The 72,089-nt window shown below is 37.5% G+C and overlaps 2 protein-coding genes across 12 annotated transcripts in view; one reads left to right on the top strand and one right to left on the bottom strand.

The window, feature by feature from the left end:
* The first annotated feature begins 15,452 nt into the window (after positions 1-15,452).
* CYS1 (cystin 1) lies at positions 15,453-53,911 on the top strand. 7 transcript variants are annotated; one of them, XR_012473418.1, is made up of 5 exons: positions 15,453-15,901; positions 39,920-39,969; positions 43,226-43,504; positions 52,592-52,646; positions 53,094-53,911. XR_012473418.1 is itself a non-coding variant. In XM_074209657.1 (3 exons), exons 1-3 carry the CDS (start codon positions 15,488-15,490, stop codon positions 43,329-43,331), a joined length of 558 nt encoding a protein of 185 aa, XP_074065758.1. In that variant the 5' UTR covers positions 15,453-15,487; the 3' UTR covers positions 43,332-46,899. The 7 variants fall into 7 exon arrangements, 3 of the variants coding, with proteins under 3 accessions (XP_074065758.1, XP_074065757.1, XP_074065759.1); XR_012473416.1 differs by having other exon boundaries at positions 43,226-43,535; XR_012473417.1 differs by having other exon boundaries at positions 52,592-53,911.
* Positions 53,912-58,562: 4,651 nt separating this feature from the next.
* The window catches only part of KLF11 (KLF transcription factor 11), a 23,925-nt gene continuing 10,398 nt past the window's right edge, over positions 58,563-72,089 (bottom strand). The window contains exons 4-6 of one of the 5 annotated variants that reach the window (XR_012473413.1): positions 68,518-68,723; positions 64,134-64,269; positions 58,563-59,169 (exon numbers count right to left, since the gene is read on the bottom strand). Coding sequence is in view for 3 of the 5 variants with exons in the window: in XM_074209653.1 (XP_074065754.1) it covers positions 68,422-68,723 (302 nt within the window). In the remaining 2 variants the exon portion in view is untranslated. The other 4 variants (XR_012473414.1, XM_074209655.1, XM_074209654.1 and 1 more) reach the window with 4 other exon arrangements.

The raw sequence follows: 72,089 nt of genomic DNA, 5'->3' as shown, positions 1-72,089 counted from the left end.
TAGACACTGTCTACCTCAGTTTTGGTTTTTTTTAGGTTTTTGCAAAGCAAATGGGGTTAAGTGGCTTGCCCAAGGCCACACAGCTAGGTAATTATCAAGTATCTGAGACTGGATTTGAACCCAGGTACTCCTGACTCCAAGGCCTGTGCTTTATCCACTACACCACCTAGCCGCCCCTACCTCAGTTTCTTAATCTGAAAAATGAAGATAATAATAGCACCTTCCTTCTACAATTGTTGTGAGGATAACATGAGATATTTTTGAAGTAAAATATTTATATTAATTTATATTAAAGCAAGATATTTTAAATTAAAGAAATATTTTAATCTTAATTTAAGTACATCCTTGCTGTTCCCTTTTTTTCCAGTCATGTCCAGCTCTTCTTGATCCTTTTCTTGGCAAGAGGCTAGAATGGCTTGTCATTTCCTTCTCCAACCAATTGTACAGATGAGGAAACTGAAGCAGAGTTAAGCCCAGGGTCATAGAGCTAGTAAGTGTCTGAAGCTGAATTTGAACTCAGGAAGATGAGTTGTCCTGACTCCAGGCCTATCACTCTGCCACTATCTCCATCATCATCATCATCATCATCATCATCATCATCATCATCATCATCAAGCTTGGTCTTCATAAAGTAGTGAGCTGAAGTATCCATATAGAAAAACTGAGAGTACAATTTAATCTTGATATTCCAATGTAAGAGGGTGGCCTCTAACACAATCATTATGACCTCAATCTCTTTTCCTTGTGTGAGTTAAAAAATGCCCAATAAAAGTTTCTTGCTTTTTTATAGTCATTCTAATGCATTTGCAAATGTTCCTTTGAGTCCCAATACAACAAGAACTGAAACGATTATACGATTATACAGCCCGGTAGAAATGAGGGTTGTCAGGTTGTCCAGTTGTAATGTCTGCTGAAAAATAAGCAGCTCTTTCTTCCAATCTTAAGAGTTCTGAGCTTGATATTGTTATTTTAACATCACAAGGAGGATCAATCACTATGGCAACCAAAACTTGGTCCTCTAGCCAGAAAGATTTAGCAGCTGCTGGAAATGCCTGGAGCTTCTCTGAACTCAAATGAGGAGTTCAACAACTGTTGGACTGAGGAGAAAGTGTTCCAGTCAAGGAAGAAACTGCAAGGGGGCCTGCCTGTGGTAAGTCAAACAGTTAAAACCCACCCTCTGCCTAACTCAAGACCCCCATCCCCTCACCAGAAGACTGAAAGTCCTGAATGGAAGAAAGTCTGGGACTGAGATATGAGGAAGCATTGCTGTTTTGATTTGTTTATTTATCCTTTTTCAATAGGTATTTCATATATGTACTTCATGCATATGTACTTCATGATTCCACCAGGTTTATTCACTCATATACATCAATATTTATTAATCACCAGTTGACGTGGCACGGTAGAAAGAACCCTACTCTGGGAGTCAGTGGTTCTGGACTCTAGTCCCACTTCTGTCACCAACTTGTGTGATCTTGGATAAGTTATTTCCTTTCTCAGGGCTGGTTTCTTTTTCAGTGAAAGAAGAAAAGCACTGGATTAGACAGAATCATAGAATTTTAATGCTAGAAGTTATGTTAAGAGATAATCAAATCTGGCTTTCATATTTGGTTCTAGAATTTTTTTTGCAAGGCAATGGGGTTAAGTGGCTTGCCCAAGGCCACACAGTTAGGTAGTTAAATTAAGTGTCTGAGGTCGGATTTGAACTCCAGAGCTGGTGCTCTATCCACTGTGCCACCTAGCTCCCCCTCATATTTGGAAGAAAAGAAAACTAAAGCCAGATCAGAGAAAAGGATGATCATACAACTATAGATGGTTAGAGCTGAAACGACCTTAGAACATAGAACAAAATCCATGAAATAATGGACTTTATTTTGATATTTGTTTATTTATTTGACAAGTAATTATTATGCCACTCTCCCACTTCCCACCAACCAAATAAGAAAGAAAAAACACAAGAATTTAGTCCTCATATTTGCATAGTCCAGCAAAACAAACTTTCACATGAGTCATGTCAAAAAATATATTTCTTACTCAGCATTTCAATGGCTCTAGAAAACCAGAGAGAGTCTGACTTATATGTGTTGTGTTGTTTCAATGTGGCACTGGATAATAAGCTCAGTCCCTTTCACTTCACTGACAGAAAGGAAGAAAATGTCCCCGAAAACATCATGAACAATGCCTTTTCTCCTCCCTTAGAAAATCTTCTATTTTTAGTTGTCTGGTTCAATCACTGCTCAGTATGAATGAATATAGATGAACTAATATTTCTCTATGAGGTTAATTGAAAATAGGATACACTTCAGGCTGAAATTACTACAAGCAATTTACAAATTTTAAAAGGTGTTTTTTAATTGATCTATTTACGAAAACCATGATATAATTACATACATTTCTTCCACAAAAATTTTCTGGTGCGTGTGTAATTCTGCATTCACCAGTTGAATAATGGAAAGTGTAATTTTCCCAGCTGGAAGCAAAATCTTAAGGAGATAGGGAAGAAAGAATCAAGGTGGGAAGGGTACAGTGGAAACCTAGCCAGACTGAGGAAGCCTGGGAATTTGGGAGCCCTAGAGGCTGACTGCAAGGGAAATACTACTTCTAGCTATATATAATCATGGGTAGCTGGAATCTTGTCTGACTCACTGACCTACTCAAAGAGTGATGAAATTTGCTATAATGCTTGTCCCCTCTTTTCCCCATCCTCTGCCTCATTGCTACAGGGTTAATTGGCATCACATCCTTAGGTCTTATTTATTTACTGTCTGTACTTTAATAATGAATTTTTGTTTCCAGATGAACTAATTTTCATTGCATGCCAAGCTTATGTTTACTAAGTAGGAGTTAACTACATAATTTGGGAAGAACAAAAGGAAATTCAAGGACTCACAATTCTGAATCTATGGACCTACTTTGAAAATCTCACTCTCTCTGGAGATGAATAGAAGGACATAACTGGAATGGAGGTGACCTGGCTTGCTGGAATCTATTAAAGTCAAGTATAAACCCAACTCATCCCATCAAGATGAAAGGGCTGTTTGTATGGACCTAATGATGTCCTAGGACCCGGTCACTGAAATTGAATAGTTCAACCCAAGAAAGTTAGCCAAAGATTATGACTTTTTTAACCATTTAAATGCATGAAGACCATTTTATAAAGGCAGAGGAATCTCTTGTTAGTATAATTTTATTTTATCCTTTTCAATTAATAAACATTTGTTTCTCCCTTTTACCACTCTACATCAAAGAAAAGAGAAAGAAAATTATTCTTGCAATTAACATGTACTCAAGCAAAATAAATTCCCACATAGGCCATGTCAAAAATTTTCTTTTTAAAATTTTTTCTCAATTACATGCAAAAAATTCTTAACATTAGGGGCGGCTAGGTGGTGCAGTGGATAGAGCACTGGCCTTGGAGTCAGGAGTACCTGAGTTCAAATCCAGCCTCAGACACTTAATAACTACCTAGCTGTGTGGCCTTGGGCAAACCATTTAACCCCACTGCCTTGAAAAATCTAAAAAAACAAAAAAAAATTCTTAACATTCTTTTTTTTAAAATTTTGAGTTCCATTCTCCCTTCCTTGAGAAGACAAACAATTCAATATAGGTTATGAATGTATAACCATGCAAAACATATTTCCATATCAGTCAAGTTGCAAAACAGACCAAAAAAACATGAAAAATAAACTTCAAAAAATATGCTTCATCCTGAATTTAGACTCCACCATTTCTTTCTCTGAAGTAGTAATATCATCATGTCAAGGGGTAAATAGAATTTAGTGACTTTGGGGAAATAGTCTCAAATTGCTTTCCAGAATTGTTAAACCAGGGGTAGCTAGGTGGCACAGTGGATAGAGCACCAGCCCTGGAGTCAGGTGTACCTGAGTTCAAATCCAGCCTCAAACACTTAATAATTACCTAGCTGTGTGGCCTTGGGCAAGCCACTTAACCCCCTTGCCTTGCAAACAAAAAAAAACTAAAAAAATTAATATACAACGGAATTGTTGAACCAAATATTTCCATAACTCCATCAATGTGCATCAGTAAACAAACATACCCTTCTACAGACCTTTCAAAATTGTCATTTTCCTTGTTTGTCACTCTACAGAACTTTCAGAATTATAATTTTCCTTAATTGTCACCATTGACTATCTGTTGGGTATAAAGTAGAACCCTAGATATATTTTCATTTTTATTCTCTTATTTTTTCCTTTCCTTGAAAACAACCTGTTGATATTCTTTCAACATTCATACATATATATACACATTCATGTTCTTATATATTTATATCAATTCCCTATATACCTTAGATATCAAATATGTCAGAGAAGTTTGCTGCAAATATTTTTTCCTTTTATATGTTTTCCTTTTATTTCTAAACATTTTGCTTTCGTTTATACAAAATTTTTTAAATTTATTTAATCAAGATTTTTCATTTTATCACCTGTGATCCTATCTATACTTTGGTCAAGAACTCTTCCCCTCTTTGCAGTGATGAAAGGGAATCCTTCCAGGTTCAGCAAATTCTTGTGGGCCGACTACACACAGTGAGCAGTTGGGTGGTGCAGTGGATAGAATGCAAACCCTGGGGTCAGAAAGACCTGTGTTCCAGTCTCAGACAGTTAATAGCTCTATGACCGTGGGCAAGTCACTTAACCTTGTTTGCCTCATTTTCCTCATCTGTAAAATGAGCTGGAGGATATGGCAAACCACTCCAGTATCTTTGACAAGAAAACCCCAAATGGGGTCATAAAGAGTCAGACATTACTTAAACAACTGAACAATATAGACTGGACTAATTGGTTTGGGGCAGCTAGATGGCATAGTGGATGGCAAACCACTCCCACAACAGAATCTTTGCCAAGAAAACCCCAAAAAGGGGGTCATGAAAAGTCAAACAAAAAAATGAAACAATTCAACAGCAATTACATGCCCCTGGCTTATTATTTAAAGTATAGAATCATAGCTTTTTAGAGTTGGAATGAATTTCAAAAATCTAAACTTTTTCCACTCCACTTTTACAGATGAGGAAACTGAGGCTGAAAAAGAAAGGTAATTCCTTACGTTTACACAAAGCAAATCAAGTGGCAAAATAATCATTATAATCCAGTTCTCCTGCCTATTGATCCAGATTTTTTCCATAGTTCGATTTCTCCTTCCTATTAGAATATGTAAACATATTTATAGCATATATATATATATATGTTTATTATATACATAGACACCTGTCTGTATACATGTGTTATATATGTGCCAACACATATGTATAAATAATACAATATATTTATTATTTAGTTACATCAAAAGAGGGATTCTGAATGCTTTTCTGATACTATTTATCCCAAAGACCTTAAAATTGAAAATTTTCTATATTCAAGTATTTTTCTGATGAGAGAGAAAAAGCATTATTTAAAATATTTTTAAGTATTATTGAAAGGAGTAACAAGCATTATACTACTGGAAAATAATGATTTTTTTTAGTTCTTTCTTTCAGTCTCCACACAAACAGAAATTTCAGAAAACCAGGGCATTAAATTATGTATTAGAACCCTTTTACCTTAGGATTCACATTCTCTCCTGGGGCCCCTCTTGGGTAAATTCTTCATGTGAGGTGGAAGCTAAGATTAAGTTACTGAAAAACTTGGATGGTTAATATTAACTGGCATTTCTTTCATGAATAAACAGTATTTAACCAGTTCCTTGGATGTATCTCATAAGACCATAAGCTAAACATGCCATTTTGGGAGACATCTGGTAGGCATATGCATTCCATTTCCCTAATAATGAGATGAATCATAAAATTTCAGAGTTGGATGGAACCTTAGATCTTCTAATACAAGCCCTTACTTTTATAGAAGAGTTAGCTGAAGTGAAAAGATTTACTCAGGAGCTCATAATGTCAAGCTCCTTCTTCCTCTGGTATGGGCATGGATGAATGAATGAATGAGTATCTATTAAGTACCTACTGTATGGTAAGTAATATGCAAGAAGTTGGAGATATAAACACAAGTGTATCTCCAAGTACTAAAGATCTACTGCAGTTAGAGTGATGGATGTTTCAGAGATATCAAGATGAATAAGATTTAATTCTAGAAGAACTTATAGCTTCAGAGAGGAAAAAAGAGATAAAAGCAAGAGAGGCAGCATGGTATAGTAGAATATCTTAGTGTTCTTCTTTAAATAAATTTGAGATTCCTTCACCTTCTTTTGCCAAAGTTTCCTTATAAAATGAAATTATTCTGGGTAATATTTCAGTTCCTTTCCAAATTTAAAATAATAATCTTTTTAATTTTATAAACAAATGTGGTGATTAGAACTAGAGATACCTGGGTTTGAGAATAGGTGTGTGTGGTGCAGCTAGGTGGTCCAGTGGGTAGAGCACTGGCCCTGGAGTCAGGAGGACCTCAGTTCAAATGTGACCTCAGACACATAATTACCTAGCAGTGTGACCTAGGGGAAGTCACTTAACCCCATTGCCTTGTCAAAAAAAAAAAAACCAGAGGATTAGGTGTGTGACCTTGGGGTTTTCATATCACTTCTCTAAGCTTGTTTCCTAATCTGAAAAATTGTGCTTAAATGAAAAATGATTCTACACCCCCATAGTGAGAACAGACTTAAAATACATTTAAAGAAAATATTTTGTGTTCATATATGAGCCAACATTATTATAATGCAAGCAGAACATGAAAACTGGCTTAAGAAATAATATAATTATATAATGGGGCAGCTAGGTGGCGCAGTGGATAAAGCACTGGTCCTGGAGCCAGGAGGACCTGAGTTCAAATGAGACCTCAGATACTTAATAATTACCTAGCTGTGTGACTTTGGGCAAATCACTAATCCCTGTTGCCTCACACAAAAAAAAAAATTAATAAAAATTTATAGTGATTCAGAGGAGACAGTTCATCTAAGTGAAGCAGAGGAGACTTTATGGAAGAGATGGAATTTCAAACTTGAAATTTGAGTGTTAGATGGATTGAAATAAGCAGTTATAGTGGTAAGGGACAGGGAGAGGTAAGAAGAAGGGTTAGAGGGTGACATTACAGAAGTAGCAAACAGCTTAATCAAAAGTATAAAACAAGCAAGAATTTATTGGGAAGTGAACTGAATAGCTGGAGCAAAAGCTAAAAAGGATGAATACTCTACAGTCGGAGAGGGAGAGGGAGAGAGAGAGAGAGAGAGAGAGAGAGAGAGAGAGAGAGAGAGAGAGAGAGATCAACTTTCACTTCCACAGGAATAGGCTGAGCCTAGATGCCAAGAAAAATACTTCTCTCCAGACTTTGGGTTGGAAAATTGTTTAGGAGAAGGTCTCCTGAAGAATCTCAAGCAACTGCAAAAATTTACCAACTTTTTAGTCCTGGAAGTTATTATATTTCAATTTTAATTTCCTTTTTGAAAAATCAGTTCTGATTTTCCAAGTTTCAAGTGAAGTTTTTCAGTTGTGTGTTGACAACACAACTTTACTCATTACAACATCCTTTTCTCATTACAAATTCATGATGATATTTTTCAAATAAGGCTGTAGTTATGTGATGGTAAGAACATTGCCCTTAAGAGCAGATGGTGCAGTGGATAGATAACAGGGTCCAAAGTCAGAAAGATGCATTTTCCTGAGTTCAAATCTGGCCTCAGACACTTACTAGCTGTGTGACCCTAGGCAAGGGTCCTATTAATCCTATTTGCTTCAGTTTCCTCTGGTATCTTTTCCAAGAAAACCCTAAATGGGGTCACGAAAAATCTGTCACAACTGAAATGACTGAAGCATGAGTCAGAAGACCTGGGTTCTAGTCCCATTTATGCAACTCACTAGATGAGCAACCTTTAGCAATTTATCTCTTTGAGTCTTGTTTTTCTACTCAGTGAAATGATTTTAGTAATAGACAGATTACTGAGTTATACAGACTGGATTACATTTGGAAACTGTGAATGCTTTCACCATTCCTGATACAAAAGTTCATCTTTCACTTAATTACTAAATCTATATTGATATTTTTTCATCATCTACATTGACACTATGTAATAATTTATGTCTTTACATGATTCTCCTTATTATATGTATCATTTCCATTGTTCAGCAATATCAACTTGTTTAACTTGTTTAGTCATTTCCTAATCAGTCAAAAAGCCCATCTTTTTAACAACCAGTATGGAAATATGGAAAGACTACACAGTTTCAGATACTGACCCATAGGACAGTGGAAAGATGAATGGTAGGTATAAATAAGCTGAAGGATATTAGCAATGTTAACTTGTGTGAAAGAAGTGGAATATAAACACTGCCAAGGAAATTCATGATTGGAAAAGGAGGTGGACCAGCTATCCAGCCAGAATGAAGAACAGATGATGGTAAGAGGGTTGTACTTCTACCCTCAAAATGTGAAAAAAAGTCAGAGGAAAATTTCCAACATATTGGGTGGATTCCCTATGGAAACCCACAGACAAGGATGGTGCAGGATAAAAGGGCATGGATAGGGTACAGGTGAAGGGAGGACCCACCTTAGATCAAATCCAGACTATCAACACAGAAGAGTGTAATAATCCTAACTGATGTTGCTGTGTTGTTGGGAGAAGGGATGGGCCTTTGTTATATTTGGGAGGCAGCATAGTACAGTAAAAATAAATTTGGATTTGTAGTAGAAATAGTTGGTTGAAAATTCCAGTTCTGTCACTAAATGAAGGCAAGTAGGTGGCATAGTAACTAGTGCTGGGCCTGAAGTTAGGGGACTGAATTCAAATCTGCTTCATACCCTTTCTAGCTTTGTGATGCTAAGGCAAAACAAACTGTCTCTCAGTTTCCTCATCTGTAAAATGCAGATAACAATAACATCTGCCTCCCATGGTGGTTGTGAAGCTCAAATAATACATGTCTTATGTAAAGTATTTTGTAAACCTTAGGCTACTATAAAAATCATTGTTGCTATCTATAGATATGACTTCAGTCAAATCTCTTCTTCATTAAATGAGAAATGAACTAGATGAACTCTAAGGACCCCTACAACTCTGAATCTATGATTCTGTAATATTTGTGTTATTTTCATGACAAAGGGTCTGGTTCCCATTTCCAAATGCCAAATATTTCTGGACTTCAGCTAATACTCTTGGACAAGTCAACTTGCTTATCTCCAGAGAGCCAACCAATAGATTTTAGTCATAATGAAAAAGCTTAGACCATTTGTTCATTATAGAAAATTTCTCATGAAATTAAATTGGGGGGGGGGGCAGCTAGGTGGCATAGTGGATAAAGCACCAGCCTTGGAGTCAGGAGTACCTGGGTTCAAATCCGGTCTCAGATACTTAACAATTACCTAACTGTGTGGCCTTGGGCAAGCCACTTAACCCCATTTGCCTTGCAAAAACCTAAAAAAAAAAAAGGAAATTAAATTTGGAACTACAGCATGTCTTGTATTCTTTCCGAAGCCTACAAAGGTAACCCATTTTAAAAGCAAGCTTATGGTCAAAAGGAACTTATTCCTTCTGGGTCTTATTCTTATTGGCACATGGGAAAAAAACAATTTTATCCTAAGATTATCTAGGTCTGTGATAGAATAAAAAGCATCAGATCAGAGGTAAACAATGAGGTGATCTTGAAGGCTTTTCCCTTCTATAAATGTTACAAACTTTGAAACCACACATTTTTAATAAATGCCTACTATTAGGGCAGACACTTAATAATTACCTAGCTGTGTGACTTTGTGCATTGCCTTGCAACTAAAGCAAAAAATAAAAAATAAAAATAAGTGCCTTTTATTTGCCAGGTCTAATTCTTAGTACTAGATGTGGAAACACAAAAGTATAGACTTCAAGGAACTTCCATTCTACTGGGGTAGCCAATGTTTACATTTTAAAATGTTTACAATTTCTAGAAGGAACTACAAGATAAATATAAAACAAATACCTAGTGGCTGGGGGTGGGAGATTCACTAGTAATAGAGGGAAATTCTTTCTGAAGGAGATAGTACTAGAGCTGAACCGTGAAGTTAGGGGTTTCACTTAGAGGGCAAGAGGGAAAGCTTTCTAGGTATGGGAAACAACTATCTACACAAACTTCAGACATAAATGGAAAAGTTGGGATTATAAGTAGACCATTTTGTCGGGAATGTCAAAGTGCATGAGGGAAAGTTGTGTGAAAAAAGTAGCTTATAGAATTGCCAGGAGCTTAATGAAAAAAAGTGCAAAAGAAGGTGGCTTAGCCCTACCTGATCTAAAATTATATTATAAAGCATCAGTCATCAAAACTGTTTGGTATTGGCTAAGAAATAGAGTGGTGGACCAGTGGAAAAGACTAGGTGTAAAAGCAGGAGGTGATTATAGTAATCCGCTGTTTGATAAACCCAAAAAGTCTGGCCATTGGCATAAAAACTCCCTCTGATAAAAAGTGCTGGGATAATTGGAAGTTAGTATGGAAGAAACTTAGATTGGACCAACACCTCACACCCTTTACCAAGATAAGATCCAAATGGTTACAGGACATAGACATAAAAAAACAATACTATAAGCAAATTAGAAGATCAAGGACTAGTCTACCTGTCAGATCTATGGAAAGGGGAACAGTTTATGACTAAGGAAGAGTTGGAGAACATCACCAAAAACAAATTAGATGATTTCGATTACATTAAATTAAAAAGCTTTTGCACAGATAAAACCAATGTAACCAAGATCAAAAGAAATGTAGTAAATCGGGACACAATCTTTACAACTAATGATACTGACAAAGGACTCATTTCTAAAATATACAGAGAACTGAGTCATATTTTTAAAACAAAAAGCCATTCCCCAATTGACAAATGGTCAAAGGATATGCAATTTACAGATGAGGAGATCAAAATAATCCATAGCCATATGAAAAAATGCTCTAAATCATTAATTATTAGAGAAATGCAAATTAAAGCTTCTCTGAGGTACCACCTCACACCTCTCAGATTGGCCAGTATGACCAGGAAGGATAATGATCATTGTTGGAAGGGATGTGGGAAATCTGGGACACTATTACACTGTTGGTGGAGCTGTGAACTCATCCAACCCTTCTGGAGAGCTATTTGGAACTATGCCCAAAGGACAACAAAAATGTGCATACTAACCCAGCAATACCACTACTGGGTCTATACCCTGAAGAGATGAGGAAAAAGGGTAAAAACATTACTTGTACAAAAATATTTATAGCAGCCCTGTTTGTGGTGGCAAAGAATTGGAAATCCAGTAAATGTCCTTCAGTTGGGGAATGGCTTAGCAAACTGTGGTACATGTATGTCATGGAACACTATTGTTCTATTAGAAACCAGGAGGGATGGGATTTCAGGGAAACCTGGAGGGATTTGCATGAACTGATGCTGAGTGAGATGAGCAGAACCAGAAAAACACTGTACACCCTAACAGCAACATGGGAGTGATGTTCAACCTTGAAGGATTTGCTCATTCCATCAGTGCAACAATCGGGAACAATTTTGGGCTGTCTGCAAAGGATAGTACCATCTGCATCCAGATAAGAAGCTGTGGAATTTGAACAAAGTGCAAGGACTATTCCCTTTAATTTAGAAAAAAAAACAGATATCTTATTGTCTGATCTTGTTACCTCTTAGACTTCTCTTCTCTTTAAGGATATGACTTCTCTCTCTTCACACCCAATTTGGATCAAGGTACAACATCAAAACAAAGTAAAGACTGACAAAGTGCTTTCTGTGGGGGGGAGGGGGGAGGGAAGCAAAATTGTGGGAAAATTGTAAAACTCAAATAATATCTTTAATAAAAATAAATTTAAAAAAAGAAAAATGTAGCTTATAAACAGATTATTAAGATTACATGCCAAAAAAGATTCAAGATTGTATCCTAATAGCAACAGAAACTAATGAGTATTCAATTATCAGGAAATAATAAAGTAATATCTGTATTTTAGGAAAAGCAATTGGGGCAGCTAGATAGTGCAGTGGACCAATCCTGGAGTCAGAAGAACTCAAATCTGGTCTCAAACACTACCTGTGTGGCCCTGGGCAAGTCACTTAACCCTTATTGCCTCAAAAAAAAGAGCAATTGGGTAATTACAAAAAGGGGAAAGAAATTGGATATAGAGAGGTTGGTTAGAAAACTTTTAATCAGGTTGAGATATGATGAGTATAAATAAAGAGATGAATTTGAGAGATGTTGAGGAGGTAGACCTGACAAGACATAGTAACTAATTGGCTGTGGGAAGCAAAGGAAAATGAAGAATTTGGAATGACTCCTATGTTTCAAAAGTAGTTGAATGAAAAACTGATGGTGCCCTTCCCAGAAATGGAGAAGTTAAAACAGAGTTCAATTTAAAGGAAATGATGAACATGTTGAATTTGAGACATAGAGATTTAGTACACAGCTAGCTATATGAGATCAGAACTCAGGAGAGATGGGAAAAGATAAAGAAGATTTAGGAACTAAAGAAGATTTAGGAACTAGATTCTTTGGAGCTGGTGACATTGAGAGAATATTCATAACTTTGCTTTTCTTTGATGATTCAGAAGGCATTTTAGGGCCTAAATTTTTGTTGGGGGAAAATAAGAGGCACAGTGGAAATTAAAAGATCTGAATTCAAATTCAACCTCAGATACTTACTAGCTGTGTAACTGTGGACAAAGTCATTTAAGCTATATCTATCTTGTTTTCTTTATTTGTAAAATAGAGATGATAACAATATCACCTACTGTCAGAGTTGTGAAGATCAAATAAAAATCATAATTGTAAAGTTCTTACAAAGTGTCTGGAACATAATAGGTGTTATTATTGTTATTATTATTCATTCCAATTCTGCCACTAACTTAACTAGGTGACTTTCAGCAAGTCCCCATTTCTATTCTAAATCTCAGTTTTTCAGGGACCACTAGGTGGCAAAGTGGATAGAGCATCACCCTAGAGTCAAGAGTACCTGAGTTCAAATCCAGATCTCAAACACTTAATAATTGCCTAGCTGTGTGACCTTAGGCAAGTTACTTAACCCCATTGCCTTAAATTTTTTTTAGTTTTTTTTTTAACAAGGCAATGGGATTAAATGGCTTGCCCAAGGCCACACAGCTAAGTAATTTTTAAGTGTCTGAGGCTGGATTTGAACTCAGGTACTCCTGACTCCAGGGCCAATGCTCACTGCACCACCTAGCCGCCCCAGCCACTGCTTTAAATCCCTTCTAGAAATTTAAATTAAAAAAAAAAACTAAATCTCAGTTTTTCCAGTTTGTAAAATGAAGGGGTTTAAATGAATAACTGAATGAAATGAATGAAAAATTATTTATTAAGCAGTTAATATGCCCAAACACTATGCTAAGCCCCGGGGATCAAAATACAAAAGGAAAGATAATTTCTGCCTTTACATATAACACAGACAGGGAAATGGTAGCCAAGATACTTTGGTCCAGAAAAGTGGGGGAAGGAGAGACAGAGATAGAAATACTGGGGGGGGGGGAGAAAGAGAGAGAGAGAGAGAGAGAGAGAGAGAGAGAGAGAGAGAGAGAGAGAGAATGGTGGTTGCGGGTAAGGCTTTCCTGAAATAGTATGATAGGGGAAGTCATTAATCAAAGCAGCAGAGCTCCAGGGTAGAGATTCATTCAGGTTATACTATCTATATGGACCCTGAGAGAAGGCTGGTGAAGAAGTTGTGGAGGAGGTAACCAGAGAAGAAGGAGAAAGATAAATTTCAAAAATAATGTCCAGTTCCACAAATTCTAGTCTATGGAAAATTTGGTTATGTTAGCATGTTACTGAGGATATTTTTAAACTCTAAATCACATGACTAGATATTCTTTGGGCAAGACTAAAAACATGTGTTAAATGATTAACAGGTTGATCTCAGCTCAAAAATGATTTCCCCCTCTTTTTTTAATAAGTTTTTTCCACCTTAAAGAATTTCAAGATGATGATTTTCCCTAAGAGAACAAACAAAACCTACATCAGTATCCTCCAAATGAGATACATCTGTAGTCTTAGTTTGCCCAAATGAGACCAAAGCATGCATTTCTTTGGCCCCATCTTATCCATCTGGCTAGTTAACCACAGCATACCATAAGAATCGGGGAAAGTATGTAATTAAGTAATGCTTTGTTCCCTTGACAATTAAAGACAAATGCATTTTAATCATAACATTATACTGTATCCTGAGCCTCTGATTTTCTTTCCTTACTAGTAAGCTAACATGGTAAATATTCAATTCACTCCTAGGACAGGAAAGTCCAAAAACATTAGCTATTCTGCAATCTAATCTGGACCCAAGTCGATGCCAAGTCAAAATGTGTCAGCTACAGCTGCAGACATTTGGCTTGTTCTGCCCTGAAAAGGGCCAAGGCCGGGTTTGAAAGGAAATGGGAAAAGGAAACATACACATATGAACACCCCCAAATCTATCAAGTAAAATATAGAAGCTTTGTCTCTTGAATACCAGTTTGATTCTGAGTTCTGAGACAAACAGTTACAGAACTATCTTCTCTTGTTTCACTTATTTGGGAATTTGTCTGATTTTTTTAAATTGTCTGTTTATTTTTATTCTAGTCCAATGTCCAGAACCAAGAGCATATTTGTGATCACTGCATTTTGGTATTTCCTTTCCTCATTTTTGTTCTCCTCTCCCACTCTCCCTTTTTCCATTTTTTCTTCTTTTTAAAAAGTTATTACAGACTATTTTTGAACAAGGTCCACTTTCACACAGTAAAATTCAGATGAAGGGGGAGAAGGAGGAGGAGGAAATTCAGGGAAGCCCTGCCAACTGAAAGCTGCTCTGCGTTGGGAAAGGAGGTCTGTTCAGTGGAAAATACAGGCTGGGTTCTGATGGGGTGAAAACTTCTCTTTCCTCTCGCTTTCTTTAGACATCCCTGAGGCTGAGTGCAGGATTTTTTAATGGGAAGATTGCAGTTTAAATGGAAAGAAGCTGAGGGGAGAAAAAAGGAGAGGGAGAGAAAACAAAGGGAGAAGGAAGGAGGAATGATGGCGATAAGGGAAAAGACAGGAGGGAAGACAGAACAAATATAGGGAAGGAAGAGGAAAAAGAAAGGAGAGTATATTGGGAAAATAACGAGGAGAACGAGGAAGATGAAAGAAAAGGGAGGGAGGGAGTGAAAGAGATGGAGGGAGAAGAGCAGGGAGAGAGGAAATAGTAATGACCTGAAGATAAGGAATGGGAAAGACTAAAAGAAGATAAATTAGGGGAAGAAAAAAGAGGATGAGGGAGAAGAAAGAGAAGAGAAAGAAGGAAGAATGGGAAGGAAGGAAAGAGAGAAAGGAATGGACAGCAGAGGAAAAAAGCACGAAGAGGGTGGGAATGAGTGACTACATAAGGGTGGAAAGAGGGAGGGCCAGCGACTGAGGGAATGGAGAGCAGGGAGGGCCTGAGAGTGGACTCGCCGCCCGCCAGCCCGCCCGCTCCTCCCAGTCCCACACTCCCCTCCCTCCCTCCCTCCCTCCCCTGCCGGGATGCCCGGAGCCCTCGGCTGAAGCGGGAGGCTCAGCCACCCGCTCCCACCGGTGCTACCAGGTCTCGGCCATGGGCAGCGGGAGCAGCAGGAGCAGGCGGGCGCGGAGGCAGTGGCGCAGCCCCGAGAGGAAGCCGGGGGTCCCTGGAGTCCAGGAGGTGGGCGGTGGGCAGCAGGTCACCGAGGCCCGCCAGGAGGAGGCGGACGGGAAGGATGGGCCGGAGGAAGGTCCAAGGAAAGGGGCCCACGGAGACTGCGCTGTCCAAAACTCGGAGCCTCCCCTAACTGGGGAGGAGAAGGAGCCCGAGTCGGAGTCACTCCTACTGGATCAAGTACTGGCCGAGTCGGAGGCCTGGGACCCAACATTCGAACCCTGGACAAGTCGGGCCTCCCACTCTCGGCCCGGGCCGAACCCACAGCTGGGTGGGGCTCCCCGGTCCCCAGCGAACCTCAGCAGCAACGCAGAGCGCAAGGTGAGTGATGAGGTGCGCTCCGTGCAGCCCCCAGCCTTTCCGGATCCCGACCTCCGCCTGCGTCTCCCTCTGTAGTCTCTCCGCCTTCTATAGACAGCGGGTCCGGCCACCTCTGACCAGCTAGCCGGTACGCCGCTTAGCCTCCCTGCGCTTCTCCCTCACCCTACCTGGGCTTCCAGCCTCCCTGATTCCCTGAGGTCGCCCAGCAAACTCCCTCCCACTCAAACATCCCCAGAGCGGAGGAGGGAGTCGGGGACCAGCAGAAGATTTCACTGCCTGGGAACTTCCTTCAAAGCCTCTTCCCCTACCCGCGTCCCACTTCTCTTTCTCCCCCCCCCCCCCGCCCTTTGACTCCTCTCTCCTCTTCTATCCCTTCTTTCTCCCTCCCTCCTCTTCTTTCTCCCCACTTATCCCTGTATTTTCCTCTCTTCCTCATTCCTTTCTTTTCCTTTCCTTTTCCCTTCTAAATCTCCCCCACATCTCCCCACATCTTCTCTTCTCCACACATTGAGTCATACTTAACATGCTAAATGGCCTTGACAGACTAGAACATTAGACTAAAGCTAATAAAAGAAAATTTAATAAGAATTCACGTTGGTTTAAAAAAAACTGATTTCAAGAATAGGGAAGAGAGGAAGCAGCAGCTAGATAGAAGTTAATGTGAAAAAAAAGATTAGGGTTAGGGTTATGATGTGCTGCAACCTTAATAAATCAACCCTAAAACAAAACAAACAAAAAACCTGAGAGCATCTTAATGCTTAAGAGAAGCAGGTCTTCCTATTATGGAAATATATAAAACATGATTGTACATGTACAACCTTTTTCAGATTGTTCGATGCCATGGAGAGGTGGGAGAGAAGGGAAGGTAGAAAAATGTGAAACTCAAAAGTTTGCAAAAGAATGAATGTTGAAAACTATCTTTACATGTAATTAGAAAAATAACATTTAAAAATTTTTAAAAGACAGAAGCAGGCCTTCTTGTATTGAGGAACTGATAGTCCCATTGTATTCTACTTGGTCCACTTGGAATATTCAATTCTTGACACCATATTTTAGAAAGGACATTGGATAGCTATGGAGCAATGCTAATATAAAGAGGATCAAAATACTCAAAAAGCTGTGTGTCCCTGAGCAAATCACTTAGGCTCTCTCAGCCTCAGTTTCCTTTTCTGTAATATGAAGATAATAAATAATAGCACCTTCCTCCAGAGGATAAAATGAAATAATATTTATAAGGGGCATTGCTATATAAATGCTAGTAAATATCATCATCATCATCAAGAAGAGGGCAATTCAAATTATAGAGAATCTTAGTTTAATATCAAATGAGGGGCAGCTAGGTGGCGCAGTTGGGGCGGCTACAGAGCACTGGCCTTGGAGTCAGGAGGACCTGAGTTCAAATCCGACCTCAGACACTTAATAATTACCTAGCTGTGTGGCCTTGAGCAAGCCACTTAACCCCATTACCTTGAAAAATATAAAAACAAATAAAAACAAATGAAAGTCCATTGAAAGAATTAGAATGGAGAAGGAAGTGTAGTACATGATAACTATCTACTATCTTAGAGCATTCAAAAGGCTGTCATATGGTACAGAGATTAGATTTGTTCTGTTTGACCTCAGAAGAGGGAGCAGGCCTAAATCACCAGCCTCACTTTCTCCAGAGCCATCTGGATCCATTGGCCAGATATAAATCAGAATGACTGAAGATGGCCCTGCATGCAAGGCTGTCAGGGTTAAGTGACTTGCCCAAGCAGTTAGTAAATGTCAAATGTCTGAGGCAGAATTTGAACTCCTATTCTCCTGACTCCAAAGCCAATGTTCTATCCTCTGCACCACCTGGCTGTCCAAAAGATTGAACTGAATTGCTGCTGACATCCCTTCCAAATCTGAAATTATGAGATCCTCCCTCTATCTTCCCATTGTTCTTTTTGTGTGTCTGTCTCTGGTTCTGTCTCTGTGTTTCTGCTTCTATGTCTCTGTCTCTCTCTTGTTTCTGTCTATGTCTCTGGCTTTCTCTTTATCTCTGTGTGTCTCTCTACCTCTCTGATTCTGTCTCTCTAGCTCTGTCTTTCTGCCTGTCTCCCTTCCTCTCTCTGCCTTTCTTCCTTTCTCTCTCTCTCTCTCTATCTTCTTCCTTTTCCTCATTCCTTTCTCTTTCCTTACAAATATAAAATTTAGGATTTAAGTGGTAGCAAGGGCCTTGAACTGATTCTAAAGCCCAAAGGGGTTATCCTTGTACAGTGAAGTTCTATACTAGACTGAGGTCAAAAAACAAAGGAAGTTGGAATATTATAGTATATTTTGGAATCCACAATAGAATATCAGAGCTGAAAAGAATCTTAGAAAAAAATCTAGGCTTTTACAAGAATAGAAGTAAACTGATTTTCTTAGACTGATTAATCCAAAATCACAAAGCAAATTATTGGCAGAAATGGGTTGGGCAGAATCTTCCCTTCCCTCTAAAGTAGTTACAATATTATTTTATTTTGTTTTTTTAATGCTGTGAATCCATTTATAATGATAACCCTAAAAAAAGTGTAATAATATCTGTGACAGTTTATGTGCCCCTTTCCATCTGAATGAACAGGGAATTAAGGTCTTTAACACCTTGAAGACTTGTTTGATCTGGGAGGGTTGTCAAAGCTAGCATCTTCCCTCCTGAAGGTCTAGTGATGAAAGTGAGAAAAAAAACAGAAGTTTTTCTCCACAATTATTTTTAAATGAGGTCGATTTAAAAAGGATTGTAAATATCTAGGTATCACAATGAATAGAGTGCTGAATCTGGAGTAAGGGAGACCTTAATTCAAATTCAAACTCAAATACAAACAAGCTTGTGACCCTTGGTAAGAAAATATTTGTAATGTACTTTATAAACCTTAAAGAATTATATAAGTACTAGCTATGATTATATTGATTATTCATCATTATAATAATAAATCTTTAAGATTACATCAGTATGCAATTATATAAAGCTTTTTTTAAAAAAAAAGGTAACAGTTGTGGGAGGGAGAAAAAAGAAACCACTCTCCTGAAGTGAATTTGATCTCCAAGTAGGGGGCCAGGTTTTAATGGTCTTTTGTTTCCTAAGTCCTCTGGACAACTCAGATGGTAACTGGGAGAACAACAAAAGAGAGAAGTGTGTGTGTGTTTGTGTGTGTGTGTGTGTGTGTGTGTGTGTGTGTGTGTGTGTGTGTTTTCTGCAGTCTAGTTAAATAAAGAGGATGAAACATTGAAATGTGTTCTTTAGCCCTTATATCCTGGGTAGAAGAACAGTGGAGAGACACTTAAAGAAAAATAATGTGGTCCTGAGGAAATGTCTGTTTGGAGATGAATCTTTGTAGACTACACCTTTAAACAGCATATCCTTAGCAACAGCAGCCCCAGTCCACATGATACAATAGAAGGTTCACCCTGCAAGGGACCTTAAAGATAATCCAACTCCGAGCTGCTCATTTTACAGGTAAAAAAGCTATCACCCTAGAGAAGTAAAGCAACTTTCCTGAGGTTACAGAGGTAGTGAGTGATGGAGACAGGGCTCAAACTCAGTTCTCCTACCAGCTTTCTTTCCATGACACCATAAGTCTCCCAGGAAAAGGTGAAAATTATTATGAAACCATATTAACACCAAGGTCATAGATCTATAGCTGCAATCCTACTTCCTCAATATATAGATGAAGAAACAGATCAGAAAAGTGAATACTTACCCATGTGTGTACAAATGCCTTACCCCAGATCACCCAGGTGGTAACTGGGTTTGAACTCAGGTGCTCTGACTGCTAAAGTCAGATTTCTTCCTACTGTAACACACCCAAAAATCAATAGGCATTTATTAAAGACCTACTATTTATCAGATTGGGTATACAAAGAAAGGCAAAAGACAGTCCTTGCTATTACAGGGAAAATAAAGGTCACTTTGGTTTTCTTTTGTATCCCTAGCACATCACACACAGTATCTAACACATAGTAGTTGTTTAATAAAAGTTTGTTGATTAGATAAAAGGATTTTCATGGGAGAAGCACATGCATATAAATTTGTTATTGTTCAGCTGTGTCCAATTCTTTGAGACCACATTTGGGGATTTCTTGGCAAAGACACTAAAGTGGTTTGCCATTTCCTTCTTCTACTCATTTTATGGATTAGGAAACTGAGGCAAACAGGGTTAAGTGACTTACCCAGAGTCACACAGCTACAAAGTATCTTAATCAGGATTTGAACTCAGGACTTCCTGACGCCAGGCAAGACTCACTAGCCAGTGTTCCAGAGAATACAAGCAGGTATTATGTATGTATACATGCATATATATGTATTTCCATGTATATATACATATATGTATATACACATATATATACAGATGACAGATAGATATATACATAGACATACATATATATATATATATATGGAATAAATTGGAGATAATTACAAGAGGGATGGCCATAAGAATAATAAAGACCAAGAAAGGCTTCTTGCAGAATGTGAGACTGGCTGATATTTGAAATCACTCAATAATAGTAGTGTTAATAATGACATATTTATTTAGTACTTTGAAGCTTACAGAGAACTTCTCAACAAATCTCAGATATAGGTATTATGGGTATTATCATCCCCCATTTATAATTTAGTGACTTGCTTATGGTCACATTCTTTATTAATGTCAGAGATTATAAATATGGAACACTGGAACACAATGTTACATGTTTATACATCCTATGAGCAGAAACTGGCCTGTCTGTGTTAGCCAAGACCTTTAAATGTACTAAGAAAATTTGCTGTAGGGTTCAAGTGGCAATATTTCAAAATCTTATTACAGTAATATTTCATTTATTCATCATCATTGGAGAATTTCCTATTCTTTATAGGTAAATTTTGCAAATGACCGAAATTTCTCACTTTAAGCATCCAAGTTGTTATTTTCATAGTTTTAGAAATCTTTAAAATATGTCATTTCCTTCTATTCCTTTTTTCAACAATCTGTACTTCACTTCAGGATTCCAAAGGTGAAGAGTGTTTCACTTGGTGGGCATTTCTTTCACAGGCCTAGATCTCACACTCTACCCTTACCCAACCACTCTCCACCCCACACACACACACATACATACACTTTAATTGACGGACCTTCATGAATTATTGTGGTCAAAAATATTCCCATCCTTTTAGCCAGGATTCTCTGCATTTAATTATATTGGTCCTCTGATAACAGATATATCTATTTCTGAACCAGAACCTGAAACCTTTCCACCATAATAGGCCCAGAGAAAACATGAGCTTCACTGAGACAGTCTTAGAGAAGTCAGGCCACTTTGATTTTCTTTTGTATCCCTAGCACATCACACACAGTATCTGATACATAATAGTTGTTTAATAAAAGTTTGTGGAGGATTTTGTGGAAGAATTAGCAGGTAGAATGGAATTCAATCTTTTTTTTTGTTTGCTCAATATCACCCCTATGAACATCATTATTTTGATCTATTGTAACACAGAGATAGCTAAAAATGAACCTTTGAATGGGGACAGTTTACCCTTAACATAAGACCTAGTCTTTTGTGGGCTTTAAATTCTAGTATTAACTTTTTATAGATTTTTCTCTCTCTTCACATTTGATTGCTATAAATATACTGAATCCAACTATCATTTTCTAATTCACTCCTCAACACCCAATCTAACTTGCTATTTCTAGTTGCTATACAGAAACATGATAGCCAAGCTTATGAAAAAGGAGCAAAACTCATGGAAAAGAATGACATGGTTTTTGTTTTTTTCTTTTTTGTCAGCATATTGATATTTTGCAAACTGCAAAGGTTGAGTTGGTCCTCACATCTGTAGCAATAAGCCTGACTTCAAAAAGTGCAGAGAAAATGCTGTCTTAAATTTGCTTAGTGACCCTCCCCACCTTTAGATGCATCCTTCAAAAAGTTTCCCTCTTTGTGTTCCCTCTCCACCTCCCTCCACCCTTTGCTTCTTAACATCCAGGCAATGTTGTCACTCCCATGAGAGGTCTTGCTATTCTTAACCCATCATATCTTCAATGTTTAACAAATCCATTTTTAAACTTGGTTTGACTTCATCAGTAATTCATTCAAAAATTATAACTTGATCATCCTATTGCTAAGATATACTTTTCTATGCACAGAATGTGTTTGAAAGGATTTTTCAGTACAAAATCTAACAAATGTTTTGCTGTTTTCTTAAATCCCTTAAAAATTTGTTTTCAGAGTGAGCAGGGTATTGCCATCCCCATTTTATTAATAAGCTTCTGTTTGGAGTCTTGTGGTCTACCTCTAGTCTCAACTCTGTGGGGGCTTCAAAACACATACACACACAGACACACAAACACAAACATTGCATTTTAAATAGCTGCAGGCTCCTTGTAGGCTTGGAGCTGTGGAAGAAGCTCCACAGAATCCAATGCAAATTACAGCCTCTGCTCAATAGTGAGAGACCCAGAACTTAGCTTAAGAACTAGTTATTGGGGATCTACTGGTGCATATTTGGTTGGTTTAAAAGGAGAACCTTCATTTTAATGACTGCTTTTGTAACTTGGACTTCCAACTCACATTATCAGTAGTGGGATGGCAGCCCTGTGACCCAATATTCATTTTTCCCACGATATAAGTGGTCCAAGGAACTGTTACCAGTCTACTTCATGGGTTTTATATTCTTATCAGTGGAGGTATTCAAATGGAGGACAGTTTACTGTGTCTCAAGAATATCAAAGAAAAAACATTTTTAAAAAAGTATATGTTGACTAAAAGCTGGGTCACCCTAGGCAAGTCACTTTGCCTCTCTCTTCATCAATTGTCTTAATTGTAAAATGGAGAAAATGACAGTACCTACTACTTCCCAGGTTTATTGTAATGTTCAAATGAGTTTTATCTTCAAAAACTTGAATTCAAAACTATACTCAAGACACCGTCAACATGAAACTTTTCTTGAATTAATCCCTTCCCCAAATTGTGAGTTTCTCCCAATTTATGAAGAAAAATTTTATTTTGTACATTGTTTATTTTGTACATTTATACATATATATACATATATGTATATATAATACTTTCCCTAAAAGAATATAAAGTGTTTACCAGGATATTGGCACATTGTTGATGACTGATAAATGTCTTTTTCCATCCTTTTCTTTTGCTTCCTTCATGATTTTTTACTATGTCTCAGATATCTAAGTCTTCTACCTCTGGATACATGAAGTGTTTTTAAAATTTCAATTAGTTTTGTTTAAAAAAACCTTTTTGTAGGGGCACCTAGGTGGCGCAGTTGATAGAGGATGAGCCCTGACGTCAGGAGGACTTAAGTTCAAATATGGCCTCAGACACTTAATAATTACCTAGCTGTGTGATCTTGGGCATTGCCTTGAAAAAAAAATCAAAAAAAAAAGAAAGAAAACTTTTTTCTTTTTTTCATGCTTAAAATTTTAAGTGATATATTTTGTCTTCAGGTACAACAAACACTTCCTGACAAACACTCAAAGGATATTCCTTAAAATACAGTTTCTTTATTGAAACTTAATAGAGGGGGTGGCTAGGTGGTGCAGTAGATAGAGTACCGACCCTGGAGTCAGGAGTGCCTGGGTTCAAATCCGACCTCAGACACTTAATAATTACCTAGCTGTGTGGCCTTGGGCAAGCCACCTAACCCCCATTGTCTTGCAAAAACTTAAAAAAAATTAATAGCGAGAGATAAGGGGCAGCTAGGTGGTACAGTGGAAAGAGTATTGGCCCTAGAGTCATGAGGATCTGAGTTCAAATTTGACCTCAAACACTTAATAATTACCTAGCTGTGTGACCTTGGGCAAGTCACTTAATCCCAATGCCTTGCAAAAAAATAAAAGAAAAAGAAAAAAGAAAATTAATAGAAAGGATGGATAGGTCATTTAATGTGCCAGTTTGATACAAGCATTTTATTTGACCAGAGTTTTGAATAATTTCCATAGTGACTTCATTTATAGTGTTGTAGTTATTATGTATATAAATATATATGGGTGCATAAATGTACACACACACACACACACACACACACACACACACACAGTTTGCTTCGTTTGCTTTCTCTGTACCAATTCACACAATGTTTCCAAACATTTCCTATATTTCTCTGAATTCTTTATAGCCATCATTTCTTATTATGCAGTAGCATCCCATTATATTCATCTCTATAATTTGTTAAATCACTGATTCCTTGATTGTTGGACATATATTTGAAGATACATTTTGATCTTTTTGTTTTTACAAATAAACTAACCTCATTATCTCCTTCCCCCAACCTACCTCCTTGATGAAAGTCTCTATTTCTTTTTTTTAAGAAAGATTTTATTTATTTTAAGTTTTACAATTTTCCCCTAATCTTGCTTCCCTCCCCCCAAGAAGGCAGTCTATTAGTCTTTATATTGTTTCCATGGTATATATATATATATATATATATATATATATATATATATATATATATATATATATTGATCTAAATTGAATGTTATGAGAGAGAAATCATATCCTTAAGGAAGAAAAATAAAGTATAAGAGATAGCAAAATTGCATAATAAGATAATGTTTCTTTTTTAAATTAAAGGTAATAGTCTTTGGTCTTTGTTCAAGTTCTTTCTCTGGATACAGATGGTATTCTCCTTTATAGATCACCCAAAATTGTCCCTGATCGTTGCACTGATGTAATGAATGAGTCAATCAAGGTTGATCATCACCCCCATGTTACTGTTAGGATCTACAATGTTCTTCTGGTTCTGCTTATCTCAGCATCAGTTCGTGCAAATCCCTCCAGGCTTCCCTGAACTCCCATCCCCTCCTGATTTCTAATAGAACAATAATGTTCCATGACATACATATACCAGTTTGTTAAGCCATTTCTCAATTGAAGGACATTCACTTTTTTGTACAAGTAATGTTTTTATACTTTTTCTCTTCAGGGTATAGACCCAGTAGTGGTATTGCTGTATCAAAGGATATGCACATTTTTGTTTCCCTTTGGGCATAATTCCAAATTGATCTCCAGAAAGGTTGGATGAGTTCACAGCTCCACCAACAATCCCTTCCAACATTGAGCATTGTCCTTTCTGGTCATAATGGTCAGTCTAAGAGGTGTGAGGTGGTACCTCAGAGATGCTGAAAATCTGTATCTTTTACAAAGGCACCTCCATACTTACTGTCATCTAGGTTCACAACTTTGATGTTAACTCTGAATCTCACTTCATTAACAACACTAGTTGGCAATTTTTGTTATTTCTTCATCCACAATCTTTCTATTTACTCATAACCACCACCACCCCAGTTCAAGTTCTAATCACTTTCCTGTCTCAGGTCTGTTCCCTCTCCAGTTCATCCTCAGCACAAGTAACAAAGTGATTTTCTTAAGGTGTTAAGTCTGACTATGTTACTCCCTTAATCAAGTAACTTCAATAACTCCCTATGATCAAATATAAGCTGTTCTATTTACTTTGCCGGGGTGTTACAAGACAATGGGGTTAAGTGACTTGCTCAAGGTCACACAGCTAGTAAGTATCAAGTGCCTGAGGTCAAATTTGAACTCAGATCCTCCTGACTCCAGAATCAATTCTCTATCCACTGAACTACATAACTTCTCCTTTACTATTTACTTTTGAAAGCTTCCATTACTTGGTCTACATTTTCCTATTCATTTCTCCCTATATTTTATAGTTTAGTCAAACCAGCCTTCTTACTATTCTTTACCTGCAAAATTCTACTTTTACTTTGAACTGTCTATGCTCATGCTTGAAGCCTACTCTGTCCTTACTTCTGCTTCTTAGAATTAAAATCTTGTTCATGACTCCTTCAACATGAAGCTTTTCCTGATTGTAACCCTCCCCAATTTATCTTGAATTTATTTTTTGTATATATTTCTGTCTTTGTATTCCCCAGTACTTAGTGTAGTATCTGGCATATAGGTTGCTGTTATTTGTCCTTCATTCTCAAAGAAGACCATAACATCAGGAAGATGATGCCATGACATGCAAGTGAATTGGATTTAAGTGAGGGGATGCTGTACAAAATCACCAGCTTCACTTTCTCTACCTGGAGCCATCTGGATCTAGTGGCCAAATATGGTGCTTAATAAATGCTTACTGATACATTCACTGATTATTACATCACAGTTATTTCTGGAGAAAGAAAAAAATTTAACCCAAGATTGAATACAACCTTGTGATTTAAAAAAAAAGAGCTAAGTAAAAACATCCTTGGCACTCCCAGATTTGCAAATTGGGTTTCCAGTAGCTCATCTGCTTTCAGATTACTCCCATGACAAGTTCCTATGGAGTTTGCCTTTAATAGTCAATTAGCTGAAAGCAAAGACATTTTCTAAGATGGGATATGAAGAATAGTAGCTACAAAACATCCCCATAAGATAGGGAAACAGTTTCCCCTAAAGTATATAGAGCATCGACATACTCTATTGATGGACATTGAGTGGATGTAAATTTAGAATACTGGAATAAGGTAAGATACCCTTATTGGGGAAACATATGGAGAAGATAATTCACATCTCTCAGATATGCATTTACATAATATTCCTTTTCTCTTCTCATAATGCTATCCCAGTGAATAGCCACCTATGGAGCTATCCCTATAACCTGAGAAAATAGTTGACTTTCTATATATACACAGTAGGGTGCATTCTGGAGCATGGATACAAGCTGGGGAAGTTGTCCAGAGAGGTTATTTCAATAGCACAATGTTTGCTGAGACATAAAGGAGAGGTACAAATCCATTTATAATTCAGGACAGAAATTTAAGTAGAGAATTTGTCTTAGGGGAAACATAAATATTACAAAAGTCTAGCTTCTAGGACACTCAGAAGTGCCTAGAGGATCTTCCCTTGGAATAGAGAACCAAAATTACACTTCCAAATCTAGATCTGGAGGACACTGATCTTGGAGTTTAAATAACCGAGTTATGTTCCAAGCTTTGCCACTGATTAGCTGTGATTTTGGAAAAGACTTTGACATTGGATCTCAGTTTCTTAGAATCTGATCTGGTCTGTATGGTGACTATGATATTTTTTCTGTGACTGTAAGAAACAGCAGAAACAGGATGGCTGCCAACAAGAGGATGGACCCTGGACACTATTTTAATTCAGAATCTTCAAAGACTCAGCTCTATAAGACAGAATTCCTTCACCAAATTTGGTTAAGCTGCTTGGCAGTTCATCAGAATCTTCTCAGAGATTTGTGTTGGAGATGTGTTTAGGACAAATGAACAGTGTAAGATAGGCTGAAGGTTCTGGGGTTGGACTTCTTAAAACGCCCAAATCTATTGTGGTTTTTTGTTTTAATTTAAAAACTTCTGTTTTTTCATTTCCTAATTATTTCTCATTCCCCTGGCTATTCATTTTCCTGGGAATCTCTTTTGATCAACATTTTAACCCTTCCCCTGATGTATTAATTCTAACAAATCTGATTTAGAGTCATAACTAAACCCTAAAAAAGACTTATCCATTTCTCCCATTTTACAGAGAAGGAAACTGAGGCTTCATAATGATTACTCTATTGACCAGAAAGTTTGAGGTTGTCTAAGAGGAAAGAACCCTGAACTTGGGGATAATCAGAGTAATAACTCTTCTTTTTCCTATTGTGACCTGCTGCGTCACTTCTCAATAATTAAACAGCAGACACATGAAGTACTTGCTATGGACCAAGTATTAGCCTAGAAGTTCAGATTACAAAAAGAAGCTGCCCCTGCCTTACGTCATATTTAGAGAACATAGAATATTTGCATCATTAAATAAATAAAAAAATGTACAAAGTAATTTTTAGGAAAAGAACAGCTAGGTAGCACAGTGGATAGAACATTGGTTCCAGAGTCAGGAAGACTCATTTTACTAAGACAAGATGGTTAAGTGATTTAGATAGGGTCATACAGCTATTAAGTATCTAAAATAGGTCTTCCTGACTCAGGTCTTCCTGACACCAGTGCCAATGTGGTAACCACATGGCTACCAGCTACCTGTCTTCAGGAAGTTTGTATTCTCCTTTAATGTCCTGTGACACATTTACAGGTTCCCTCAAAATACTTAAATAACCAAAGCAAGAGTCAACTTAGCTCACTGGAAAGCTCAAAAGAGCAGATTTTTGAGTCCTGACCCTTCCATTGACTATGTGATTTTGGGAAAGGTATTTCACTACTCTAAATCTGTTTTCCTTATCTGTAAATTGGGGACTTTGCCTTGTACCACTCTTCCCAGAACTGTGAGGATAGTCATTTTGAGTTACTGTAATCTATCAGGACCTCATTTCCTCACCTATAAATTGAGAATAATAGCAATTAATATCTACCTTTCAGAGCAGTTGTGAGGAAAGCACTTTGCTAAAGCTTAAAATAGAAATGGGAACTCTTTTTAATCTTTCAGTTTACTAATCTATAAAATGAAAGATCTCTTTTAGGAAAGAATTTCCATGACTAATCTGTTGATCAAGAGGCAGTGTGATATAGTGGAAAGTGACCTGGTCATGGAGTCAGGAGGATCTAACTTTAAGTCCCATCCAAGATATACACTGGCTGTATGACTGGTATCCTGGGCAATTGCCTTAGATTCTAAGAGAGTGAAGATCTTCTTTGGTAGGGGGAATTCTTCACTCAGGGATCCCTATGCCACTTAAATCACAGCCTTTAAGTCTGTGGCCAGATGGGTTTAGGAAGCTGCTAGAGCTGCTTTTTCAGGCAAAAAGGTCCTTCTCTAACATTTTGGCAAAGATTAAACTATGTTCTGGCAAAGGATATTGTGGCCTCCAAGAGGAAGTAACTTTACCTTTTATATTCTTTAAAGGGTAAGATTTTATTCTTTTCCTTGCTTTCCTTGGAGGCCCCATTGCTAAACTGGAATGTGGAGAATCTGAAGAGGACACAGCAACAAGGATGATTACAATGTTTAGAAAGTCAACTCTACAACGCTAAGCTAAGACCCCAGGGTAACTTAAAAGAGAACTTTCTGTCTACAAGGTCACTCCAAGAAAACTGGTTACCAACTCTTACACAGAGAGGCATCATTAGCTATAGTGGAAAGAGGGCAGAGCTGACAAGACCAGTAAAGTGAGTATGATGGTTTGGGCTGATCTAAGGTCTATGCATCCTTTATAAATAGCAAGCTGGACTTTTCCTCAAAAGTCCAAATTTGGTTTTTGATTTTCCTTTTGCCTTCTCCACTGGGAAGGAAATATCTGTGGCTTAATCTGTGGAAATATGAGAGGAAAGTTGGTATAGCAACAGGGTGGGGGTCTGGCTGGGTCAATCCCCCTAATTTCCTTTTGTAAGACTGCCTTTCTAATAGATAAGAAGTTTTGTTTGCTGAACATTTCCTAACAGAGTCTGCTTTGACTCAGGAGAGGGATAAAAATCATAAAATATCAGAGCTGGAAGGGATCTCAGAATATAGTCTTTCAGGTCCATAAAGAACCTTAGAATATAAAATATTAGAACTGGAAGAAATGGATGTTGGAGATTATTTAGGATTTTACAAGCAAAAACCAGAGACCCAGAAGGGGAATCAGCATGTCAAAAGTTACAAGGTAAACTAATCTCAGAGTTGGCAAGAGAATGGAGGTGTGCTGATTCCGACTTTCAACTATTCTGTGAATCATGGACTTGGAGAGCCCAAATAAACTCCATGAGAGTCTCTCATCCACCAGTCAACAGGCAAACACTAGTTCTGGGGAGGTGGGGGGGAGTACATACACAATTCCTAGTTTTAGGAATTCCTTAAGATTATCTATTATGCAATATTGCCCTCTTGTGGCAGAGAAAAGACTAGTAGACTCAGAGTGAACAGAAATTAGAGGATTTCTATCTGGAAGGGGGACTTTCAACATCACATCTTAATCTCTTTTTCCAGATAAACTTGAACCCAAGTGGGAAAAAGTATTTTCTTAAGGTCATGTAACAAATAAATAAATGAGGATTCCAATTCATTGATCTGATCTTACTACTACACTAAGCTTTATAGACAGGAATTTTTTTCCCTTTTGTTTTTTCCAATTCTTTGCTTAAAATAAAATCCATTAGATTTGAATTGATGAGAATTTTACATGTAGAATGGATAATCCCTAAACTACAGAATTATATTACTTCTCAAGTTCAATAAGAAAAGAAGATATGGGGCAGCTAGGTGGCGCAGTGGATAGTGCACCGGCCCTGAAGGCAGGAGTACTTGAGTTCAAATCCAGCCTCAGACACTTAATAATAATAACCTAGCTGTGTGGCCTTGGGCAAGCCACTTAACCCCATTGCCTTGCAAAAAATAAAAAATAAAAAAAAGATAATATTCACTTAGTGCCCTTACCAGGACATTCTCTTCAAATAGACCAAGAACTATAAATTAAAACAAAGTATTTAACTGGACAGGATAGCAAAGTAAATAGGGCAAAACAAGCAAGAGATGTGTATCAGTCCTCCCTCCTCCACTCCCAGACATGCAACAGATAAAATCTCTCACATACTCATGCTTCAGTGGGAAAGGGAATAAATCTGACCTCAAAAGGGAACTGGGGTTTTGGCCTAAGTGCTTGGTTTTACATCTAGGAAATTCCCACAACTTGAATCAGTCCAACTTTGCCTCCAGCTACTTGGTGTGGTCTAGGGACTCCTCTGAAGGTTGGGACTCTCACTACCACTCTGTTGTAACTAAGATCTGCTGAGTCCCCCGCCTTTGCTACAATTCTCCACCTCTCTGGTGCTTCTCTGTTGCTACTCTGTTACCTTCTCTGTAACTTCAGGACCCATGTGCTTCAATTAATGTCCCTATTGGAAACAGTTAACTCTGTTTCAGAGTAAGCTTTCTAAGTAGCTTAGGTGGTTTCAATTCTGGAGTCAGGAGGATCTGAGTTCAAATCCTGCCTCAGATACTTACAAACTATGTGACCTTGGGAAAGTTACTTAACCCCTGATTACCTTCCATCCAGGGAGGTCCTGATTAATATTTGGCTACTGGATATAGATAGATCTGGAAGAGAATGTGAGGCTGGTAACTTAGCACAGCACACTCGCATACTCAAATCCAATTCACTTGCATGCCTTGGCATCACCTCTCTGACATCATAGTCTTCTTCAAAAATGAAGGATAAGGGTCAGCTAGGTAGCGCAGTGGATAGAACACTGACCCTGAAATCAGGATGACCTGAGTTCAAATCCAACCTCAGACACTTAATAATTACCTAGCTGTGTGACCAACCTCACTGACTTGAAAAAAAAAAAGAATGAAAGACAAACATTATCATCATCATTCTGGGTCACATGCCTCAGGTTAGTCATCATAGTTTCAGTTTTGTTGTTAAATAGGGGTCAACTGATACCCAAAAGGGCCAACTGTGAGACTACAAAAAACCTGTTCTTCCCATGGAAGCCTCCTGCTCTTACTCTTCTTACCTGAGTTAGGATGACTGAATTGTGTTTAGTCGGGCAATAAGCATCTATTAATCACCAATTGTATGCCAGCACTGTGCTAAAAGCAAAGGAAGCAAAGAAAAGCAAAAGGATGGTTCTTAACCTCAAAGAGGATAACTGTACATATGAGCTCTGTACATATGAGACATGCAGAAAAACTGAAGAAGGTGCTCTTGAAGAAAATGGAATTAAGCTGAGACTCTAAGGAAGGGTGGAGGGTGATAGTGAGGAGGAAGAACATTCCAGAGGAACAAGACAGGCAGTGAAAAGGTGCTGAGAGGAGAGAGTGCCATCTCTGAGAAATGGCAAGAAGATCTGTGCTGCTGGATGTTAGTCTGTATTAGAAGAAAATGTGTAAAAAGACTAGAAAGATGGAAAGGGGTCAGCACATGAAGAGCTTTCAAAGTCAAAACAGAGAATTTTATATTTCATCTTGGAGAACTATAGAGTTTATTGGGCAATGAGGTAACATCATGAGACCTTTGCTTTAGAAAAATCACTTAGTGAGGATGATTGGGAGAGGGTAGAGAGAGAGAGTTGAAGTGGGGAGACCAGAGAGGAGGCTACTGCCATGGATCGTTCAGATGAAAGGTGATAAGAGCCTGAACTAGAGCCATTTTTTATAAAGGTGGAGAGAAAGGGGAAAGCAGAGAGAAACAGATAGAGAGGAGAGAGAGAAAGAGGAGAAGAAAGAAAGAAAGACAACTCACATTTATAGAGTGCACCAAGAACTTTGCTAACTTGGGAATGATTTTTACAATGATTATCTCATTTGATCTTCACAATAGCCCTAGGAAGTAGGGCTTATTATTCCCATTTTGTAGTTGAGAAAACTGAGGCAGACAGTTTATGTGACTTGCCCAAGAACATACAGATAGTAAATGTAATTTGAACCCAAGTCTTGCTGACTCAAGGCCCAACTTTCTATATACTATGTCACCTAGCTGCCCCAAGTTGTCAACAAATTAGATATATGGGGTAAGTACAAGTGAGGAGTTGAGGATGACATCAAGATTATCATTTAAAGCCTAGTGGCAATACCCTGCCTTAGTATTTTTTTGAAATATTGGATCTTTTGATGGATCTTTTGAAATATTAATATTAATGTTGTTATATAAGATATGGCTTATGTATAGAAACCATATATTAATTGATTGGACCAAGTTTCATGTTGAGAAAAGTGACTCAGTATTTTAACAATAGTCACAAACAGCTACAATTTTTAAGGATTTTTTAGTTTTAAAACTTCTGAACTTTTCCTGAAGTATATAAACGTTTTCAATATTGGTTCAATAAATATTTGTTTAATTTGGCTCATTTTTTCCCTAAACAATACAATTATTCCTTTGCCTAAAAGAATCTATTTCTTTTTTTGTCTGTTTTGTAAAGTCTTAAATGAAGCTTTTCTTTGGGCTTGTGCAGGGTCTATTTGAGAGAGACTGTGTGTGTGTGTGTGTGTGTGTGTGTGTGTGTGTGTGTGTGTGTCTCAGACAGGAATATAAACAAACCTGAACAGAAATATTTTCTGCATCATGGTCTATAGCACCTGCTCATTACACTCAGGTAGGAAGGCAATTGTTTTTACTTTTCCTGGTCCCTAAAGATTTTCTCAAAAAATTCATTACATGCCCCAGTGACAACACCTAGAGCCACACACACATCCTGAGTCTTCCTATATGAAGAACAGGTCCAGCCAGGTTCCAGACAATCTCTGCCATCCTGATTCTGACTCAGGATCCTATTTGATATTAGCCGTTCACCTTCTGACTGGAGTGGCAACCACCAGCTCAGAGGGGAAGGACTGGTGTAGCCACAGTGGCCACAAGGGGGAGGCATTATGTCATTCATTGCCCACAGGCACACTACCCACTCCTTTTAACCATAAGGCTAGGAGTCTCAGAAACTAGACTTTTACAAAAGAAGAAACTGAGATCCCCAGACTGAAATAACTCTCTCAAGATTATACTGGTACTACATTCACATCAGAGGTGAATCCATGTCCTCTTATACCACCACCAAGGTTTTTTCCACTTTACCATAAGGAATTTAGTATGCATTGAGACCAGTTATCTTAAGAATATCAGCACCCATTTCTGCTGCATTTTTTAAGTTGATAGACTTTCTTCATGTGAAGTTGTGGGTGTCAGTTTTATTAAATGTGGAAGTTTGGAAACTTGAAATCAATTTTACTAAGTATGGAAGTTCCAAATGTGATTATGAACATTATTAGTCCCATCTTAGAAGAAATTAGGTAACTCAGCTTGGAATCAGGAAGACCCAAGTTCAAATATGACCTCAGACACCTGGGAGAGTTACTTAACCCTAATTGCCTCATCTGTCAAATGAGCTGGAGAAGGAAATGGCAAACCACTTCTATATCTTGGCCAAGAAAACCTCACTACAGTATGGTCCACAGGGTCACAAAGAGTCAGATATGACCAAATTGACTGAACAACAACAACAACAAAAGCCCCATCTTAAAGCATCTAAGAAGTGAAGGAGATGTGCAATGTCACATGGTCACTGAGAACAGGAGCATAGGTTTTAGGAATGAAAGTGACTTTAGAGACCATTTAGTTAGCAAGATGAATTCATTAAAATAGGAAGCTATTGGACTGTGGTTAAGGATAGGCTTCTTCCCACTCCTTTATCCCTTCAATTTACAGATAAAGAAAATGAGGCACAGATTAAAGAAGAGATAGTAAAGAGCAAAAGCAAGATCTGTGCCCAGGTCATTGATTTGCAGAATTTCAAAGGACTTCAAAGTAAAACCTCTAAAACATACTTAGTGGTTGTTCTCTTTCTTTCTAGAAGAGGACCAAAATGACATCACTACATTGAGTCTTAAAATATGAGACTGTGGATGATCAAACCAATAGGAACTTGGAAAGCTCTACTATACAGACACAAATAGTTCATGTGAAAACTTAGGGTGGATTCTCTAAACTATTGCATCTTGCATTTCCTTTGAGATACTTCAATTTTTCTTTACTCAAAGAGTCCTGTATCAGTGTCTTCCATGTTGAACAATCAATTTCAAAGTTTTTAAGACAGACCTTCAAAGTGTCCCTCTATCACTTTTTTCTGACTCCCTGTGATCACTTGCCTTGTCTGAGTTCTCCAGAAAATATTTTTTGGCAAGTACGTTTATTTGTCTAGCCTCCACTTGAACACCTGCAGTACTTGGAAAGCCACTACCTTCCACTAGGAGGACAAGAAAAAGAGAATGATCCAAGGCTGCCCATTAGAAAGTGGCAGAAGAAAAATGAATTTTTATTTAATGAAGAATTTTTTTAGGACATAACTCATGTCTAATAATAATAATGGTTAGCATTTACATATTTCTTTAAGAAATACAAAACACTTTGCATATATATTAGCTAATTTTATTAACATTCCAATTTTATAGATGAAGAAACTGAGATAGACAAGGTTAAGTGACTTGCTTAGAGTTACAAAGTATCTGGAGTCACATTTGAACTCAAGTCTTTCTGACAATAGGTCCAGGGCTCTATTCACTTCCCCACCTAACAGCTATTAAGTTGTAGGAAAAAGACACAGAAAAAATTAGAGGGGCCTATGAATTCAATCTTGGGATAACCATGTACCCTGAGAAGTTACCTAAAGGATGTACATGGCTATTGGAGGCAAGAATTTAACTGAATTAAACACAGGTGGGAAAATAACAGCTTACTAAGTGTTTTAACTGGACTTGTTTGAGTTTCCTCAAAGTCCAGGCCTTTGTTTACATAAAATTTCTTCCTCTAAACTTTTCCTGTGCATTTAAAGGGTCCTTTGTTGCAAGATATACATTTGTTATGTACTTTAAACAAAAACTTCTCTTCTTTTTCCTGCTCTCAACACAAGGAAATGGGGTCCATTTGGAGCTCAGTCTCAGAGGGTCAGAATTTGCACAAGAATTATTGATTCATGCGTCATTTAAATAAGTCATTTGATCCAACATTTATCAAATTCTTGCTATTTTCAGGGTCTGTAACTTCATGGAGTTCAGATTGTCTGATAAGGGAATCAGACACCAATACAAATGACTATGATATACAATATTACATAAATATGTAGAAAACAAAATGCTTTGGGGAACAAACTGGGGTATTGGAGGGGATGACAATGGGGCCTTTGTCCCAGGGTTCTCTGAATGTAAAAGATACTGACAGCACCAGCAGTCATTAAGCAGGATAGAAACAGTAGAGTTTAGAAACTATCAAAAAATGATTAAAGTGGGGAGCTATCAAAAAGTGGGCTGGGGTGAGCTTCTCAGTGCCCTCCTGAAGGTCCCCCTTCTCTGCCACCCCATACATATGAGCAGTAGCATCCTCCAGCAGTAGCATACTGCTGATGAGGCCCAAGTCCTCTATTACCCTATCCATCCTCCCCCAGCACACAATAGAAGGTGTATATGGTGCTCCATATCCATGGTCTTATAAACCAGAGAAGAGATGACATAGCTTTTGCATTTATAACCAGCATCATAGAATGTCAGAGGTGGAAGATTCCTTAGCAGTAATCTAATCCAGTTCCCTCATTTTACATTTTATCATTTTATTCTATAGTATTGGGTTCATGATATTCACTACTTATCTCATGTGTTATTTCTACAACTAGATTGTAAAATGTCCTGCTGCTATGATCTGTGGGCAGCTCTTTCTCCAACAGTAGTGGGTATGTCATAGAAAGGACAGAGTAAAGAACACTGGTTCTAGAATAGGGAAACCTCCCTTTGTTCCTGACTCTGACAGTTACTAGTCTAGTCACTTTGGGAAATTACTTCATCTCTCTCTGAGACAGTCTCCACATTCGAAAAGAAAGAAATAATCTTTTCACTCTCTGTTCAAGAGGTGATTGTGAGAAAGTGCTTTGCAAACCTTTAAGTCTCAATAGGAAGAAATGTGAGGTATGATTAAAGCTGCTGAACAAATAGAATGCAAGCTCCTTTAAAGCAGGAACTATTTCATTTTTTATCCTTAGTAAAGCCTGATACATAGTAGGTGGCAGATAAATGTTTCTGATTTGATTAAGTTGATAGAATCATTGCAAGGTGTAATGTTGATAATAAAGACCAGTTATATAATTGGAGCATGGAATTTGGGGACCTTCTTGCTAGGTAGATTTCTAAAATATTCTCTGATGTGGGACATAAATGTGAGATGATGTCATCTTTTCTTTTTCTCTGATTCATAAGATCATAGATATAGAGCTTGGCATACACCCTCTGTTGTGTGCTAAGAGAGAATGGGAATGTGCCCCTAATATGGGAAATAGAGGCCTGAGGCACTATCATCAGTAAGCTACTGCTGGAGGATACTGCTAGACATCTGTATGGGGTGGGAGAGAAGGTAGAGATTCAGGACTGTTAAAGGAAGGTTCTGAGGGCAACCATTAAAAGCATTTGGGGGTTTTAGTGGACAACACAATTAATTTGAGTCAGTGGTGTAATATGATGGTCAAAAAGGAAAAAAGTAATACCATCCCAAAATTCATTAGTAAAGGCATTCAGTCCAGGACTAGAAAAGTAATAGTCTTCTAGTCAGATCACATCTCAGGTATTATGTACATCACAGTTTAGGAAAGATTTAACAAGCCGAGGAGTATCCAGAGTAAAAACAGAAATGTGAACCAGCTAGAAACCATGCCCTAGAAAAGTAAGAGCACTAAATAATTGTTCTCTCAGCCAATGAGGAGAGAATCTTATGTAAATATCCAGGCCTGAACTCTAGGTTACATAAAGATCAGTTGGAAGAAGCAGAAAGTGTTTAGCCTCTAGTAGAGAAAACTAGGAAGAGTGGCATGATAATCATCTTTGAGTATTTAAAGGGCTGTTATATAGAAGATTGTTTTTACCTTTTGGGGGGTCAATTTCTTTTATCTGATTTCATGGGCAAAAGTAGAGGAAATGGGTAGAAGTTGTAGAAAGCCCCCTACGCTTTGTAGCTAACCAAATGGATTACTTTTCAAAGTAGTATGTTTCCCCTTACTGGGGACCTTGAAGCAAAGACTGGATGAGCCCTATCAGAGATTTTGTAAAGGGAATTCCTGTTCAAATCCAGGTTGGCCTAATAGTAAGAGGTGGGGTAGGTGAGGAGACCCTTCCAATTCTGATTTTGTCAGACTCAAAGTGGGATCTAGAGCCAGTGATAACCTTAGGAAGGAAGCAGCCCACTGAGAAATCTATTTATATTGGAACCAATGGGCTCCACTTCCTCTCTTGTGTACTAGGATGTGGTCAGCAATGATTGAGATGATATCTATAAAATTGGGGAGTTCATTAGATAAAGGAGAAAACTATTATGAATAAGATATAGGTATCACTATTATTCCTACTAAAACTCTTCTTGAGTTGGATATTGAATGCTGGCTGAGCTTCAAAGTACTGCAATACTGACTGGAGTCAGCAGAGGAAGAAATATGAATCACTCCCTGAAGCTATTTACTCTCATTCCTAATTCTTACTATTATTTGTCTTTATTCATTCATAGATGATATTTAGAGATTTAAAGATTTAAAGTCAAAAAGTATTTCAAGGAAAATCATATGTGGTCACAGCCCCCGAGTATACAGATAAGTGAACTCAGAGAGGGACAGAGGCTTCTCAAAGTCATATGGAGGTGAAGCAGCACAATTTGTATATTCTGTTTCATTAGACTGTCATTTCCTCCGCTAGGCTATGAACACCAATAGGATAGAAATTGTGTTTTATTCATCTTTGCAATCCTTTGGTACCCTTGTTAGTGTCTTCCTTACAAATTTTTTCTCAAGAGGATTTCGTGACATTCCTCTAGGCAATTAACACCAACCAAATACTGAGGCAGCACTCAGGTGGTCCCTATTTTATCCCTCACTCCCATTCCATGGTAATTCATTCTCTTATTCTTTTTTTTAGGTTTTTTTTGTAAGGCAAACGGGGTTAAGTGGCTTGCCCAAGGCCATACAGCTAGGTAATTATTAAGTGTCTAAGACTGGATTTGAACCCAGGTACTCCTGACTCCAGGGCTGGTGCTTCATCCACTATACCACCTAACTGCCCCTCATTCTCTTATTCTAATTGTATATTCCCTACATTTAGTGCTGGAAGGCACCATATAGATCATGTCCAACCCACACCTCCTCATTTTACAGAGTTCATTTATATCATTCCTGGCATATAAGTCATTGTTGGTAATGTGCTACAGCCGATTTTTGCCCATTATTCATCTCCCTGTTGCTCTTTGGGAGCCGCCTGAATGTCCAGGGATCTCATGTCTATCACCAGGACACTCTTTCCAATCTATTGTAGAGAGGCTCCATGTCTGGACCAGACTAAAAATAAGATCTTTGAGGTGGACAGAAAGAAGATTATATTATACAAATCCTAACAGCATTTTTTTCCCCACTCTGTGACTACATAGACTATTGGGAGAAGAGAAAAAGATCTTTGACCTTAAGAGTCAAAATATTTCATTTCATTTAGAGCCAATTCACATGAGCTGATAAAACATTGTTTCAGTCCATCACCAGTGTGGGAGGGAAATAACCATTTCTAAGAACTGTATCATGAACATACACAGTCTTTATAATCAGCAACATCATAGAATTTGGCAGTTTTGACAATTTCCTGCATCTATGTAATCAAAACTAGTTTGAGCTTCTTTCTCCAGAGGCTGAATTCTTCGTGGATTCATATAGGAAATTTTCCCAGAAGCACTACTGAAGACTATCCCAGATTCTTCCAAGGTCCTAGACACTCTTATAGTTAATAATTTTGTAGCTAATTTGTAGCAAGCACTTCCAAAGAGATATTGCAATACTGTTGGTTTGGTGAAGTCAAGAGTTTCAAAGATCATTCAAGTGTACTACAAAACAGGATCAGCCAATAAGAAAGCAAAAAAAAAAAAAACTAGTCAAAAAAGCAATAAGGAACAACTCTATGATATAAATTTGGAAAAGAAAGTTTACTAAATTATGGAGTGCTTGGAATGCTAATACTCAAGGCAAATTCTTTGATGTCAGGAACTATGTTTTCTTCTTTTTCTAATCCCCAGTGCCTTTTTTAGTTGCCATATGCTATGGCCATATGACCATGCTTTGATTCCTAAATTTGTCTTTTGCTTTCCCACTGACATGCCTTTGCTTATGCTGTTCTTTCTGTATTCCTGAAATGCCTTCCCCTATTCTTCATATATTCAATTTTTAATTATCCTTTAAAACTTAGTGCAAATAATACCTTTTCCGTGTTTTCCCTGATTCTGGCAACTCATTAATGATCTTCATCTTCAGACACAGCATGTTTCCCCCCTCTAATAGGGTTATCATGTAATATACAATATTGATATCTATTTGTATTTTATCCATTTAGTAAGTTATAAACTGCATGAGGGTAGGCACTAAGTCTTATCTAAACTTTGAGACTCCTACTGTACCTGGCACAGTGCTCTGTATATATCAGGCTCTTAATAAATAAGTTAGCTGAATAAATGAATGAAAAAAGTGAAGTACAATACTCAGTTACTTAATTTTATTTGTATGTTTGAAGGTGGGTGGTGTTTACCATCTCACAGCAAGTATTTGACTTGGATATTTCATCGATCCTGCTGATAGTGCTCTGATGTTTCTTCATTTTATTATTCACCAGGTACCTTCTGTTCAGAGCACCCAGGATGTAGAGAACAATAACAACTTTGAGTAAGTATCATGAAAATCCTGTTTTTACCAATATAATGAAGAGATTAGCCAATGAGGGCTCAGTCCTTAGAACATGATTTTTCTTCTGCAGACAATCAGTAAAATTTGAATCATTATTTCACTTCCAGCCCCTCAAGTTACTTCTATCTCCCCACCCCCAAATACCCTTAGGATCACTTTCCTACTCTTTGACCATAAATATATATCTTGTGATTTCATAATTTTCCATGAGTTAATTATTATCATCTCTATTCAGATGACTCCAAAATGTTCCTATCTAGACCTATGAGTCTGAGTTTCTTATCACCAACAACTTATTGGCTATTTCCATCTAGCTGATCCACTTGTATCTCAAACTGAATACATACAAAACAGAACTCATTATCTCTCTCATCCCCCAACCTACTTCTTTATTAAACTTTTCTTATTTCTATTGGGAGTAACACTCAGGGATTTACTGAGGCCAGCTAACCAGCTTGAAAGAGGATTATTAGATTTCAAGTATGAATATTTCCATCCTAGAAATAAGCTTTATTGTTTTGTTAATTATCTAGGCTTAAGAAAATGTTAACAATATAGATTAAAAGTATATGTGTAGGACAGCTAGGTGGCACAGTGGATAAAGCACTGGCCCTGGAGTCAGGAGTACCTGGGTTCAAATGCGACCTCAGACATTTAATAATTACCTAGCTGTGTGGCCTTGGGCAAGTCACTTAACCCCATTGCCTCGCAAAAAACCTAAAGAAGAAAAAAAAAGAAGAAAAGTATATATGCAACCAGATAGCCCAGTGGCTCTACAGTTTAGCAGCATTACCTTGATACTACCATCCTTTTAATCACCTGGATTTGCAACCTTGAAGTCATCTTTGGTTTTTCCTTCTTACTATATGTCCAAGCAATTTCCAAGTCCTTATCCATTCTACTGCCATAATATATCCATTTTCCATGATATCATTTCTCTCTACTTTTTATGAGCCTGAATTTAGGCTTTTATTATCTTGGATCTAGGCTATCATTAGAAAGCTAGGCTCCTAATTGTTCTTCCTGGTTCTGCTCTCTCCTTTTTCCTATCCATCTTCTATGCAGCTGCTAAAATAATGTACAGGTCTGACATCCCTCCAAAAGAAAATTGTTGCTGCCCAAACATAACATCCCCTTTTCTGTTTCCATGTCTATTCTCTCATGCTGGGAATACATTACTTTCCTACCACTGCTATTTAGAATCCTCAACTTTCTTCAAAACTTGGCTCAGGTTTCACCTCTTATGGAATGTTTTTCTGGACTCACTGTTAGTACTATCTCCCTCCTCAAGTTATCTTATATTATTTATCTGCCTCTATGTTATGTTTCCTGGTAGAGAGTGGTCACCATCCCTGGGATGTTCACATAGGTAAAATTGACATTTCATCCTCTGTCATATTACTAATTTTGCTTCCAAGGGTGGTAGTTACACACTATGACCAGATCATCTGCACTGTAAGGTGGTGTCTATGCAGTAATTTACAATGTTTTCATAGTAATTTATCCTTATGATCAATGATAGTGGAGGATTGTTATATTAGGACTCTATCATTTCATTTTAATGTTCTATATTGAGTCCAATTCAATGATAATGTATTTAATAACTACCATGTTAGATGTTGAGTATGTAGTTGGTTAGTCAACTATTTCTTCCTCCATCTAAGCCCACTCCCAAACTGTTACATTCAACTCATCTACATACACACAAAATACTACTCTCACCCCTGCCATAGGAAATTCAAGAACTTCTCTACTCTGACTCATAGACCCACTCCCCTCTTCCCAGTGCTGATAGGTCAAATACTCAGACCTTGCTATCTACTCTATGGCTGCATCCTTATGACTTCCATGCCTTTTCATAGAGTCAGGAAGCTGAACTCTTCTAAAAGTGTTGTCTTCCTACTAGGAAAAAATAAAGCTAATACTTATATACTTCTGTAAGGTTTTCAGAGCACATTGCACATGCCATTTCATTTGAACCTTATGACCAACCAACACTTTGATTTGGGTACTATTATGATTCCTATATTTTAGTTGAGAAACCTGAAGATAAGAGAAGTTATATGACTTCCCCACAGACACATAGCTAATAAGCATCTGAGTCAGGACTTCAAATCCTGTCTTCCAACTCCAGGTTCAATGCCCTATGTACTGAAACACCTTGTCACCTCCTTGATGACAGACATTCTCTACTTTTAGTTTTTCTAATCAACTCTTAGTATAGTGCTGGAAGCATTCATAAATAGTTGCTATTTGTTCCTTCTAGGAAAACAAAGGCAAATAAGCTACTTCCCTTCTAGCCTATGAGCTTCCATCTTTCAACAAGATGGGCAAGAAGGTCCAAATGAACCCTTAGGCACCTTATTTTAGTGGAAAGTGTACCTACCTAAGTCTGAGGATAACTCCTATCATACCTTAGCTAAAAGAAAGAAATTAAGTGCTTAGGAAAGTGCCTACTGTGTGACAGGCCCTTTGGAAATATAATGTCATTTGATTTTCACAGTAACCCTGAGAGGGAGGTACTGTAATTATTCCCATTTTACTGTTGAGGAAACTGGGGCAAACAAGTTAAATGACTTGCCCAGAATCACACTGCTAGTCACTGAAACCAGAGATGAACTACCAAAAATGTTTTTTAAAAAAACAAGCAACGTAGTCTTAGATAAGTTAACTCATCCCTTGACCCTTGATCACATTAATATGACTTTGTTTTGAGATAGTGTAAGTATGATTGATTATCACTATTTTTACAGATGAAGGAAACCAAGGCTCAGAGAAATTATATGGATTTTATAGATTCACATCTATAAAATGAAGGGAATGGTTCAGATGACCTCTAAGATCCCTTCCAGTCTTATCATTGCATTGTTTTATTCTCTAGGGGAGGTAGCATGATTTAATAGCTAGAGTGCAGAATTAGGGATCTAAAGACCTGTATTTAAATTCTGACAATGATAAAAGTTTTCTAAGCCTCATCTATAAAGGAAGAGGTTAGACTAGGTAATCTCTATTACTTAGGTCCTATTTGTGCTTTGGATCATACTTACCTTTATTTAAAGTTCTGTTTATCAGCTGGCCCTGGAGCCTCTGCATAGACAATCAGTGTGGGAGCCCAAGACCATTTCATGAGACCAAATTGAGATTTCCATTCTTTAAGACTATTCTCCTCCAACCCTGAAGTGCCTGACAGGTCTTGCTCTTAAATAACACTGCTTTCTTTGTCTTTTACCTACAGGTCTTCTACCAGGAGCAGCAAGAGACCTGAAAGACAAACTCCCATCTTGTATGACTGCTCAGAAGAGGAGCTGATGGCAAGCATTGAGAGGGAATATGGCCGATGAAGGCTGGCAGGAGCCAACAAAGACTAATGATTTTGGATGACAGCCCCCAAGCAATGAAAAAGACACAATATCAACTTCTGTCTCTGCCCCTACTCCCCATCAGCCAGAAGCTCACACAATACATGAAGTGTGGTCTTCTCCACTAAGAGCATCATCTCTTGAGTAGGCAATAGGTCAGTGGGGAGGAAGGTGAAGCGCCTTCCAGTAAGTCAACCGTTTATGAAGTGTAATTATAGATCTTTAATCTATTCCACCTGGGTTGGATCTTGGAAATCATCTGACCCAACTTTTGCATTTTGCCAGTGAGGTAGTTGAGGTACAGAGAGGTAAAAAAACTTCCTAAGGCTCTATAAGGAACTAATTGATGAGCCAGGAGTTGAAACTAAGTCTCTTGACTATTGCAAACAACACTCTTTCCACTGTACTATTCTACCATCCACTTGATAGCTGGCTTTTAAAAACGCAACCTTTCTGAAGTCAGCCCCAGAAGGGCAATCTTCAGCATGGTTGACCATTCAGCATTGTTGTCTGAAATGTCTGTTCAGGGACCATATTAATAACCATTCCTACTGGTACAGTAACAGTAACTTGGTACAGAACACTGTCTTTGGGGAATCAGAGGATCTGAGGTCAAATCACAATACTAATATTTAGTAACTGTGTGACCTTGGGCAAATTACTTGTTGTTCTATCATTTTCAGTTATATCCAACTCTATGTAACCCCATTTGTTGGGTTTTCTTGGCAAAGATAATAGAGTAGTTTGTCATTTTCTTCTCCAACCTATTTTACAGCTGTGGAAACTGAAGTAAATAAGGTTAAGTGACTTGCCCACACCAATGAGAAGTGTCTGAAGTCAGAATTGAACTCAGGTCTTTCTGACTCAATGGAAGCTTCTCTGTAAAATGAGGGGGTTTGGACTGGATGGGCTTCTAAAATCCCTTCCAACTCTAGAGCTATGATCTATAATGATCCAGATTGAATATTTGGCACACTGAGGAAAAACTAAACTAAGGGACTCTATAAGTAATCTGTTTCTCTGTCATTCTTTTAAGAATGAGAAGGGAAAAACTACATATTTAAATTCAAGGGACTATGGGTTTTTTGCAACCATTTGACCTTTCTTAGGGTTCTGGTTCCCTCATCGATGAAATGAATAGGTGGACTGGTCCTTTCAACCACTGACAGTCCTGTAAATCTAAATAGTTCCTTGGTGTCTGAAATACATTGGCAAGGCTATAAACACTGAGAGGCAACTGATTATTACTTTATTTGAAGCTAAAGGATCTCATATTTCTGCTTATTCCCAATAGGACCCTGGTCAAGACATTTACCTTCTCTAGGCCTCAGGTTCTCCATCTATAAAATGAAGACTTCTTACCCTGTTTTGTGTCATGGACTCTTGTGGCAGCCTGGTTAAGCCTATGAGCCCCTTTTCAAAAGATATATATATATATATATATATATATATATATATATATATATATGTATATTTTATAAATAACAGGAGGAAATACTTAATTTTCATTAGAATTATTCAAAATAAAGCTGCAATTTTTTTCCATACAAGTTCACCAAGTTCATACAACTCACCAACTGTTAATCAAGTTCGGTCCCCTCATTTGACTAAGGAAAAACCCCTTGGTCCAAAGAAATAAAATAATATGGACAAAGTTGAATATATTATAAGTAGCAGTACTGTGCTTGTTGAACCCAGGACCTGTGAAAACACTTTTTCTGTTCCACTACACTGACTCATCACTGGGTGATTCATTGCTCATTACTGGCCTATGGTAAAGAGATGATCAGAGAATTTCCCATTCCCCTCCCCCTCAAGTCCAGACTTCTTATTGAAAGAGCCTTTGTCTTCAGACATTTTCCCACCTGCTAACACATATTACTAATTCATTATCCATAATCAGGGTCAAAACCAAGATTCCTTTGAAAGGATCTTTTTTAACCTTCATGGGGACAGTGGGGTACTTAATGATTAATGAGGCTCTTCCTTGAGAAGGCTTATGACAATCACATAGACAAGAGGCTTAGTGGCTATCCTCCCCCAGGCCCTCAGAAGCTGCCTTTACTTTTTATTTCAAAGATACTTGCCAGCCCTCCCTTGTTCCCCATATCTACAATGGCTCACCCATTACTTACATATTTAGTAATTGCTGGAACTGAGACACAAAGCCCATTCTTATCAATTTTTCTAAGAGCACCCTACTGTTTACAATACTCAGAGAGACTGAAAAAAAATGAGGAGACCTTGCTGGACTGAAAATTATAAAAGACAAGTTCAAACAAGAACAGTTACCTGAAACTTATTAACAGGTCTAAGAGTCTGTGATTATTCAGTGCTGGTCAGAGCTGTGATGGATAAATCAACTTATTGTTATTACTTTTCTCAGGCAATTCTGATTAAAGAACTTAGTGTCTGTTGCTGAATAAGACCCCAGAGATAAAAGTCCAACACCCCCCCCTTATTTTACAGCTGAGAAAATAGAGTGAGGGAGGGGAAGAGACTTATCCAAGGCCACAAACAGAGACAAGATACAAGCCCAGGTCCTCTGGCTTCAAATCCCTTAAAACTGCTTGCCTCAGTTAGCAGACTTTCCTAAGGAGCTGGTGGATGGAGAAGAAACATATTTGCCACCCAAATCTCTCAGAGTTCAGCTCAAAATCTCCCTAGAGCTGAGGACTGTTTTTATTCAAGTGCCTAAGGTACAACCCCTCTTTTGAAAGAAATTATAAGCCCAGTTTCTGCTCTTCTACATTTACTTTTTTAACTTTGGTTCAAATTATTTCAGGAAGCAGCGAAGTGTAAAGACATAGGTTTTTCTCAACATAATGTTTCTGATGATCTCTGGCTTTTGTCATTGCCCTTTCTGAAAAGCCAGTGTTCCAGCTATTGAGAACATCATCTGTCTATGTATATCTGGGTCATGTAACACATGTAGAAGGAAGGAAGACAGGACTATTTTTAATTAGAGTGTATTCAGCTTAGGGGGGAAAGAAACTGCTATCCTCAATGGGTAACAGAACTAATGGATAACTAAATTGTACTAAGTATAACCGAAATGTTTTCATTATTGTCTTAGTAATAAAAATCTTCTTTGTGAAAAGAGATGTTTTATCTCAGGTTTTACCTCCTTAACTCAGATTTCACAGATATTTTCTAATTTGGCACAGTTATTTTGCACAAACAATAAATTAGCAAGTTTTTTTGGCTTGGTTTCTAGCAAAAGATGATCCCTCTTCCTTCCCCCCTCCCCAATATTGGCCTTTTCAAAACATAAGTTAGGAAATACTAGACTTAAGAAAAATATCTTTGCTGTAGCAGATAATCAACCTTGGTGTCAGCAAGACCTGGGATTCAGTTCTGTCTCTGACTCATATTGACAGTGTGACTTCGTAAAGTCACTTAATGTCCAATTCTAAAATTGCAAACTGCTGGTACAGTTTGCAGAGGTTTCCTTACTAGGAGTGAGGACCTATGATTCCCAAATCAAGAGGGAAAAGAAACTTTCTAGAAAGAGATAAGAAATATGAGAGATCAAAACCAAAAAAAAATATACTAACATATCACTGGACAGGGTAATAAAAATGGGGCTGATGTGGCTTCAGAAGTGCTGAGCTTCTACTCTAGTTCTCTCAAGTCACATAGGAAAATTTGCTTTCAACAAAAAAAATATTCACTTAACTGTACTCTTATTATAATGAAAATGCATCAGTAATATGAAATAGTCTATGCCTGGAGGAGTTTATGATCTCCAAGGGTTTGGATTGTTGTGGTTCATTCTTCATTTTTGAAGAGGACCGATGACATCATGGAGTGATGTTTCAACTTGCAATGAAATGGATTTAAGTAAGACAGAGCTGTACAAATTCTTCAGTCTTGCTCTCTTTCAGTCATCTAGTTCAGTGGCAAGACAAAAGTCAAGATGACTGGTGATGACTCAGGATGAAATGGATAATGGTGCTCCATTATCTAAGTGCTCCATCAAACATGAGTTAACTGCCTTCATGACTGTGGGAATGAATTGTTCCCATCTGCTTATTGTACAAGGGTAAATCTTCACAAGCTTGAGGAAGACATTCCCTCAAGTTTGAGGTTATCAACCAAGGTCTCAACCTGGTTTAAACCTATCTGCTGAGATGGTTTTACCAGAGTATGACCACAGTTTCTTAAATTGGATTAGGAAGCTATTTGGGGATAAGGAAGGAAGAACTTAAGACTGACACAAAACTAGTGCAATTTTAAAAATGATCAAGTCTAGCAGGATGCTGGAAGAAATGTAAAAATGAAGACTGTTTCTACCCTCAAAAAGCTTATTTTTGAATATGCCTTTCTGAGAGAAGGGAACAGTGATTCCCAGCCAGTACTCAGGATCTTTGGATTTAGGACTAGAAGAGATCTTAGAGATCATGTAGTCCAATTCTCTGCATTTTTATACCATGGACCCCCTTTTGGAGTCTGGTGGAGCCTATGGACCCCTTCTCTAGATGTTTTTAATTGCATGAAATAAATTGTATTGATTTACAAAGGAAACCAACTGAAGTAAAGATTTTTTTCCCATCTAAGTTCATGTATACCATGAAATTTTCCAGTTGACAAGCCTTTCATTTTACAAATATGGAGAGACTCAAATTTTTCTGTCGGCCAAATGCTAGAAGCAAAGCTTACTCCTTAGTTTAACTTTGGTTTTGGCTGGAATCCATTTGCACACTAATCTGAAGAGTATCTCAGAGTCTCTAAACCAAGTAAAATAGTAATCTATACTCAAAGTCTTTGATCTCCATACAAACAAAGGAGGCTAGGTAGAAAAGAAAGACCTAAATTTGACAGGCGAAAATATGTTCTACTTTTGTTTGGTGGAAACATCATGGCCAAGACCTAAAAATCAGCCTAACAACTGCCTGCATGGCAGTCCTCAAAAAACCAGCCCAGTGTAGTCTATTGAATTAGTAACCTTCATAGGACCAAAGGGAACCATCAGAGTTAGGACCAGTGAATCAGCTATGGAGGGCCAGAAATGTCCCATTCACTTCATCTTTCTGTGTGTTCACTCTCATCACTAATGATGTGTATATTTGTGTGAAAACTCACTATACTATTTCATTAAATCAATTAATTAAGGACCCACTATGTTCCGGTTCTCCTTTTTGTCATTGATTAGTTGTTTCAGTCATGTCCAACTCTTCATGACCAATTTGATGTAAAGACACTGGAGTGGTTTACCATTTCCTTCTCCAACTCATTTTACAGTTTGAGGGGCTGAGGTACACAGGGTCAAGGTGTGTGCCCAAGGTGATACAGCTAGTAGCTGAGTTCAAATTTGAACTCAGGTCTTACTAAGACCTGGACTAATATGCCATCTAGCTTCCCAGAGAGATCTTTGCTTTTAGTGTCCTTTGGCTGGTTAGAGAAAAACATTATCAGAGGTACTTTGAACTCAATGTAGAAATTTTAGGGATCTCACATGAGAGAGAGGAATACCAAGCAGAATAGCATAGCAGTATACTAGAGCACTGGACTTGCAAAGAATCAAGAAGGCTTGGGATCACATCCCTCCTCAGGCACCTAGTAGCTGTAACCTGGATACTCTCCTCAATTTCCTCATCCATAAAATATAGTTAATAATAGTATCTATCTTTAAAGGGTTGCAATAAAGAAAGTATAAAAGCTAGGCATTAGCATATAAGAGAGACCAAGAACTAGTCAGGGGAAATGACTTACCCAAGATCACAAGGGTAGTAAATGACAGGGCAAGATTCAAACCAATTTCCTAACTCAAAAGTCAGTACTCTTGCCAGACAGACTTTCATTCTTTCTGTGATCATTCAGTATCACTTATTGGTTTACATATCAAATTAGTGCTAGCTGAGCAATTTTCCCAAATCACTTAACTTCTTGATTTCCCCCCTACTACCTCCCCCAAGCAACTCTCTTAAGCTTATAAATTGCAAAACAATTGTTCATCTGCAGAGATCCACCTCCTTGTTGTTCTGCAAATGGAACCATCTTTGCTTCTCTCTGGGCTTTTTTCAGGTCTGTAATGCTCTCCCTCCTCATCTCCACTTAATGACTTCCTTTACTAAAATCCCACCTAGGGATTTTAGGGCATCTAGGTGACTGTCCTATCCAAGGCAGTGAATAGAGCACTGGCCCTGGAATCAGTAGGACTGGAGTTCAAATCCTGCCTCAGACACCTGACTCTTACTGTGTGACCTTGGGCAAGTCACTTAACCCTGATTCCCTCACATCCAGGGCCATCTCCAGTCTTCTTGATTCATATCTGGCCACTGGACCCCAGATGCCTCTGGAGGGGAAAGTGAGGCTGCTCACTGAGCACAGCATCCCCTTATTCAAATTAAATTCATGTGTCTGTCATGGTATCACCTCCCTGATGTCATAGTCTTCTTCAAAAAGGAAGGACAAACATTAAAATCCCTCCTTCTACATCTTCTGAACCCTGTTAACCAGTTATGCAATATATAGAGGACAAGGACTCTTGCTTTTTTTTGTCCCCTTGCCTAGCACAGTGTTTAATATGTAGTAGGTGATTAATAAATGTTACCAATTGGCTGGTTAGGTAGAATGAGTCAATAAAATCACTGGTCTGTAGGACCACTTCCTGCCTTCAATTGAGTTGGGGGAGGGGAAGGTACACCTAGTACTCAGATAGCAAATATTAGATAAACAAAGTACACACGAAATAATTTGGAAAATGGGAGGAAGTCACTAGTTCTTGGAAGGAGCCAGGAGGATCAGGATAGATCTTTAATTGTTGCTTAACAATTTCAATGCTTTCTGACCTCCATAACTCCATTTGAGGTTTTTCCAGCAAAGATATTTTCCTGCTCCTTTTATAAATGAGAAACTGAGTCAAACAGGATTAAATGGCTTGCCCAGGGTCACAGTCAGTCACTCAGTATCTGAGATTAGATCTGAACTCAGGTCTTCCTGAATCTAAGATATACACTCTATCTAGTCTAGCTGCCCCCTATGTCTTCAATAGGAGACAATATTTGAGCTGAGTATAAAGGAAGCTTGGAATTCTAACAAGACATTGGAAGTGAGGACAGAAAACATTCCTGGCAAGATTCCTTTTCTCTTTCTTAGAATCTATGTGACTTGGGGCAAGTTGTTTCCCCTCTTCAGGGTCCAGTTTCAAGAGAAAGGTAGCACTTGTGGTAGGTCTTGAAGATTGAAAAAGATTTCAACCCATTCAAGTGGAGGAAGGAGTTCTCATCATTGAGTAGCAGCTTGGATTGATGTCCAGAGGTGAGACAGGACAGGACCGGATGGGGATGCAACAACCAATCAATACTCAGAAGTTGCTGGAAAATTCAGAAGCCCTTGCTAATTGTAAGGCAGGGTGTCTCTATAACAAACACCTAATCACATCCCCCAGCTGGGGAGAGGGGAATTAATTGAAGGTTTAGGTTAAACATTTACTAAAATGTCAGAGAGTCAGATTGAGTAAACCATATTTCCTGGCACTCAATCACTGATTTAAGAGTTTATTATCTCTGGGAACCAACCTGAACCTCTTGCAGATTACTGTAGCAGAAAGTCCAACACCTTAGAAGTTAATTGTATCTTTTGCTGAGGTGGTTATCAATGGAGCGATTACTATTTTTTTTTTATTGTAATGTATGTAGCAGTTAATTCTCTTTCTTCATTCCAAGTATTTCTCTTCTGTGGACTTGGGCAGTCATTTCTCTCTGGGCCTTAGTTTCTTCATAGGCAAATAAAACTGGAATAACAGCATTGTGTCATGGAATAAGAAAACCTAAGTTCTGAATGCCATTTCTGTTACTTATTACCTGTCTGACTTGAGCCAAATCACTTCCTCCCTTTGAGTCTCAGTTTCTTCCTTGAAAAAGCAAGGGTGTGGGACTAAATAATGTCCAAGGTCCTTCCTTTGCAGCTCTAAAAATCTCATGATACTCTGACAAGGTTGTAGTTAAGTTTCAAAAGAATCTATATATGCAAAATGTTTTTTTTAAAACTGTAAAGTCTTGTATAAAACATTTTACAAAGCATTTTACAGTATCAGCTATCCTTGTAATAATTGTTATTATTAATGATATGATTTAAGCTATACTTCCTGAAGTTCAAAGCTTATTGACTTAAGGAATTTTTATCAATTTGGGGTTGATTCTTGAGACCTTACTTTTCTGCTAAAAACTCCTTCCACACCTTACCTTCTTCCATTCAATCTCCCAGTATCTGGTACCAACCCACTGACCTATTTCGCTCTGTCCTGTCTTAGTCAAAGTTGAACTCAATGGAAAGCCAGCTGAAAGAGTCCCTTCTCTTAGGTGTTTGTTTGTTTGTTTATTTTGAGACTGGGTATCTCTATCTCATCCAGGCTGGATGTTTATCATGTTATAAGTAGCACTCCACTGGTAATCAGCAAAGAATCTGTTCTGTTTCTGATCCAGACCAGTTTTACCTCTTCTTAGCAAGCCCTCTGCCCCTCACAATATTGTTTTTGGACAGTGCAGATGCCCACTCAGGTTTGGCTTTATTGTTCAACTCAGAGCTCCTGACCTCAAAAGGGGATCAATCACTCTCAGCCTGAGTCTCCCAGTACAGGAACTACAGGGATGATTCCTCCACTCCCAATTCCCCTTTTCATTGAAAAGATCACCACACCCTGTCCTTTCACTAAGGATGCAGAAAAGGCCTATAGCCAAGGAACAGTCTGACAACCGCCTGGTCCAGGTTCCTGCCACAGACTGACCACAAGTCTAGCAAGCTGCCTAAGCCAGATGGATATTGTATATGAGGCCCTTTGCTGGCCAGCAGCCAGTCTATAAACATCTGCCTAAAAGGCAAACATGAACAAAAATGGGATGGAAAAGCTACACGTTATCATCTAGGTGAAACAAGAATCTCTTCAGAAGAAGTAGTATGCTATGCTGAAGACCTCTGGACAGCAAGTTCAGACCTAGGTTCTAGTTCAAGTCCTGTGCCCTACTATGTATATTTTTGTTCATTCATTATTACATCAGTGCTTGATTTATAGTAGGTTTTTATAGTAGTATTTTGCAAATTTTATTACTATACTATTTCTTTAAATCAATCAATTGATAAACATTAATTAAGCACCCACTATGTGGTAGGAACTATGCTAAAAGCTCTCTTTTTGTCCTTGTTCAGTTGTTTTCATCATGACTGCCTCTTCATGATCCATTTGGAATTTTCTTGTCAAAAATACTGAAGTAGATTTCCATTTCTTTCTTCTTTTGCAGATGAAAAGCCCCGTGGCAAACAGGGTTTCATGAATTTTCCAGAGTCACTTAGTTGGTAAGTATCTAAGGCCAGATTTAAACTTAGATCTCTCTGAGTCCAGGACCTGACACTTTATTCACTGTACCAACTAGTTGTCCACAGTATATACATAGTAGGTACTTATATAAATACTTGTCCCTTTCCCTGTTGTGTGACCTTGGATAAACCTCAATCTCTCTAGAACCCCAATTCCTCCTCTTGAAAATGATAGGATTTGTATTGAGTATTCTCTAACATCTCTTCCAACTCAAAGGTTCACAGAAGCACAGAATGTCAAAGCTAGAGGGGGAAACTTTGAAACACAGAATTTTAGGGCTGAAAAGAACCTTAAAAATCATCTAGTTCAATCCCTTTGCTTTAGAAATAGAAGCCCAGAGAAATTACCTGCCCAATGCCAAACAACTAGTCAGTGACAATGACACCATTAATCACCAATTTCTGACTTTTCTCCATCCCTCATAGGAAGAACCTTGATGACATCATCAGCTCAGAAGTCTTAGCAAATCACTGCAATTCTCTGAACATCAGTCACTTATCTCTCTCTGCTTCAACATCCTCATTAAAAAAAATGGCACTGCTAATAATAGCTGTATTGCCTAATTTACAGAACTATTATTGAGAGTTACATAAAGGAATAGATATGAAAGATTTTGTCAATTATCCAAGAATCTACAATTTTTTTTATTGTATATACTCTTTCCACCAAAGAAGAATGTTCCTAAACCCTCTTATGAATTAGTGGGTGTTCTTGGAGATGTACTACAGTTAATAAATTTATCTTCCTTCAGTCAACCTGATGGTAAGACTCTCCAAACTTAGGAATGCTGATCCAAGAACAGCACATTTAAAATCCAGTGGCAGACTTTCCAGATTGGTTAGACTACTAGAAATGTCACTTATTATTAGGTAGTGATTTTTTACCCCAAAACGAATTCATTAGAGAATCATGCTGGGCAGGATGACCCTGCAATCAAACCTGATCTGAGATAGGAAAAGAAGAAAAAAGGATGGTTGAAGTCTAGAAAGGGAAAATTCTTAGAAAAGGAGAAAAGTGGATGGGAAAGGGAAATCTCTTAGAAAGAGAAGAGGGGAAAGGATAAAGGAGGTATCAGGGACATGGTATGGTGAAGGAGTGAAGCCCAAAATGGTGACCAAAAGGGAAGGAAGTGGCTAGTAACTTATGAACTGCTTTGGGAAGTTCTTCCTGGGCTCTAAGGAGGCTCTAGGTGCCTGCACTTCACTTTTCTGGCTTCCACTGAGAGGAAGGGAAGCGAGAAATAAATGGGGGGGGGGGGGGTAGAGAGAAGAACGTTTGGGGGAAGGAGGTATCCTAGGTAACTGTCACATAGATTTATCTTCTCATTTTTCTTAGTCTGCAAGAATTTAAAAGGGGATTTGCATGAATCCATGTTCCCAAATGCTAGGACATCTGGAAGTTGTATCTCGGCCTTCTGGACTGAGATATTTATTAAGAATATGCTGTGTAGGGGCAGCTAGATGGTACAGTAGATAGAGCACTGGCCCTGGAGTCAGGAGGACCTGAGTTCAAATCTGGCCTCAGACACAAAATAATTACCTAGCTGTGTGGCCTTGAGCAAGCCACTTAACCCCATTGGGATGAAAACAAAAATGAAAATCAGGACAGTCCCTGCTCTGGTGGAGCTCACATTCTATTGGAGAAGACAATACACATGGAAGGCATAAGATGCAAGGCAGACAGCGTGGAAAATGATACCTCTTCTTTAATGTTATTTCCATCAATAAAACCACATTAGTTTCTGATGTTGGATCATTTGACAATGCCAAGGACTGAAGTGGCAAGTTCTTCATTTTCTGGGTCTTTAATATCTGTGACTATAGCACCTGCAGAAACACTTGCCAAACTGTGTCTCCAAGGGGATTATTTCCCAGAATGATGTTTGTAGACATTCGGCTAGAAGCTTTTTTATTCCCAAGGTTCTTGGGTTCAGGGACCGCCAGGGCTGTCTTCACCAGGGTCTGAGGGTTCAAAGTAAGGCTAGCATCTATCTTCAGCTGGGTTGTTCTGGCTCTGGCCTATTATAAAGTCCTAGATAAATGTCAAATAGAAGGTATTTCTTAAATCCATGATTTCTAAAAATAAAATCAGTGGTGAAATTATATGATAGTAGAATCATGGAATTTGAATAAAGACCAAAGACTATTACCTTTAATTTAGGAAAAAACCTGTTATCTTACCATGTAATTTTGCTATCTCTTATACTTAATTTTTCTTCCTTAAGGATATGATTCACATTCAATTTAGATCAATGTATACCATGGAAACAATGTAAAGACTAACAGACTGCCTTCTGGGGTGGGGGGGAGGAAGGAAGATTAGGGCAAAAATTGTAAAACTCAAAATAAATAAAATCTTAAAAATAAAAAAAAGAAATTGTATGATAGTCAAATTCACAAAGATATCAGGTTTGGAGTCAGGAAAATCTGAATTCAAATCTAGCTACAGACATGATAGGGAAAGAAGGAAATAGTTGAGTGCAAGTATGATAAATAAGATAACAAGACCTTCTATGTAAATAATTATTTTCTACCTGTTTCTTGAAATCTATGTATATAATCACTGTCAAGCTGGTAAACTGAAGGAGGCACTATTTTGGATTCTGCAGTACCCTGAGGGTCAAAGATCCTATCGATTCATAATCAAAAAAAGACAATGTTGTCATATATTATATATATATATATATATGTATATGATGATATGACTTGCACATTATTTATTATAGTGAGGGGAGTGTTATATAGACTCCTCACTTGCCTTTTCCAGAACAGTTATCATCTATTGACTTGATTTGATAGGAAACAGGACTACTGGTGATGTCTGGATATTGTAGGAGTCCTTGTCCTTATGGATGTTGAATCCTTCTCAAATCAGTGAAGCAACACCACCATGGCGATTTTTGGTGAAACTGTGTACCATGTACTAACTTGTCACTTGATGGACTAATCATCAGTTCGGTATATTTATAATTTTTACTATAGTTAACCTGTTTCATGATGGTCTAATCATAAGTAAGGCAATTGAGTTGTTCTACTCAGCTCCACAACCATACTCCACCCAGGACTCAAAGATTTTGGTTTCCCAGAAACTAACCAGTGGCTCATAATGCCACCTGATCACTAGTTGGCATCATTTATGGTCAGAACTATGTCAGTATCTGATTATTTTCAAACCTCCGATTATTACAGCTCCCAGCTCAGAAGCCCCCACTAATATTTCCTGCTAATGATTAGGAAGTAGAAAAACTTAGCAGAGTCATTTGCCAAAATGGCACAGAATAAAAAGCTATAAAACATTTTATATATAAAGTCACTGGGGAAAAGTGAATTCAAAATACTATTAGAGGAGGTGGATATACAAAACTGTGGCTACTGTACTTATGAATCCTAGGCATCCTTTCTCTCAAAGTTTCTCCCTGAATCATCTCTACAGGGCAGGTTGCCCACCTCTGCTTCCAGCATCTTCTCCTATTCATAGAAAGATTCTTGATGCCAGAGCTGGCTTTCTTTCAAGTCCATTGCTAGCTGAAGTATGATATCTGAGATCCTGATCCACAAAGCTGCAATTGGCCTCAAGTGACTAAAGCTGCTTATGGCCTTCAGTCCATATCCATGAATATATTTCTGTTCTCTCAAACTCTCCAACAGCTCTTTAGGGCATCTCCTTTTGGTTGTGTATCTCAAGAGATTTCTCTGTCTACTGTATAATGGCTGGGACCCAGAATCTTTTTAAAAGAAAAGGAACTACTCCCTGACAATATTTTTTTCTAAAAAAAAATACTATAATTTCTACATTGGCTGAGAGGATCTCTAAGATTTAGAGCTAGAAAGGAGCTTATTTTACAGTTTATCACTGGAAAAACTGAAACCCAGAAAAGGGCACCATCACACAGGTCCTAAATGATAGAGGTGAAATTTTTAAGTTCATATTTTTTTAGCTACCCAATATCCATGGGTTAATCAGTTGATGAGTACCTAAAACTCTGTTTGACAGTCCCAGATTGTGATGGAAGGAATCAGAGAGTAGATGTCAGCAAGGAAAAGAAAATTAAGTCCCCTTCAGTACTTACCACATAGTAGCTGGTTATTAAGTGAATAAAGCAATGGGCCTGCAGTCAGAAAGACCCAAGCTCAAATCTGCCCTCAGACATTTACTTAACTGAGTGACCCTGAGTAAGTCACTTATTCCCATTTGCCTCAATTTCCACATCTGTAAAATAAACTAATGAAAGAAATATCAAACCACTCCAGTGTCTTTGCCAAGAAAATCCTAAAAGGGCACACAACAAATTGAACACAACAGAAAAACAACAACTACATACATGCAGTGCTTAATTAAATATTTCCCCTCATCTATATTTTCTTTCCTTCTGTCCATTCTGGCTCTTGTAGAGAGGCAACATGGCATGAAGGAAAGAATATTGGTCTTGGGGTCAGAATCTGAGCCCTGTTATACACTTACTGTGTGACCTTAAGTGTTTAATTTCTCCCAACTTCTGTTTCTTCATCTCTAAAATGGTGACAAGAAAACTGGCGTCATAGTGAGTAGCAAAAATGATAATGTATTTGTACACTTTAACGAGGGGCATAAATACCAAGTTAGGATTAGCCTATGTAGTTATTGTTGTTCAGTTGGTAACTTGGTAACCTGAAAGGGGTTTTCTTGAAAAAGATACTGGAGTGGTTTGTCATTTCCTTTTCCAACTCTTACAAATGAGGAAACTAAGGCAAACAAGGTCAAATAACTTACCCATATAGTGCCGGAGGCTGAATTTGAACTCAGATCTTGCTGACTACAAACACAGCATTCTATCCAGCACGTCATCTAACTGCCCAAAACCTATGTAGTAGGCATTAGCAAATTCATCTAAAATGGTATCTTCTTAAAGAACCTCTATTAATTACCAAGAGGTCATTGAAGACTATAATCTAGCCAAGACAAGGTGCATAACAGCTCATGATAGGAAAAGTAAAGTTTTGGGAAGGAAACTTAGTGAAGAGGTCAAGAGCAGGAGAGACACTAGGCAGCTCTTCAAGCAGGTGGGCAAAGGTCATTCACTGGCCAACACATGAAACTGTGGGCAGCAATTAAGATTGTAATTTTAGGGTTCTCAGAGATTATGTTGGTAGCTGACCTGGAATTAGGCTAGAATTCAAATTCAGCCTAAATTATTTACTACCTATGTGACCTTGGACAAGCCACTTGACCTCTATCTTCCTCAGTTTCCTCATCTGCCATATGGGAATCAAAATATTATCAGTCTCACAAGATTGTCATGAGGAACAAATATTAGCAAATGACACGGCATCTAGCATATAGTAGATAATTAATCAGTATAACTATCTTGTGCCAGACACTTTGCTAAGTGATAGGAATGCAAAAAGAGGCACCAGACCACTTTCCCCTCAGGGATTTTTCAACCTAATCAAGAGACAACATAAAAATAAATATATGCAAAGTAAGTTTTATACAAGTTAAATAGGAAATAATAAAGGGAGGGCAATGGAATTAAGAAGGATTGAGAAAGGCTTTCTATATTAGGTAGGATTTTTATTGGAAATCAAAGAAATCCAGAGAGGTCAGATTGAAGGAGGGAGAACATTCCAGATATGGGGGGCATGACAGAGAAAATGATCAGAGGGAAGAGATGCGTGTCTTGTTTGTGGGACATCTAGGAAGTAAGCATCACTAAAGCAAAGAATAGGGTGTAAGGACTGGAAATGTGAGAGGAGGTTAGTTTATGAAGGGCTTTGAAAGTTAAAACAGAACATTTTGTATGTGATACTGATGGCAATAGGAAGCCACTGCAGTTCACTGAGTAGGAGGGTGACATGACTGGACCGGCCCTTTAGAAAAATCACTTTAGCACTGAATGGAGAATGGATTGAAGGAGAGGGAGACTTGAGGCAGGCAGATTCTCCCATAGGGCCAGCACCAGTTTGGTGGCAGGGTTAGGTTGCAAAGGTGAAATAAACAGACTTTGGCAATAGTTTAGAAATGGGGGTGAGAGGTAATGCAAAATCTAGGATGACTACAAAGTTGTGAGCTGGAGGGACAGGGAGGATGGTGTAGTCCTCTATAGCAACCAGGGGGAGTTTTTTGAAGAAAAGATGAGCTCTGTTTTGTACATATAGAGTTTAAAATGTCTTCTGGACCTCCAGTTTGAGATTAAGGTTTGAAGTCAGCAGAGAGATTAGGGTAAGAGCATATAGCAAGTTGATGAGATCATCAATAGTAATAGTCTAGAGAGAAGAGGGACCTTGAGGGACACCTATAATTAGAAATATGATTAGAAATGCTTATTTTTTCCCCTCCCTTCCTCTGACTTCCCTTATTTGCAGATAAAGAGACTGAGACCTAGAAAGGGAGAAGGACTTGCCTGGCTTTGTAGAAGTAGTTAAGTAGCAGAATTGGGTTTTGAATCCAGGTCCTCTTTCTGCTGAACCTCGGGGACACATTGTCCCTGCCAGGAATGAACTGGGCTCTTGTTCAGGATCCAAGCTAAAAAAGACAAAACAGGGTTGTTGGAGTTTCCAAAGTAGATCAGATTTCCGGAGAGGTTTAGGAACAGGAAGCCATCATTCAGTCTGCTAGTGGTGGAGACATTTCCAGTTGGAACGTCCTCCTCTCTGAGTAGGAAAGCCTTGAGCGATGAGCAATGAGTTTATCAAACAGAAGCACTAACGTAATGGAGTGAGCAGGGAGAACAAGAGATGAGACTAATCACAAAAACAAACACCATAAAGGAAAACAAAGAGGAAGATCGAAGAGTAAAATAGTTTTCTTTTGGACTTTAGGGATACAGTGCTCAAGATCACAAAATGAGATAGTTTTATTTTGGAGTTTGGAGTTATGGAGCTCTGGACTCCCAATTTTCACATAAGCATAATGAGGGCATCCGGGGGAGAGAGGTCCTAGTGTCAGGAACAACTGAGTTCAAATCTAACCTCAGACACTTATTAGCTGTGTGACTCTGGGCAAGCCATTTAACCTCTTTGCCTCAGTTTTCTCATTTGAAAAATGAGCCAGAAAAGGGAAATAGAAATCCATTCTGGTATCTTTACCAAGAAAATTCACAAAGAGTTGAATATGAGTAAAAATGACCAAGAACAACATAATGAGGGAAATAATTAAATCTACCTCACAGGGTTATTATGGGGATGAAAAGTAGATGGTAGATAGAACATTAAAGTGTTGTATAAATGTGAACAAATTTATTATCATTTCTGCTTAAGATTTTCATTATAGGATTGCTTAATTATAAGAGCTGACATGCCCATGGGGTTTCAAGGTTTACAAAGTATTTTGGCTACTTCATGAAACACAGAAACATTGCAGGGTAAACAGCCCTGGGTCAGAAGTCAGAAATTCTTGAGTTTAAATCCTACTTCAGACACTTACAAACTATGTGACCTTGGGCAAGTACCTTAACAGCTGCCTGCTTCAGTTTCCTCATCTATAAAATGGGATTAATAATAGTACCAATCTCTATACCCTGAAGAGAACATAAAAAAAGATAAAAACATCACTTGTACAAAAATATAAAAGATAAAAACTTGTACAAAAGGATAAAAACTTGTACACTTGTACAAAAATATTCACAGCAGCCCTGTTTATGGTAGCAAAGAATTGGAAATCAAGTGAATGCCCATCAATTGGGGAATGGCTTAACAAATTATGGTATATGTACGTTATGGAACATTATTGTTTTATTAGAAACCAAGAGGGATGGGATTTCAGAGAAGCCTGACAAGACTTGCATGAACTGGTGATGAGAGAGATGAGCAGAACCAGAAGAACACTGTAATGGCAACATGAGGTTGATGATCAATCTTATTGAACTTGCTCATTCCATCAGTGCAATAATCAGGGATAATTTTAGGGTATCTGCAATGGAGAATACCAAGTGTATCCAGAGAAAGAACTTTGGAGTTTAAACAAAGACCAAAGTCTATTACCTTCATTTTTTTATAAAAATGTGTCTTATGTATTACATAATTTTGCCATCTCTAATATTTTATTTTACTTCTCAAGGTATGATTTCTCTCCCAACACATTCAATTTCAATGTATAGCATGGAAACAATGTAAAGATTACCAGACTGCCTTCTGTGGAAGGAGGGGGGAGGGAAGGGCAAAACCTTACAGAAAATGATGGGTAGAAACTACTATTGTATATAGTTGGAAAACAAATAAAATATTAATTTAAAAAATAATAGTACCAATCTATCAATGTTGTTGTGAAGATCAAATGAAATAATATTTGTAAAGCATTTTGCAAAGTTTAAATCATCATATAAATATTAACTTTTATTAGCTAAACATGGACTTCATAAAGGCAAGGGTACTACAGGCATCATTTATATTCACATTTTAAGGATGAGAAAAGTAAGGAACAGAGAGATTAAGGGATTACTAAAATTGATCAGATTTTAAACAATCTAATTAAAAAAGAGTCCAAAAAAAGGAAATAGAACCAGCCATAAAGGAATGACTAAAAGAAGTACTGTTGCTGATGGATTCATAGTAGAAACTATGAAATTTTTAAATAACAATTAATTCCAATACAGCATAAATCATTCTCAAAAACTGAAAAAGAAAAACATCCTGCCATTCCTTTTATGAGAGGATTAAAACCAAGAAAAGATAAAGCCCAGAAGAACTAGAAGTCAATATAATTTATGGATATTGACCCAGAAATTTTAAATAAAATCCTGAAAGACTAGAGCAATTCATCCAGGAAATTCATTCAACATGATCAAGTTGAATTTATAGCAAGGATACAAGGCTGGTCATAATCATATTTAAAACAGATAAGCAGAAGAGACCTTTGAGAAAATATAATATGCATTTATACTTAACCCCTATAAAATATAAGGATGGAGGGACATTTTTCTAACATCATTTTTCTAACATCAAAAAGTATTTAATTAAAACAAAAGTAAGTATCAATAGAGATACATTAGAACCCTTCCCAACAAAAACAGAAGTAAAGCAATAAATTTACTTTCCTCATTAGTATTTGATTCAACCCTAAAATGCTAGTGATAATTAAAGACAAAAAAAGAGAGGCATAAAGACAAGTATAGAGGAGATAGAACTATCCATCCTTATTTACTGGGAATATAATGATTTACTTAGAAAAGGGAATCAGTAAAGATGTTATTTGAGACAATTTCTAAGTTCTACAAAACTGTAGGCTTCAAATCAAATGCTCAAAAATCAATAGCTTTGCTATGGCTCTATAATAAAAATCCCATAAAGAGAAAATATATTCAAAATAATAACAAAAATGCTAGCTTAAAATAATAAAAAAATTATCTGAAAAATAAAAGATATAGAATGGCAAATAAAATAATGGTAAATGGAAGAGACAAAAAAGGGAATAGCACTCTCTGACCCCAAATTATATTATAAAGCAGTAATCATCAAAACCATCTGGTACTGATTAAACAATAGAGAGGTAGATCAATGGAACAAATTAGGCAAAGGAGGATCAGAAAAAATGGAACTCAATTACCCAGTGTTCCATAAACAAGAAAGCATAAATTACTTAGGAAAATATTCTCTATTTGATAAAAAAAAAAAACTGCTAGGAAAGATACTGTAGTCTGGCAGAAATTAAGTTTAGACTAACAACTTACATCATATTCTACAACACAGCCTAAATGGACATGGAATCTTAATATTTAGGATCATAGAACAAAGAAAAAACATCTAAAGAGAAGCAGACCATAACCTCTCACAACTATGTCAGGACATGTGTTCTTAACTAAGGATAGAGGTAATTACAAAAGATAAAATAAATAACTTTCACTCCATGAAACTGAAAAGCTTTTGCACAAACTACATTAAAGTACCTGAGATAAGCAAACAAAAGATTGATTGAATTGGGGGGAAGGGTAAGAATTGTATTAAGTTTTTCAGATATGGTTTTGGTATTCAAAATATATAAGAATTAACAGACTATATGTGTGTATTCACACATATTTATGAACATGTGTATATATTTAGATATAACACCAAAAGCCATTTCCCAATAAATAAGTTATTTTCAAAAGATATGAACAAATAATTCTACAAATTGAATTGTAAACTACTAACAACTATCTGAAGGAATGCTATCACTAATAATATGAAAACTAAAAATCAAATAACTCTAAGGTAAATATATGGAACTATCTATTCCAAGGATTTTTGTTTCTTTTCAATTGGGGAGGGAAGATGGGGAAAAAGGGGGGGGGGGCTAGTGCTAGAAATGCCAAAAAAGAAAGAAAAGAGAATTTGAATTTTTTTCTAATGCATAAAAGAAAATAGGACCAGAAGAAAAAGAACAGAAAAATAGACAGTTTTGAAAGTTAACGTGTAGAATTTATTATATTTAAAAGAAAGGCAAACTATACATAATAGATATTCAGAGTTTAATGTCCTTTTCTGTTCTAGTATATATAGAGAGTCATTAATTTTATTTGGCATGTATTATGAAAAAATAAATTAAAAAATAAAACATTAGAACAGGAATCCATCACGAAGAAGAATGTAGAATACTTTCCTAAGTAAGAAGAGAATGCTTCAGTAAAGCTGCATCAGCCAAGGGGAATACATTCAAGACTGGGTGACAACTTATTTCTGCCACTGACATTTCCCCTGATGTTTTCATTGCTCCAGACAAATGCAACTTATTCATAAAATTCCTGGAATCGATGCTCACAGGGAAGACATGATAGGTGTCCTAGGAAGCAAGAAGTCAGGACTCTGATATGACCTCATCTCTTACCTGTCAACACAAAGCTTGCTCTACTTTGTATGTATTGACAGTGAGGCTAGTACCTTGCTTAATTTTTTTTTTACTGCCATCTTTTGATTTTACATCAACTTCATTTCCAAATAAATTCCTTCTCCCTGTCAAATTTCTAACAAAATAAAAATTTAAAGGGCTCGGAGGGAAAGAATCAGCAAAATCAGCACATTACTGAGCCAGACATTATAAACAATGCTCTACACTCATAGTTTCCTCCACCTCAGCTCTGTGGGAGGGAGGAGCATTTTTTCCAGCTCTTCCTGGGGCTAAGCTTGGTCATTACAATGACAGAGTGTTCAGGTTATTTTTCTGTGCATGCTGTTATCCTGATTCAGCTTCAGTCAATGGGCTAGTTTCAAATTAGTGGCAGACTCCTGCTGCTTGGGTCCAGATGTAATGCTCTATGGGTAATTGCTGAAACCCCTGAAGCAGAATTCCTGACAGGTGTTCCCATCAGGTGACAAACCACCATGCTGCTCCCTCCCTCCCTCCCACCCCCTCCTCAACCCGCACAGTGGGGAAATTACCTCTCCCCATCCAGCCCTTCCTGAAGGCCATGATTGGTTCCTGCATCTACTCCCATCAAAAAGGGTGCTACAAACCAAAAACATCTTTGTGACTTGTTTTCAACTTCAACAGAAATAAATCTAAAGGTACAAGCTTACCTTTCACTGCTATTCTTATTAAGTACATTCCCAACCATAAGCTTGAGATATCAGGACCACCTTGAATCCTTGCAAATCGACTCTCTCACTCCCAAGTAAATCTCTATTCCACCGAGTTTCTCAGACTTGGGAGGGGCTAGGAATATGGAAGAAGACATAAGTGAGTCAGGGATTTCTACAATCCCTAATCCTGGTCCATGCCCTTAGCATCTCACAAAATGGATGAAAAGCAACAAATTGCTATCTCTCTCTGGGTCCTAGGCTACCATGCACACAGCTGCCAAAGTAATCCTTAATCAAACACATTTTATTTTTAATGGGGGCAGGGGTGGAAAGTGAGAAATATGGACCTGATTCCATCCAAAAGAAACTTGCAGCAATTGTGCAATTTACCATTCCTAAGAGTCTTTTAACCTCTTTAGTGGAACTCTTTCAACTATTAGTTTCATTAAAGCTTTCTCTTGCTCTAGAACATAAAGTGTTTCCTCTTTTTGTTTGGGATCAAACCTAAGATACTTTACCACAGTGTTGAAGGGTATTGAACATAGTACTCAAAAGACCCTTCCTCAACTTTGGCTACCATGCATCCTTTACTCTAGGTAGTTGTCTTCATTTTCCTGTCTTTGTTCTTTTATTGTTGCTAATCCTATTTCCAGTCCCCACAGACAGAATGGTTTGTGCCAATCTCATCTTTCCATATGACTAAGATCTCATTCAGCTCCTATTTCATGCAGAATACCTTCATTGCAATTTATTATTTTTTAGATGCATAAAGCATGCATTCTTTTTTTCTCATCCTACACCAAGACTCCAACAATATTCCAAGTTGTAGCAAGCACAACAGCCACATCCTGGTAAAATGGGGCATAAATAGTCCCTTTGAATATAAATGTCTCTAGATCATGAGTTCTTCTGTGCTACAATATTGGGGTATATGGGGTATTTAGGGAGGACTAGGACTTCTGGTGGGAGTGCTTGCCAAGCTTTTTGAGAGCTGCTCATCCACTTTAGGTATCCACCCGATTCATCCAACTCTTGCCTACAAAGGTAAGGAATATTAAAAGCTACCTTGTCTACAAAGCTGAAGTATATGCAACAGACAGACCATAAAGCCATTTCAGTAGTAGACAGCCTAAACCAGACAGAGGGTAACCAACAGGCCTGAAAGCCTCCAGTAAGTTACAAGGAGTGTTTACCTCAAACAGGTGAAGACTTCCTCTGGGAGAATGGTTGTTCCAAGGGCTAAGCAGGTTTTTGAACCAAGAGAAAGCAAATGATTATGAAAACAGGGTTTTCAGAGGAAATTAGTTTCAAATCCTCTGAAAGTTCTGGCAACTATCTTAGAGCAGAATACAAGAGGAGATATCATCAGAACTAATTTCTAAACTGCCCTATTCTCCCAGCCAACTACACTAAGTATCACCCCCCCCCATTTTAATTTCATATTAGTAATGTCACCATCTATCTGGGGGGAAAGAGACTGCATCAATTCTTGCCCCTCCTCCATACAATACTGACATATCTCTACTGACAAGAAAAATTCTCTTAATTCTTCATTTCTCAGCTATGAGACTCAACCCACTGGCAAGTAAAGTAAGACATGAAAGCAAGACAGTATTTTTTATTTTATAATGGCCACCCATATAGATCCAGATGTTCCCATCCCACTTTCAAGTCAGAAAGATTGTTGAGTTTACCAATATTTGCCTGTGTATATTCCATCAGAATAAAGCTTAGAGATGCTAAAGGATGCTAAGCAGAACAAAACTGCAAAATCTTTTGTGTTTTCACTAAGGGACTAAATTGAGATTCAAAGTCACAATGGACAGTGTAACATACTGGTGTTATACAATAAAAAGAAAACACACATAACTTGCCATTCAAAAGTTTTATATGATTCAAAGAAAAAAGTTACATTACAGTTTCATTAAATAATAGGTTGAAAAAATCTGTTATAAAAACAATTATGAAACATTTTAAATTTTATTCTTGGATTTTTTTTTAAAAGGCTCAAAAAAAATCAAGAGAAATTACTCAGGCAATAAAGTGCACAGGGAAAATTTGCCTCATCATTCTCAATCCATAATACCCAGAGATTTCAGATGAAGGCCTCTGAATCTAGGAAAAAAATAACAACAGAAGTTCTGGTTTGTGAGCTAACTTCTCTTTGTAAGGGGACTTGCTTCCCAACCCTATATACTCAAAAAGGGACAAAAGAAATGAGGACCAAAAAAGAATTTTTACTAAAGATATTTATATAGCTTTTCTAGACTAATTCAAGAAAGGAAACATAAATAAAAAACATTTTAGTACAAATAAAAATTATGTGTATGTTTTAAAGAATCAACTATTAAGTCCTCTTTTTTAGAGGAATGAAAAATCTGAAAATTCCAACCAAACACTCAAAGACTAATTCCCTTAAATCCATTCATATTCCAGGATATTAATAGTATGACTCATAATTTTGTATGTCCTAATTAGAAAAGATACACAAATTAAGGACCTTACAGAGTATACATAATCATAAAATTTTGGAAGTTGATTCAGTAGCTAGTGCTATTGTAATAGATTTGGAAGTGAAGAGTTGGGGGAAGAAAAAGTGAAAAACATAAAATATACATGTGAAATTATGTTACTTTTACAACTGTATCAAAACCTCTACAGTCTAATTGATGAATTCCAAATACATCACTTACATACAGGTTAAATAACATCGTGACATTAGGTAGCATAAAGATCACTAAAGATAGTGAGGGGGTAGGTGAAGTTGGAATTGTTCAATATCATTGAATAAGGGCCTCAACATCAAATAAGCTAGGCACAAAACTTTATGACACCAAATTCAACATTTCAATTTACCATTATTTTTATAAAGGTAAACTGCCAATAACTATGTTCATATGTGAAAATCTAAATACATAAGCCTTCTAAATTATAATAGTAGTGCAACATACAATGCAATCCCTACTGTCTAATTGTCTAACTACAGTGCAATGCTTAACAAAAAAAGAATTTTGGGGCCTTGATGGATAAAACAGAAGAATTCCACCAGGGTCCGGGAAACATACAAAAAAAAAATGGTAGCAGTGGACTGCAAAGGAAAGAGCCAACTAAACTTCTTCTACCTTCCCCTCTATATTTTCCTGTTTTTTTCTCTGATGCTTCCAAAAACCACTTTCAATTCCTCAAGCCAATCACAAAAAGTTGTTGAATGGTAAGTTATTTTGAATAAAACCAACATTTACAATTAGAAAATTAAAGAACCAGTTGGCCAGTTGATAAATGTGTTTCATTTTTAAAAGTAAAGTACTTTGGTGAACAGAAAGGAAGAAATTTAAAAAGCCATTTCCATTTATTTGAAAAGGTCAATTTATACACAACATACTAAAAATCCTAAGGCCACCCAACAAGACTCTGATTCAAAAAAAGTGTTTAAATGAGTGATTTCACATCTTTTGGGTCTGTGAGATGAGTGGGAAAGGTTTATAGGAGTGAACACAAACATCCAAATTTCAATCTAAAAGAAACTGTCTTAAATGAAGAAAATTTAAATCATGAGGCAGTTTCTTACTCAACAGCACACATCCACTATGAATGCAAGTTGCAGGTCTTGGTCCTCTGACATTTTGGATCCCCAGGTTATATCTGCTTTATAGGGTAGCTACTTTAAATGACTAGACAAGTTTTTGAAATGCTTTGAGGTGAATGCATTTTTTTTCTTTAAAAAGCCCCTACTCAATCATTTATGGGTCTTAAAAAATTCTTAAGCTTAAAGAGGACTGACCATGACTTTTGCCTGGATGATGTTTACCAAGCTAGATAATTATAAAAAATGGTTTTTATTATCAATAAAAAACAGCTTGCAAAGTAATTACGATATAAATACCTTTATAGAAAACACTAGTATAAAAATTAGTACCCTGTAACATTTTGTAAAAAAAAATTACGAATATAAAGGTTAAGTGAGTCAAAATATTGTAAACTTTACGGCTAAGATGTTGTTTTCTTTCAATGCTGGTGATTGAGATTATCGATTTTTTGAACACTTTCCTTTAAAAAAAACCAAAAAACAAAACAACAAACAAACAAAAACCCAAGAGTTCCTTAAATTACAAAATCCTAATTGTGAACAGGGCTTCAATTAAGGAAAAAAAGTGTTAAACATCATGTTTTCATCAGGAACTGCCCAGAAAAAAATTATGTCAATTCTGCATTTTAATCATTACTGCAAGTGTTCTGAATAAAGACTTAAAAAGTATCAAATGCAGATTATGTCCTGAATGATTCCTTAGGCAGAGCATGATGGCAAGGGAACTAATGGGCTCAGAGATAAACCAGCACTTCCAGGTTTCTCGGACGAAGCAATTCTGTTTAACTTTCCCACCTCGGCCTGCCAGTTTGGGATCTTCTTGGCGGCCATGTGGCGTCGGGCATGTTTTGTCAAGTGATCACTTCGCATAAAGCGCCGAGCACATACAGGACACACAAATTTCTTTTCTCCTGTATGAGTTCTGCGGTGTCGAGAAAGTTCATCTGAACGAGCAAATTTTTTATCACAGCCTGCCCAGCTGCAGTTGAAAGGCTTCTCTCCTAAGAGTGGGAGGAAGGGGAAAACACATAAGTTCAACAAAAGAGAAATAAATTAACCATCTAAATCAGACAACTCCTGGCCTTTATTTTGTATCACATAAGTCACTGCCTCTCTCTCTTTGCTTTCCCTCTCAACTATGAAACAAAAATGGAGATGATAACCCAAGTAGCTAGTGTTTAAACATCACTTCAAGATTACCTCTGATCCCCACAACTCTGTAAGGGAGGTGTTTACTATTATCTCTGTTTCATAAAGAGGCGAAGCAACTTGCCCACTTAGGGAATGGATCACCCAGTTAGTAAATCTCCTCTATCCATTGTACCACCTGGTTGTCCAATTCTTGCAGTAACTATCCTAAGCTTTTGTTGTAGGGTCCTTTTGGTCAGACCTCCTGACCCCATTTGGAGGTTTCTTAGGGAAGACACAGGGGTGGCTTGGTATTTCCTTTTTTTTTTTTTTTTTTTTTTTTTTTAGTTTTTGCAAGGTAATGGGATTAAGTGGCTTGCCCAAGGCCACACAGCTAGGTAATTATATTAAGTGTCTGAGGCTGGATTTGAACTTCGGTACTCCTGACCCCAGGGACGGTGCTCTAGCCACTGCACCACCTAGCTGTCCCGGCTTGGTATTTCCTTCTCCAGCTCATTTGTGAGATGATGAAACTGAAGCAATCAGGATTAAGTGACTTGCCCAGGACCACACAGCTAGGAAGTGTTTGAGGCCAGTTCTGAATTCAAAGCTGAGTCTTCCAGACTCCAGGACTGGCATTCTACCCTCTGGGCCACCTAGCTGCCCACTAACCTATCTTACAGGGTTGATTGAGCCATTTTAGGTATGTATCTGTTAACTTTTATATTGTTATATATATGTATTATTTATAAACAATTGTTATATTGTTTCAAAAATACTGGAAATTCCTTGAGTGTTGCCAGACCACATTGAGATGCCAAAGTTTCAAATTTTGGTCAAACTAACTCTGAGGTCAGTAAAATTACATTCAAGAAGACTAGTCTCTTATGGAACAGTTAGATGGAGCAATGGAGTGTCCAGTCTGGAGTGAGAAAGACTCCCTTCCTGAGTTAACTCTGGCCTTAGGCACTAGCTAGGTGACTCTAGGTAAGTCACTTCATCCTATTTGCCTCAGTTCCCTCATCTGGAAAATAAGATAAAGAAGGAAATGGAAAAACATTCCATTATTTCTGCCAAGAAAACCCCAAATGGGGGGTTGAGAAAAGTTGGATAACAACAGTGAACAACAAAAAAACAAAAGATCTCTTTTTCTGGGTCTTCAAGACTCATTAGGGGAAAGAGACTGTAAAAAGGCCAAGTTTAGTCTAAATACCCTCAGGGAAATTTTCATTCTCCACTGCTAGGCAGCCAGTATCTTTGGTGATGTACCTCAGACAAAGGGAACAGAAAATATCCAGAAGATTGAGAGCCCAGGTACTGAAGTCCCAGGCTATAGCGCTGGAAGGGACATTAGAGCTATCTTTTCCACTAACCTCATTTTACAATGGAGGAGATGGAGACCAGAGGAAATCACAAAAAAGGTAACGGCAAATTCAAGGCACTGTTATAGCAGGTTCACTCACATTGAAAATGCAGAAATTTACTAATTCTGTTGCCTGATTATTGTGAGCAGTCTCTTTTTTGCTTTATTATTTTTGTATTAGGTGGGTTAGGACAATAATGAGCATCTGTAAAATCAATCCCATCTGTAAAATGAAGAACCAGAATAGACTAGATCATCTCTGAAGTGGCCTTCTGTTAATCTTATAATCTTGTAAATCATATACATATATATATATATGAATTATTCATGCTTATTCAAAATTTTGGTTTCTTATGAAAAACTCAGCACTTCAATGTGCCTTCAAAATGATTTAAAGGAAAAGTTTACCAGTGAGGTTAAGAGATTTAGTACCATGCACAGTTAGACCATTAGGATGTGAAATTGTTCTATCTTAAAACATGCTCAAAAGAGATGTTTAAATTAAGTTGAGGGTAGCAAGGAGAAGGGGCTTGTTTTTATTTTCTTCCTTACCCTATGCAATATTCTTGCTGTCACTGATGGATGCTGGACTCATGTATAACAAAACCCCATCATTACAAATTCCATATCCAGCAATTCAGACAGACAGAGATTAAGCTGAAGCATTTTTTGGTACTATCACAGATAGGATTTACCAGCACAAACAAAATTTTCTAGAGGAATTATCACCTAAATATTTAAGCTGTATCTATTTTAAAAAAAAACAATTTTAAGGGCTTGGGTTGGTATTTTCATAAAGTTAATCACTGATAATTAGAAGTAGAATTAAAAAAGAATTAAAATACACATGCTGTGAACTGATGCTGAGCAAGATGAGCAGAACCAAAAGAACATTGTACACCCTAAAAGCAACATGGGGGTGATGATCAACCTTGATGGACTTGCTCATTCCATCAATGCAACAATCAGGCACAATCTTGGGGAATCTGTGATGGAGAATACCATCTGTATCCAGAGGAAGAATTGTGGAATTTGAAAAGACCAAAGACTATTAACTTTAATTTTTAAAAAACCAAAACAAAAACAATCTTATTATGTAATTTTGCTCTCTCTTATACTTTATGTTTCTTCCTTAAGCATATGTTTTCTCTCTCATCACATTCAATTTAGATCAATGTATACCATGGAAACAATGTAAAGACCAACAGACTGACTTCTGTGGGGGGTGGGGGGAGGGAAGCAAGACGGGGAAAATTGTAAAATTCAAAATAAAACGTTTCTTTAAAAAAAATAAAATACACATGCTGAAGTCACCAAATTGTATTGCCTTTTTTGTTGGGTTGTTTTTTTGTTTTGTTTTGTTTTTTGGCGAAGCAATGGGGTTAAGTGACTGAGTATTAAGTCTCTGAGGCCAAATTTGAACTCAGCTCCTCTTGATTCTAGGGCCTGTGCTCTATCTCCTCAGCTATCTAGCTGCCCTTGTATTGCCTTTTTTTTGTATTGCCTTTTAAAAGACTAATTCAGACTTAACCTCCCAACCACCTGCTTAATCAATATTTTATCAGAGTTTAGTTATCTTTTTTTTTATAGTTAGGCACCAAGGCCATTTTTGCAAATGTAAAATATTCACGAGGTGGCAATAAGTTAGTAGGAAGAAGTATACAGTGTTTTATATGCTAAGGCATCAAATACATAAAAAAAAAGTCTGTTCACTATTCCAATCAACTGGAACCCCTCATAATGAGAACCTTGAGAACATGAAACCTCTGAAGTGTCTTCAGAATCATCAATTATCAAGAGCTCCTTGGAGAGTAGGGAGTTGTGTCTATCTTTCCTAATAACAAGCACAGTGTTATTATACTCAAAGTAGGCATCT

This window comes from Macrotis lagotis, chromosome 1, assembly GCF_037893015.1.
Source record: "Macrotis lagotis isolate mMagLag1 chromosome 1, bilby.v1.9.chrom.fasta, whole genome shotgun sequence".
In the NCBI taxonomy this organism is placed as follows: Eukaryota; Metazoa; Chordata; class Mammalia; order Peramelemorphia; family Peramelidae; genus Macrotis; species Macrotis lagotis.
This window is presented reverse-complemented; position numbering and strand designations above follow the sequence as displayed.

What these genes read in the sequence shown, in the direction of transcription:
- CYS1 (XM_074209656.1), top strand. Translation starts at nt 15,488, where the DNA reads ATGGGCAGCGGGAGCAGCAGGAGCAGGCGGGCGCGGAGGCAGTGGCGC. An exon ending in AGCGCAAGGTGAGTGATGAG is followed by an intron (nt 15,902 to 39,919) that starts GTGCGCTCCGTG and finishes ATTATTCACCAG; the next exon opens with GTACCTTCTGTTCAGAGCAC. An exon ending in GAGAACAATAACAACTTTGA is followed by an intron (nt 39,970 to 43,225) that starts GTAAGTATCATG and finishes TTTTACCTACAG; the next exon opens with GTCTTCTACCAGGAGCAGCA.